Consider the following 72,089-nt stretch of genomic DNA (forward strand, 5'->3'; position numbering starts at 1 on the left):
TACAACATACACATTTCCACGTCTTATTCCTTTAAAAACTAAACTATTGTCATTAGGGTTTGTTACGATGCATAGTGATGGTTTAAACATAACATCATAACCTTTATCACATAATTGACTAATGCTTAATAAATTATGCTTAAGACCGTCAACATATCTAATATTATCGATAAAAGTAGAAGGGGTAATTTGTACTTTACCTATACCAATGATGTGACCTTGGTTGTTGTCTCCAAAAGTCACAGCACCTCCCTTCTTAGCTTCAAGGGTGAAGAATTGATCCTTGTCACCCGTCATGTGTCTTGAACAGCCACTATCTAAGTACCAGCAATTTTTGTTGACCTTGGCTGCAAGACACTCCTACACAAGCAGATCATATAATCTTAGGTACCCAAGTTTTCTTGGGTCCTTCATGGTTAGTCATATTGGTTCCTTTCGGAACCCATACCCTGTTAATTTTTCTTTTAGTTTTTCCTTTCCTATAGTCACATACATTTGCTTTATGTCCTACAGTTCCACAACAAAAGCAGGTTACTTTCTTAGTTTTGCTTTCTCCAGCTTTAACAAAGAAGTTACTCAGAAGTTTTTGCTTATTTTTAGGTTTATATCCTAAACCTGCTCTATTGAATACTGCTCGTTGACTATTAAGTATCATATTCAGTTTTTCTGAACTATATGTAAATTTTTCAACCAAGGGTTTGTATTTTTCAAGTTCTTTAGTTAGTGTTTGTTTTTCTGCTTTTAAATCATTCAGTTCTTTTGTGATACTCTCATTTATATGTTTATTGTTTTTGGGTTCTAATGTTTCTTTGTTCAGCCTTTCATTTTCTTTAGTTAAGGTATTATTCTTTTGTATCAAGATTTGGTTGCTTGTTTTAAGTTCTGCATTTTCTTTGGTGATACAGTCCTTATCCTTAACTAACTTATCGTATTTATGTAGGTAAGATTGATTAGCTATTTTTAGTTCTTTATTCTTAAGATTTATGGCCTTATATTCAATCATTAATTCATTAAATGCATCATACAATTCATCAAAGGTAAAATCGAGATGCGTGTTGGATGTTACCTCATTTTCATTGGCCATGAAACAGAAATTGGCCTTTTCTTCTTGTTCCTCATCCGATGATGAAGATGATGCGTCGGAGTCCGATAAGGTGGTGACAAGGGCTTTCTTCTTCTTGTACTTGCTGCCCTTCTTTAGTAAGGGACACTCAGCTCTGATGTGCCCCGGCTTCTTGCACTCATAACATCCAATCCCCTCATTTTCCCTTTCCTTACCTTTATCCTTGCGATAGGAATTTGAGGGGCCTCTCCTTTGATGATAGGACTTCTTGTGGTTGATGAATTTTCTGAACTTGCGCACAAGAAGAGCCTCATCATCATCTCCCTCATGATCTTCTTCTTCACTGCTGCTACTGCAAGACAAATCTTTGTTAGATGATGTAGATTTGAGAGCTATTACCTTTTTCTTATGGGAGGACTCTTCTTCGCTGTGCTGCTTCATTGTTAGCTCGTGAGTCATTAGGGATCCAAGGAGCTCTTCAAGTGGAAGCTTGTTCAAGTCCTTAGCTTCTTGGATTGCCGTCACCTTGGCTTCCCATGACCTTGGTAGACAGCGAAGAATTTTCCTGACAAGATCACTGTTAGTATAGTTTTTGCCAAGGCTTTTTAGGCCATTGACAATGTCAGTAAACCTAGTGAACATGCTAGTAATTGTCTCATTAGAATCCATCTTAAATAGTTCATACTTATGAACTAATATATTTATTTTGGATTTTTGACTTGATTCGTGCCCTCATGGGTCACTTCAAGTCTGTCCCAAATCTCTTTTGCAGAATTGCAAGTAGAGACTCTATTGAATTCATTCCTATCTAATGCACAGTAAAGCACATTCATTGCTTTAGAATTGAGTTGTGCCTTTCTCATGTCATGTTCATCCCAATCCTTTTCTAGTTTAGGTACAGTGACACCCTCTACATAGATGGATGGGATGTATGGTCCATTTACTACAATGGTCCACATCTCATAGTCTCGGGCTTGGATGAATATTCTCATCCTAGCCTTCCAATATGAGTAGTCGGATCCATTAAAGAATGGGGGTCTTTGGGTGGACTGACCCTCAATGTGGAAAGATCCAAATGGGGTTGTCATTTTGATCTTTTACTCTTAGGGTAGAAGAGTTTAGGCTCTGATACCACTTGTTGCCCAGATAGACAACCCAAGAGGGGGGGGTGAATTGGGTTTTAAAATAATTTTGCAATTAAAACGTTGTGGATGACTGATTAATGCTTTACCAAGATGATTAATTAATTGCTATGTGCTGTGAATGAAATGAGAGTAAAAGAAAGAGACAAACAATCACAAACACAAGGCTTTTATAGTGGTTCGGAGCTAACCCTTGCTCCTACATCCACTCCCCAAGTCTCACTTGGGAATTCACTATAACCCCTTGGATTACAGCCGGTTGTTTTACAAGCTCACAACCAAACTTGTTGTTTTACGAGCTCACAACGAACTCGGTCGGTTTACCCTGGCTCACCGACTAGAACCACCCCGATTGTTTTTTCGGGATCACAATCGAACCCTTACACGTTGGTTTTACATTCGGCTTACCAACCAACCTCTACACCCTTGATTCAATCCCCCGATTGAACCAAGCAAAGACAAAGATGGAAATAATGACAACAAACAGAAAAACAGAGCTTCTCAAAAGCAGATAAATAACAATATAAACTAGAGAGAAGTTAAGAGCCCTCAAACACGTTTGAGTTGGAGTAGAGTAGGGCTTCTTGAACTTCGTGTCTCCTCTTGAATGTCTGGTCGACTTGAATGCAGGAGGAGATCTCTTTCAATGTTTGAGAAGAGGTAGTTGGATGGAGTTATGGCGCTCTTCCCTCTTTTCGTTGAAAAAATCACTTGCAGAGAATGAATGCTTGATTACTTTTAATAGAATGGTGCGTCTCTGCCTTGCTACAGTCCTCTGTGGCTATTTAAGCCATCTCCCACGGAAACTAGCCGTTAGACACCTTTTTCTGCCCGTTCTGCACACTCTGCACAACCTGACAATATGTCCGCTGGGGGTCGGAGTCGACTCGCGCGATCAGGAGTCGACTCGGCTGTAGCAGGAGTCGACTCATGCTTTTCTGGAGTCGACTCGGCAACTGTTCCGGGTTTGAATTAAAGTAGCCTCTTCGACTGGGAGTCGACTCGTCTTGACCCGGAGTCGACTCGCCAACTTCTGGAGCTGACTTGGCATTTTCGGAGTCGGCTCATCTCATGAAATCCATGGAGCTAATTTTCAACTTGGCCCACTCGAGTCGACTCGACAATCCTGGGAGTCGACTCGGCGCTCAGAGCCCGAACTCCCGATCTTCTGTCTTTTGGCTCGTCCAGTCTTGGAGTCGACTCGAATTTCCCCAGAGTCGACTCGGCTCTCAGTTTCCGAAACATAGCCTTCTGCCTTTTTGGTGTAGCGCTGCCTTGGAGTCGACTCGAGCTGTCTGGGAGTCGACTCGGCTCTCAGAGACAGTAAATCGGTCTTCTGTCTTTTTGGGGTCGCGCTGTCTCGGAGTCGACTCGCGTATTGCGGGAGTCGACTCGAATCTCAGAGTCCGAAAACTGCTCTCTGATTTTTGCCTTGTGAACCACTGAGAGTCGACTCTCGCTTTCTTTGGAGTCGATCTACCAACCATCGGAGTCGACTCGCGTTCCACAGGAGTCGACTCGAATCTCAGGGTCGAAAATCGCTCTCTGACTTTTCTGTCTGTAACTCCTTGGAGTCGACTCATACTACTCCGGAGTCGACTCGGTAAACATCGGAGTCGACTCGCGCACTTCAGGAGTCGACTCGCTGACAGATTTTGAGTTGATGCTTTCTGCTTGTCTGTCTGTTCTCAGTCGGAGTCGACTCGTAATGATCTGGAGTCGACTCGAGCCCGTGCCAGTGATTCTGATACGCTTGGAGTCGACTCGTAATACTCTGGAGTCGATTCGAGTCTCAGACTTTGGTTCAAACTGACTTCTTAACTTATCCAAAATATTATGAACCAAGTCTAGAAACACTTTAGACAAGATTCTCACTGAAACACTCAATTGAATTCATTAGTAAACAAGAGATATACTCAGATGCTTTGAGCTCATCAAAATCAAATAGGGTTATGATCAATCACTCCACACATACCTTAAGTGTTCAAATTTGACACAATTTATCAATGCATATAAAACAGGGGGAGCACATCTTGTGATAACTATTTTAAACAAAAAGAGGAGTCTGAAATGAATTCCAAAACAAAGGGGGAGTGAAATGAATGCTGAATTCTTTAATAAAAATAACTTGAATATCCTTGAGTGGTTCATGGTAGTATGCTGAATTCTACTAGAAATTGAGTTTTAAGTACCTAAGGATAATTTGTCCCCTTCATTGTTGATGACAAAAAGAGGGAGTAGAACCAATATGGATATTGGATATATTGGAATGCAAAATTTATGGAGTGTATTGAGTAGATATATATATATGGAGTATATGGAGTAGAACCAATATGGATATTGGATATATTGGAATGCAAAATTTATGGAGTGTATTGAGTAGATATATAAATTTATGGAGTGTATTGAGTAGATATATATATATATATATGGAGTATATGGAGTAGAACCTAAATATGGAATGCAAAATTTACACTCATACTTAAAAAATTGAATTAGAAAAAGATAAAATTGAAGAATATTGGCTTTAAGATAATTGCCCTTCTGGAAAAGAAAGGGGGAGTCAAAAAGAACTTAGCCTTCAATTGTCTTTAGCATCAATATTTCATTAATTTAAATTTTAACTTAATTCAAATTCAGTTGATATGCTAAAATTGCTTAAGAGCTATTAAGATCAATCTTATGCATAAGGATAGAACTGAAAGTTGACTATTTTGAATTATGCACACTGTATCTAGCTCAAATCAAAATATTATACTTGTACATCTGATCAAATACTGTGTATATGTTTAAATTTCGAATTTTACATATACTCAGTGTTTTGTCATCATCAAAAAGGGGGAGATTGTTGACCCCCTAATGGATTTTGATGAATACAAAACACTAGAGTATAATTCCATTTATCTTAACAATTTATTTGAGAATTTCAGGTGATTAATTAATAATATTGTTAAGAAATGTCTAGGCAAGTTTCCATAATTTTTAAGGATTTATTGAAGAATTTTTTAGTTGAAGAAAATAGATCAGGGACAGCCGAGACGTCTCCGGGTTGTCTCAGAGACGTCTCTGGCACAAACAGGAAGAACTGGCACGTCTGGAGACGTCCCCGGCACCTGGCGAGGCATCTCGCAGGGTCGGAGTCGACTCTCTCAGAGGCGGAGTCGACTCTCTCAGAGGCGGCAGAAAGGCCGATTTCAAGGGATGCGCGCGAGTCGTCTCCACAGGACGCGGAGTCGTCCCCGCGAGTAAAAAGCAGACTTCTGGAGTCGTCCCCGAGGTAGCGGAGTCGACTCTCTCAGGGTATTCCAGAGGATGTCTTTTTCGATGATAAGGCAGTGGAGACGTCCCCTGAAAAAGCGGAGTCGACTCTCTCAGAGAATTCCAGAGGACTTGTTTTTCGAAGATAAAACAGCGGAGTCGTCCCCGAGGCAGAGGAGTCGTCCCCATGCAAAAAGTGCAAACATCCCGAGACGTTCCCGTAAAGTGCCGAGGCGACCCTCTCAGAAAAATAGAAAAACAAGCATTCAAACGGTTCATCATCAGAGTCGTCCCCGTAAAGCGCCGAGTCGACCCCAAACAATGTCAAAAGAAAAATCTTACAGCCGAGACATCTCGCGTTGAAGCGGAGACGTCTCCGGAGCGCCTGGGACGCGATGACACCTTTTTGCAGGTTTGTTTGAATTTCAAACGTTTCTTTCTTTGTGTCTAACGGCTATATTTGCTTTTTGGGCTATAAAAGGGAGCTCTTAAGTGCCTTCCAACAACTTCTCACCAACCTAACATAAGATCATTCAAGAGAGAAGAAAGAAAAAGAGGTTCAAGGGAGTTAGTGCATTCAAGTGAAGAAATCAAGTGCCTTCAAGCTTTCCAACTGATTTCGTGCTCAACTACTCTCTCCCGCTCGGCATTCAAAGCTCACATTCAAGCCAATGCAATCCACATCGGAAGAACCACCACTTCCCACGCTTCCAACGGCTAAAAGGGTTCTTCCGGGTTTTATTATTTCTCACTGTTTTATTTGCTTCTTAAGAGCTTTTGAATCCTTGTAAAACTTTTCATTATTGTGCTTGTTCCAGTCAAGGGACTTGGAACAAGGGAAAGGCGTCCCAAGCCTAGGTGAAATTGGGGGTTGTAGGGTTCGTTGTTAGCCCGGTGTAAAACAACGAGTTGGGTAGTGCACTCGCAAAACTACCGGACTGTAATCTTGGATTATAGTGAAAATTCCCAAAGGTGCTTTGGAGAGTGGATGTAGGAGCAGTGGAAGCTCCGAACCACTATAAAACCTTGTGTTTGCGATTGTCTGTTTTCATACCTCTATTTTTACTTTAGCTCATACATTTGTGTGTTTTATTTTTAATTGGACAAAAAGTTTTAAAACACCCAATTCACCCCCCTCTTGGGTGACCATCTCTGGGCAACAAAGGCACTATATGAATTTAGAGCATTTGCTTGCTCGGCCTTTATGGTGGGCAGATTAGGGCAACACTCCACTAGATGCTCCGGACTGTTACACAAGACACACAAACTATATGACTCGTGTTCCACTTTCATGATGGGATTTGACTCTTTGTATGAACTCGAACTAGTGGAAACAGTAAAAGCATCAAACTTTTTACTTAAATTGTTCATCCGATTCACTAGGTTGGACATAACATTTTTGAGTTCTGGGTCTGTTTTCATTTCATAATTACCTGGTTTTCTAGATCCGAACTCATCTCTATTTACTTCCTCACCATAGCTACTCCAATTTTGGGCGTTCTCGGCTAAGTCAACAAGAAATTCATAGGCTTGATCCGGGGTTTGGTTTATGAACCTACCCTTGTGCATGGACTCAATCATGTTTCTATGTGCCGGAGTTAGTCCTTTGTAAAAGAAGTGGACCAGATCAGCCTTATCAAGCCCATGGTGCGGGCATTTGACCAAAAGATCATGGAATCTTTTCCAAAGTTGGGAAAATTCCTCCTCAGATTTTCCTCTAAAAGTTCTTATGGCATCCTTAATTTTTTCAGTCTTTACCATAGGATAGAACTTAGCCATGAACTTTCTAGATAGTTGTTCCCATGATGTGATGGAATTTGAAGCTAGGGAATATAGCCATGCAGCAGCACGATCCTCTAAAGTCATGGGAAATAACCTTAATTTAATACCCTCTTCATCTAAATTTTGATTTCTAAACGTTTGACAGATTGTCAAAAATTTGTTTAGATGAATATAGGGTTGTTCACTCTCGAACCCATGAAACTTGGGTAACATGTTTATTGTTGCAGCCCGAATCTCGAATTGGGCTGCATTATTGATTGGTAATACTATGCAAGTAGGGGGACTAGCGGATGCGGGTGCAAACAATTTATTCAGGGTTCTAATATGTTCACCCATTGTAGAGATCGACAGTTGGTTTACAATTCGCAAGTTGTGATGAAAAGTTCTGTCAATCTCAGGATCAAATGGGGTTAATTTATCCCTTAATGACCTTCTACCATGCATACATTATCAATAACTTAATTAGACTCGACTCCTAAACGAAATCCTAAAAGAGAAGAGAAGGGCTAGACACAGATGACCACAACCAACACCACACAACAATTTGACCCTATTAGTCTTAGAACTAAGTGAGGTTTAGTAGCTTCTTAAATCTAGTTGCACAGAGATGTATCAAGTTAAAAAGTTCTTGAAATTCTCTCCTAGATTAGACAGCTCCTAATCTCCCTTTTAGATTAAGCTTGAGCTTACCAGTTAAGCAATCCAGTAATCAGTGACCAGGAAAGTTCCGGGGTGTGTGGTGGTGCCAGAAGGGATACACCGATACCACAATACCCGTAACAGTTCTCACTGTTGTAAAACTTTCCTAGACATCACCAATTACTAAATTCTCACTGGAGTGGCTTTCAGCCGCTTCTTTCCAAGAGCCTAATTGAGCTCGAAAACCCTAAGGCCAACGTCTAATTTGATTTTAATTTAATTTGGCTTAGGATAAGTATGCAAGGTGGTGATTTTTGGGCTAAGGACAGGTAATGACTTTCCGACCTTATCTTTTTAATGGATTTTGCCCTTAATTACTTTATGCAAATGCTTAATACTAAATGCAGCAAATAATTAATATTTTTTTAAAGTTTATGCAATGTCATTAGGTTGTATTGATTAAATGAGCAAGCAAATTTTTTTTTATTTTTTTATAAATTTTTATTTTTATTTATTTTTTTTATATTTTTTTTATATGGCAATAACTTGAATGTAAACTAAACACAATTCTTATGCGTCAGTCAATCTCCGAATGTCCGTTGAATAAGCTCTGAAGATTACTCCGTGAGGAGTCCCAATAGAGGTATGATCACCTTGGAGGATTGCACCCTATCAATTACTAGCAAAAATAATAATTTTTTTTATATTTTTTTGATTTAATTAAAAAAAAATTTTCTTTTTTTTTAAACTTCAAATTTTGAATCTCAGAATTCAAATTTTGAATTTAGAATTTTTTTGAATTTTTGAATTTTTTTTTTTAATTTTAATTTTTTTTTTGAATTTTAAATTTCGAATTTCAAATTTCAGAATTTAATAACTACAAAATTATTAACTAGAAATTATCAAAATAAGGAAAATTAATAAAAATAAAAATAAAAACTTACTACCGGAGTACGTTCACTCCGGGCATCCAAAATTTGATTTGATCTTCGTGATCGTTCTTGCTTCTCGATTTGCCTCCCCGGCAACGGTGCCAAAATTCTGTTCATCCGATTCATGTCCACCTAAAAATATGCTAGACAGATCGTTGTTAGAACCGACGAACAAAAGTTAAATTAATTTTACTCTTACTTTTCCTACTCGAAGAATAGCGGTTGTAAGAGGTCGATCCACAGGGAGGCGATTGGAGTTGCATAAAAATTAGAACGTTCACTCGAATTTGAAATTAATTTTTGAATGATAAAAGAAAAACATTACATCGGGGATGTTTGAATGATTCTCTGGTCTACTAAAGAATGTTTTCTACTTGAAGAATAAACAAAAGAAAGAAAGAAAACTTTGTAATTGAGAATGTAATGCAGAGTAGCGGTCAAACAGCAAAGAAAAATATTTAAATAAGATTTTCAGTACAAATAAAATAAATTGCAGGAATTAAACTGAAACTTAGAACATAGATTGCATAAAAAAAAATTGATGGATATAAAAAGAAAACTGATAACAAATAAAAGTGGAGATTAGAAGGCCTAATACTCTCCTATTTTGCAAATAAAATAAAAACAAGAAATCTTATTTCCTCTCCCTTTCTCTCCCACGGTGAACTTTCAACATAAAACACCTTTTTTTTTTCTTTCTTCTTCCTAAGAACAGAGCATTGCTCTGTTTCTTCTTCTTTGAACCAGCCGAGCTCCCACCTCCTTTGGTTCCCACCCCAACCAAGCACACCCCTCCTTCTCTTCCTCCTTCTCCTTTTATAGTCGCGGACGGACGCCTGATGCGGAAGGGAGATGGCAGACGCGGTGAGGACGCGGGGAGGAGTCGATTACGGACGCAATCCGGGCTGCTGGCACGGGATCTTCAAATGGAGAAGGAAGATGGCGACGCGGTGCGGGATCGCCGGGAGGATGCGGCTTGCTGATTTGGAAAGCTTGCAGACGTGGATGAGGCGGACGGAAGAAGATGAGATGAAGATGGAAGATGCCACGGGATGCCGTGGGCTGGGATCACGGGAAGGAGCTGGAATCGCCGGTGATTGCGGGGGATTTGGAGACGGGCGAGCTGGGAGGAGGGGCTGATCCGAGGGTGCACAGAAGAAGGAGGCACGGATGGAGGGATCGGCTGGGATTTTCCTTGCTGGGAGAGACGTGGATCCGGGCGCTGGGAGGAGCTGGAGCCTGGCACGATGGCTGGCTTGATGCGGATGGAAGGTTGCCAGCTTGTACACTCGGAAGGTAGGGACGCGGTTGGGACGCTGGCAGCGATGCGGAAGGTGGGGACGCGCTGGCAGTGACGGCTCCGAGATGGCTGGGCTCACGGAAGAGGGGTTTCCTTCTTTGGGTGGGCGTTCATGGCATGGGAATCACTGGGGTGCTGGAGTTTCCTTCACGGACGCGGGATCGACGGGATCACGGGATCATGGCTTGGGCGAGCAGGCACGGACGCTTGGATGCGGAGGAGAAGATCACGGAAGAGCTGGGAATCCGGAATGGGCGCATGGCTGAGAAGCTGGGACGAGCGGCTATGGGATCATGTGCCAGTTTCTGCAATGGGCTTAGATTTTGGAAGAAGGTCTGGGACCCTCTTTGCCCTCCTGAGAGGGGAGTGGAGGTCAATTGCAAGTCTTTCAAGTCATGGGTCAGCCAGCACCTCATAGTTATGATATGGTCAAATTAGATTTGCCCAAAATTCTCTCCCAAAAGCACAAAGAAATTGAACCCGACTCGGACCCGAACCCGACTCGGACCCGAATCCGATCTTCAACCGGGTCGGATCTGGGAAGAGATCCTTCTGAAGTCAAATTTGTACTCAATGTGCATTTTATCTCTAATTTATGATAATCTGTGTCAAATCCAAATATAATATTAATCCAGTGAATTTATCATTATTGGTTTAGCAATAACACTAATTTTAGTGACATATAGTCGCACTTTTGTGCTCTCATCAGAAACCCTTTGGTTTAAGAAGTTCATTGCAGAGTTAGGTGTAATGTCATCAGATGCCATAACACTCTACTGCAATAACAAAGGCACCATAGCACTAGCTAAGGAACCAAAGGTCTCACCAGAAACCGAAGCACATAGAGCGGCGGTTTAACCTAATAAGTCACTACCTCGAAAAAAAATAATAAGAGGATCAAAGAGTAGACTCCACAGGAAATGTGGTGGACCCATTGACTAAGCAGCTAAGTCGGCAGAAAACTGAAGCGCATCTTGAGAAGATGAGGCTTTAGGTTTATGGCTGATTGGCTTTAGTGCAAGTGGGAGATTGTTAGAAGTATGCCCTAGAAGCCAATTTGGCTGACACATTATTAATTCTGGAACATAATTTTGTACTTGACTATTTATTATTGAATAAATAAAAGGCATTCTTTTCATTCATATTGTTTATGTGTCTATGAATCGTCCAAAAAATTAATAAGATGATGATGCATATTCTCAAGAGTTGAGAATTTGAGGCATGTGTCATTGGTGATTAATTTCTGAATTGCTCCTGATCGATTGATCATCACGAGGACGGTGATTGATCTGCTGAGATTAGTGCACATATTGCTTTCTTTGATGGATGAGTCTTGAGTCCACAGTGTAGGGACACTGGAGCAATTGTGCAAGTGCTTGTTAGAGAACAAGGGTACTGAGCGTGACCAAGACAAGAAGTCACTTGGATGTCTATCCACTCGTCAGTGACTTGCTTGATGTTGTAGTAGTGTGACTGGTCCTTTGACCTGCGGTGCTTCGGCTACTCACAGTGGGGTTATTGTAGTTTGATTGCACACATACATGGTCTCTAGCCATATGGATCCATGCAGTGTAGATTGGCTGCAGTAGGTTCATTGTAGGAGTAGGGTATGCACCTATAAGGAATCTATCGACCTTGGTAGGTAAGGAGAGATCCTATGTGATTTATAAGACTGAGTTCGTAAGACCTCGGCCAGGGCAGTATGCACAGTGGAGAAAGAGTTTTCCACTCTCGAGCTTAAGTCGAATAAATCTGCACATACGACAGACGATGGGGTTTGACGAGTTGTCCATGACCTCCGTCCTGTAGGGATCCACGATAGTAGGACTGTATCACATGATAACTACACCTAGAGGTTCATCATTCTATTCTACTGGGTAGCCACTACATGCTGCTAGGTGTCACTGGTGGATGGTGGGACTCATAGGGATTATCTCGATGATCGATAAATCCTAATGAGTAGAGTTGGAATCGTTCCAATCCATTGAAAGGAGTTTTCAATAATATTGTGATAGAGATCACAATATATCTCACTACCAGTCAGAGTAGAACCTATGGGGTCACACACACTAGAGGCATTGACCAATCTGATGGTTGAATCGTGATTAGGAATCACAAGTAATCAATTCGATTGATAATAAGTTGAACAAGGAACAGAGGAAAATAATTAATTGGACTTAAAACAAGAATCCTACTTAGACTGGGATTCCTACTTAGACTGGGAATCCTATTTGGAGTAGAACTAGGATTCCTACTTGGAGTAGAATTTCTACAATCCTAATTAGATTAGGAGTTTTTAAATTAAATTTGGATTCCTACTTGGAGTAGGATTCCCAGAGTCCTAATCAGATTAGGACTTGGAATTCAAATCAGAGTCCTAATTGGATTAGGACTAGAATTAAACAAGTCCTAATTGGATTAGGATTTCTTAAGTCCTAATTAATCATTAATCTAATGAATCAACATGACTCCTAATTGGATTAGGATTGAAGAGTTCAATTGAGTCATGGTTCATTCAAGTTCTAATTGGATTAGGACTAGCATAGATTGAACCCAATTGATTCATGATTTGGTTAAGACCTAATTGGATTAGGACTAAGCCATAAGAGGGACACCTTAGGGCATCATAAGAAGGAGGGGATCACGCCCCTCCTCCTTGATTCCTTTGGTGCGGCAAGAAGAAAGGGAGGCGCCCCACATGGCATAACATCAAGGGCTCCTAATTTGTAGGAGCCCTAGATGCTTTAAAAGGGGGTAAAGAGGAGGCGCCCTAGGGCATTGAAGCCTTCTCCCTTTCCAGCCGTGAGACACCCTCCTCTCCTCTCTTTTCAGCCGCGAGCAAGAAGGGATCAACAAGAGTGGTGGCGGCCTTCTTCCTCCCTCCATCTTGGTTCCAACGCAAGGAAGAAAAAGAAGGCTGTGGGGCTTCGTTTCCCTTCTTCTCTTCATCCGTCTTCTTCCTCCTCCCAAGCACAATCAAGGGTTGATTGAGAGGGAGGACATCAGCCATCAAAGTTATCTCTGCAAGGGAGCTAGCACCCCGGGGAGATAGAAAGCTTGGATCGGTTCCTGCTTCGTGTGGATACCCGTAGAGGCCGGGCACTTGAACGGCTTCAAGCGAACCTTCATCCAAAACCACGATCATCAGTTTGCGGTGATCATCTACCCGCACAAAGTGAAGATCTGATCTTCTAATGTTTATAAAAAGGTTTTAATCCTTATCTATCTACGAACGGTTTTAAACAACGTTCATGCGATGAACGGTCGATCCCGCGCATGCCTCTTCCGCTGCATCTGAAATTTTTGAAATTTTTCTGCGGCATGGGCGGGTTCCCAACAAGTAGCTGTAATCTTCTTAGCGATAAGTGTAACCTTATTAGAGATGATTATGTCCCTCTCAATCAGAGTAATTCTCTTAGTCAACTGGGCATTCTCAGCCCGGCTTCTAGCATTTGCTTCATCCATAATGAAGCTAGCCAACATCCGTAGTTGATCTTTCTCTAACCTAAGAGAGGATGTAGCTGTCTGGTCTATGAAGGTAGGGGTGGAATGGATGCAGCTGGAGTGGGTGAGGAGGATCTGCGTGAGCTTTTCGGCTGAGCTCCACTGGGTTCTCCTTCAGTCAATCGGTGCTTCCCAAAGTCTCTCCTTTCCCATTTTCCTTCTATTTTCTTAAAACCCATTCTGCATAGTGACTTTACAGTGTAGACACCAGTGTTGTACAAAAGTATTTTGGGTTCCCCATTAGTGATTTGGACCTCAAACTCCCTAAATAACAATGTAAGTGCCATTCCATAGGGTAAGCTAGCCTTGGCCTTACTAGCTGCTTCACTCATGTACAACATCATCATCTTGGGCAAGTTCAGAGGCATACCCTCAATTACACAATGCATTGCAATGATATCTCTTTCAGTAATAAAGTCAAATCTACCAGTTTTAGGGAATAGGATTCTACCAATAATGTGATGTAGCAGCCTTATTTCCATTGACAGTTGATTGGTAGAGATGGCCTCTAATGGATTCACCTCGTCTCTCCCTAGGATTACCTTCAGAGCAGATTCCTTTTCCCCACGCACTGTCGGGGCTAGGCCATCAGTGGGCATCTTTAAAACTCGGAAGATTAGGTGCTCATCTACTAATATTTCTTTCCCCTTCACTGTGCATACAAAACCTCCTAGCCTCTTTTCAGGGAACTGTAAAAATCTCTGACTAGATCTGGGTAGGTTGGTAGATCCAAAGAGCAAAGATACCCCCACCCAAGATCCTTAAGCTTTTGCCCTATTTGGAATCCCTCTTGCTCTAAGAACTCAAAATCAATCCTTCTACCGGTCATCACTACTTTTCCTGCACAAGATCTTGGTGATGGAGCGGAAGAGGGGACTGGAGATGAAGGTGTTGCGGCAACCCTAGGTTCTTCACGGAGCGGAGCATCATTCCTTTGCTTGATTCTTCTTTTCTCAGTCGGTGCCCTAGCAGATCTCTTCTTCCTCATGGCGAGTTGTTTCCTTAGACCCATATCCGTGAAATCTAGGGAGAATCGAGAAGACAACTAAGATTGATCCTAGGGTTTTTTGCAATGGTGAGCTACGAAGGGTTTGTGGGCTAGAAGAGAAGGAGTTGAACTGAAAATGCTTCGAGTCGTTCTGCCTTTATGAATAGGTCGTCTCGATCTCGAGTCGACTCATTCTTTTACCGTGAGTCGGCTCGACCCCGAGTCGACTCGAGTAATTCCTTGAGTCGGCTAGAGCACAGTCTAACCCTTAATTCTTCCAAATTAGATTTGATCCATAGGATCAACAATTCTTATGAGGGAAGTTCAGTTTTGATCATCTGAGCATCGTTTAGAATCACATGAGGAATCTTAGAGATGAGAGAGGTGCCTTATGAACAATTGAACTTTTTCCTAAGCAAAGGGGTCACATACTCCTAATTCTCTTCTAAGCATACAAAATCTATCTTCACTTAGAGGTTTTGTAAATAAATCCGCTAATTATTTTTCAGTGCTGATAAACTCAAGACTTATATTCCCATTTTGTACATGATCTCTAATGAAATGGTGTCTTATTTCGATATGTTTAGTTCTTGAATGTTGTACAGAATTTTTGGATAAGTTAATTGCACTTGTATTACATATTTTATGAAAATTTTATCAAGTTTGATTCCATAGTCTTTTAATTATTGCTTGATCCATAATACTTGTGCACAGCAACATCTAGCAGCAACGTATTCGGCCTCAGCCATTGACAATGCTACTGAATTTTATTTTTTATTGTACCATGAGATTAAATTAGATCCTAAAAATTGGCATGTGCGACTAGTGCTCTTCCTATCTAACTTACATCCCGCAAAATCAGCATCTGAGTAAGCAGTTAATTCAGGATATGATTCCTTAGAATACCAAAGGCCTATATTGTATGTTCCTTTTAAGTATCTTAGAATTCTTTTAACAGCATTGAGATGTGATTCCTTAGGTTCTGTTTGATATCTAGCATACATACACACGCTAAATAATATATCGGGCCTACTTGCAGTAAGATAGAGCAATGATTCAATTATACCTCTATAATATTTAGTGTCGATGCTCTTACCTTTTTCATCACGATCAAGCTTGCTAGAGGTTGCCATTGGAGTTCCCAAAGCTTTGCTTTCCTTCATCTTATATTTCTTAAGTATTTCTCTTGTGTACTTAGCTGGTTGATGAAGATTTCCTTCTTAGTTTGCTTGATCTAAAGTCCGAGAAAGAAATTGAGTTCTCCCATCATGCTCATCTCGAGCTCACCCTGCATCAACTTAGCAAAATCATTGCAAAGCGATTCATCAGTAGCACCGAATATAATATCATCTACGTATATTTGGACTACTAGAAGATCTTTATCTTTCTTCTTTAAAAATAGTGTTTTATCTACATTTCCTCCATTAAAATCATTGTCTAGAAGAAATTTACTTAACCTTTCACACCATGCTCTGGGTGCTTGCTTTAAGCCATATAGTGCCTTATGCAACTTAAACACATGGTTTGGAAATTCATGATTTTCAAATCCGGGAGGTTGCTCTACATATACCTCCTCTGATATGTATCAATTTAAGAATGCACTTTTTACATCCATTTGATAAAGTTAAAATCCATGTAACATGCAAATACAAGTAGTAGTTTAATTGCTTCTAACCTAGCAACTGGGGCCAAGGTTTCATCATAATCTATTCCTTCTTTCTGATTATAGCCCTTAGTTACTAATCTAGCTTTGTTCCTTATTACTACCCCATTTTCATCTAACTTGTATCTAAAGATCCATTTGGTTCCAATGACTGTATTATTTTTAGGACTTTCTGTTGATGTCCATACATTGTTTCTTTCAAATTGGTTTAGTTCTTCTTGCATTGCATTAATCCAATTTTCATCATTTTCTGCATCTTCAAATGTTTTAGGTTCTATTTGTGATACGAAGGCTAGATAATTATTAACATTTCTTAAAGAGGATCGAGTTTTCACCTTATCTGATGGATCACCTATTATTTCATCTTTAGGGTGTCCATATGCATACCTCCATTCTTTAGGTAGGTCTTGAGATTGAGGTGGATTTTGATCATCTTCTTTTTCTTCCTCATCCTCCTTCGATGCTCCTTCCTTTTCTTGATTTGGTACATCATTAATGTTTAGCTTTTCAATTTCAAGTATGCCTGCATCATCATACGAATACTTTTTCTTCTAGAGAATTCTCTGTCGGTCTCATCAAAAATAACATTAATTGATTCTTCAACAACCATAGTGCTCTTGTTGAAGACTCTGTATGCCCTGCTAGATATAGAATATCCTAAGAAATACCCTCATCTGACTTGGCATCAAATTTGTTTAGATTATCCTTGCCATTATTTAAGATAAAGCATCGACAACCAAAAACTCTAAAGTGTTTGGCAGTTAGTTTTTTATTTTTTCAAAATTCATAAGGAGTTTTCTTTGTAATTGGACAAATTAAAACTCGGTTTAAAATATGGAAAGCAGTATTTATGGCTTCAGCCCAAAAGTACATTGGAAGATTTGACTCACATAACATAGTGCGATCCATTTCTACCAAAGTTCTATTCTTCCTTTCAACAACTCCATTTTGTTGAGGCATTCTAGGAGCTGAGAATTGATGAGAAATACCATTATCATTACAGAAATTTTCAAAATGTTGGTTTTCTAATTCGATTCCATGATCACTACGAATTCCAACTAAAGTAAGATTCTTCTCAGTTATAACGTTCTTGTAATATTTCAAAAAGGCTGAAAATGCTTCATTTTTATGTGCAAGAAATGAAACTCATGTATATCTGGAGAAGTCATCCACAATTACAAAACCATACTTTTTCCCTCCTAAACTTATAGTTCTAATAGGTCCAAATAAATCCATGTGGATGAGTTCAAAGGGCCTCGTGGTTGAAACTATGTTCTTTGATTTAAAGAATGACCTTGTTTGTTTCCCTAATTGACATGGACCACAGATTTTATCCTTTTCAAAAACTAACTTTGGCAACTCCTTAATTAAATCCTTTTTGATTAGTTTTGAAATTAAGTCCATACTAGCATGTTCTAATCTTCGATGCCATAGCCAACTTATTTCATTTATCTTGTTTTCACTAGTAATTAGACATACCCCATTTTTCTTAGCTAAATCATCAAGATCTACCATGTATATATTTCCATGCCTATATCCTATAAGTACGATACTATTGTCTTTAGGGTTAGTGATTATGCATGCTGAAGATTCAAAGGAGACTTTAAAACTTTTATCACAAAATTGGCTAATGCTAAGCAAGTTGTATTTTAAACCACTTACCAACAAAACATTATCTATAAAAGTAGATGGAGTGATACGGATTTTACCTTTTCCAATGATATATTCTTTTCCATTATCACCATATGTTACTACTCCACCATTTTTAGATTTTGTTCGTCCTTTTCCTGTCTAACTAAAAATACGCTAGACAGATCGTTGTTAGAACCGACGAACAAAGTTTAAATTTAATTTTACTCTTACCTGTTCTACTTGAAGAATAGTGGTTGTAAGAGGTCGATCCACAGGGAGGCGATTGGAGTTGCATAAAAATTAGAACGTTCACTCGGATTTGAAATCAATTTTTGAATGATAAAAGGAAAACATTATTTTGAGGATGTTGATGGATTATCTAGTCTACCGGAGAATAATTTTTAATTGAAATTAACTAGAAGACATATACTTAGATTTAAAGAGCATTTATATATTTAATGGAAAAGAAAGGCTTTTGGCATAAATTAAAATAGACAACACTAGGGAGATTGAAGCCTGGAACATAAATTTTATAAAAAAAATTAAATATATTGCATCAAAGAAAAATTAAAAGATTGCATAATTTGAAGAACGTAAATTAAAAGCAACAGAAATTACAACTTTAGCATGAATAAAACTAAAAACCCCAAAATACTTGCTCTCAATTAAAATTCAAACTAGAAAAAAAAATAAATAAAACAGAAAGCTAAAACAAAAAAAAAATAAAACATAAAAACACAATGCTCTGTTTTCAATGAAGTTGAAAACAGAGAAAGGCACTCTCTCCTCTCTTTGAAACAGAGGTTCCCCTCTTCCCTGCCGATGGCCTCTCCCTCTTTGTGTCTTGGCCTCCACCCCCAACCGAGCACCCCCCTCTTCTCTTCCTCCTTCTCCTTTTATAGCCGCGGACGGACGCCTGATGCGGAAGGGAGATGGCAGACGCGGTAAGGACGCGGGGAGGAGTCGATCACGGACGCAATCCGGGCTGCTGGCACGCGATCTCGGCTTGCATCCCGGCTGGGATATTCATGGCAGCGCGTGAAGAACGCGGGCGGCTTGGATCACGGAGGAGACGCTGATCCGGAAACTAGGAACGTGCTGAAGAGGAAGGAGCTGGAATCGCCGGTGATTGCGGGGGATTTGGAGATGGGCGAGCTGGGAGGAGGAGCTGATCCGAGGGTGCACAGAAGAAGGAGGCACGGATGGAGGGATCGGCTGGGATTTTCCTTGCTGGAAGAGACGTGGATCCGGGCGCTGGGAGGAGCTGGAGCCTGGCACGGTGGCTGGCACGATGCGGATGGAAGGTGGGGACGCATGCGGCTTGGATCACGGGAGAGGCATTCATGGCTTGGATGCGCCGTGGAAGATGGATACGGACGAGAGATGGGATGCTAAAAATGGACGCCAGTGGACTCTTGGGCTGCTGGGATTTGGATCACGGGTCACCTGTTCTGACTGGAGGTCAATTGCAAGTTTCAAGTCATGGGTCACCCGACCTCATAGTTATGATATGACCAAATTAGATTTGCCCAAAAATTCTTTTCCAAAAGCACAAATAAAATGGACCCGATTCGGACCCGAACCTGACTCGGACCCGACTCGATCTTCAACCGGGTCGGATCTGGGAAGGGATCCTTCTTTAGTCAAATTTGAACTCAATGTGCATTTTATTTCTAATTTATGAAAATATGTGACAAACCTAAATATAATATTAATCCAGTGAATTTATCATTATCGGTTAGCAATAATACTAATTTAGGTGACATGTAGGTCGCACTTTTGTGCTCTCATCACACCCCCCAACTAGCTTATTGCTAGTCTCTAGCAATTTAGTGCGAAAATGATAAAATGAGAGTGCAAAAGTTTAATTTATTATTTAAAAATAGCAAGATAAATACTCATTTTCGTAGAGCATTACGATTGCACTTAGCACATGCAACAAGCCTTTAAACCCCTAGGTTACCCTAGTGGACGAGTGTTGTCTCGTGAGGGTTTGCAGTGAAGTTACCCACAAACTTCAATCCCAAAATAAAATTTGTTTTATGAAATGAAAGTCTAATTTCAAGTACATAACTGATAAAAAGCACACAAGGTTTTAATTACTAAGTAGCCCAATTTCTTGGTTAGTATGTAATTTAAGTTGAAGTTATTAAGTTTTCCGTTAGAAAGTTGTAAGACTTATTTATACTTGAGTGCTCAGTGAAGTTTGGACCATGCACAAGCTAAGGTTTTGGATCTTCAAAATATCGCTAATATTAGTAGTTTCCAAGAATTGGTCGGACAAGACCTATTTGCTGATTCAAAATCATCTTTTCTGCAGGATTTCGAGAGCTGTGGATGTTTACTTTAATACCTTATGGGCTTTATCTGTAATATTTCAGTTTACTCGAATTTTTACAACGACGGCTTTCACACTATTGTCTTTCTTAAGGTCAGTATACATTTTTTTTTTCATTTTTTTTTTGTTTTTTTTTGCATTAAAGAGAAATGATAATGTATATATTGTGCACTTTTACTCCTGTGATGATTCCTCCATGTAGCGAGCAATTAGTCGACAATTCTCACACCAGTTGGCATGAGGTGTCGGGCATTAAGACTCCCCTACGGACCTATGCTCGGGTTCCTCATCACAGGCCCGCTGACCTTTGACAGTAGGTAGCCCTTTTCGATGTACCTGACTAAATCCACCATTTTTTTTTGGATCAGAAAAAGATGGTTCATCAGGATTCGAGGTTGCTACCATATTTTCAACACAATGTCGAACCTATACCTTAGAAAATGCAGGCCAGATGTGTTGTGAAATTCAAAGCACTAATTAGCTTACAACTCACTAAAAGGAACTTAATAAAAAGAACTCACTTTGCACTACTTCCAACTAGTCATTGGGCTCTTAGATTTTATATACCATGTGTGTTGTATATATTTTTTTTTCAAAAATTTTAACTAAAAACTTTTTTTTTATAAAATTTTAAATGCGTAAAAATACCCCCAAACCTAAATTTAACATTGTCCTCAATGTTAAAGAAAATTTAAAGCAGTAAGAGGACAGAGGAGAGGTTACCTGATATGGGTGGGTAAATTGAAAATTGGAGCAAAATCCCCCAAACCTGCATGTTAGTAATATATTGATGATGATTTTTTTTTATATATATATATTTATATGTTGGGTTGCCTCCCAAGAGTGCTAAGTTTTATGTCTTCAGCCAGACAAAATGTAAATCTCCTTTTTTTTCAACCATTATCTAAGAATGGTTTTGGAAGAGTCCGATGAAGAACAGTCGGCTGATGACGATCTATGCTCCTAAGGGGAACATAACTAAGAGGCGCATGCTTGACCCCTTCCTCGGAATGGGCAAGGTAAGCTTCTAAAGGGTCCTTATTATAAGTTTGTAAGAAAGTCTCCTGAACCAGACTTTCAATCATGTCAACTTCATTGATTTCTTTGTCGTCTGGTGGTTGTTTACTTATGTTGAAGACATTAAGCTCGACTTTCATGTTGCCAAAAGATAACTTCAGCATCCCATTTCGACAGTTGATTACAGCATTTGCTGTGGCTAAGAAAGGTCTACCTAAAATTATAGGTGTGTGACTGTCTGGATGTATTGCAGGTTCAGTCTCAAGGATAACGAAGTCCACAGGATAGTAAAACTTATTTACTTTCACTATTACATCCTCTACAATCCCCTTGGGGTACTTCACTGTCCTATCTGCTAAGAAAAGGATAATATTTGTAGGCTTTAAGTCTCCCAATCCTAATTTTTGGTACACATAGTAGGGAAGTAGGTTTACACTGGCTCCTAAATCTAATAGAGCTCTCTGGATGATCGTCTCTCCTATTTTTATTTCAATAGTTGGGCAACCAGGGTCTTTGAATTTTGGGGCAATTTGAATGAGAGATGAGGCTTGTGCAGCTATAACAGCTTGCCTAGGAATCCTGGTTTTTCTTTTGACCGTGGTGAGGTCTTTCAAGAATTTTGTATAGGAGGAAATTTGTCTTATGGCATCGAGAAAAGGTATATTTATTTGAACAGTTTTAAAGACTTCCATGATTTCATCAAAGTTAGATTGTTTCTTGGAGTCCCGAAGTCTACTGGAAAAGGGAACCTTGGGTTTGTATGTTTTTATGGGTTCTTCCCTTTTTTCCGGTTTGTCCTGTTCTTGACCCCTCTTCTGAATAGGGTTCTTATCGGATTCAGTTTTATATTTTCCTTTTCGTGTTCAGGAAGTTGGACTTTATTGTCCACTTGCTTGCCAGACCTTAAAGTGGTAATTGCCTGGACTTCATAGGTCGGATTTCTATTAGAATTGATTTGATGCTGACCTATCTGACCTTGATTTTGTTGTCTACTAGGGTTAGGCACTGGTTGACTAGGTAGTTCACCTTTCTTCCTATCCCCTAGAGAGTTAGCTATTTGGCTCAGACTAACCTCAAGTTTTGCAATTGCTTGCGCATGGAATTGGTTAGTCTGGGCTTGGGCTGTATTGGTCTGTTGTTGTTGCTTGATAAAATCTTGTTGTTGTTTCATCATATTAGCCATCATGGTTTCTAATTGTGAAGGTTGCTGTGGGATAGGGGCATTATAAAGAGGTACAGATGGAACCAATGGTTGGTTCATTTGTGATGGACCTATCTTGGAGAAGTTGTTCTGAAAATCTGGTGGACCACCTTGATGCTGAATAGGTTCATTTTGCTTGTATGAGAAATTTGGGTGGAACCTATTATCAGAGTGATAAACTGGGCTGAACGAGTTGGGAGTGGGCTTCTTAAAGGCACTATATGAATTTAGAGCATTTGCTTGCTCGGCCCTTATGGTGGGCAGATTAGGGCAGCACTCCACTAGATGCTCCGGACTGTTACACAAGACACACAAATTATATGACTCGTGATCCACTTTCATGACGGGATTTGACTCTTTGTATGAACTCGAACTAGTGGAAACAGTGAAAGCATCAAACTTTTTACTTAAGTTGTTCATTCCAGTCACCAGATTAGACATGACATTTTTGAGTTCTGGGTCTGCTTTCATTTCATAATTACCTAGTTTTCTAGACCCAAACTCATCTCTAATTACTTCCTCACCATAGCTACTCCAATTTTGGGCATTTTCAGCTAAGTCAACAAGAAATTCATAAGCTTGATCCGGGGTTTGGTTCATGAACCTACCCTTGTGCATGGACTCAATCATGTTTCTATGTGCCGGAGTTAGTCCTTTATAAAAGAAAGTGGACCAGATCAGCCTTATCAAGCCCATGGTGCGAGCACTTGACCAAAAGATCATGGAATCTTTCCCAAAGTTGGAAAAATTCCTCCTCAGATTTTCCTCTAAAAGTTCTTATGGCATCCTTAATTTTTTCAGTTTTTACCATAGGATATAACTTAGCCATGAACTTCCTAGATAGTTGTTCCCATGATGTGATGGAATTTGAAGCTAGGGAATACAGCCATGCAGCAGCACGATCCTCTAAAGTCATGGGAAATAACCTTAATTTAATACCCTCTTCATCTAAATTTTGATTTCTAAATGTTTGACAGATTGTCAAAAACTTGTTTAGATGAATATAGGGTTGTTCACTCTCGAACCCATGAAACTTAGGTAACATGTTTATTGTTGCAGCCCGAATTTCAAATTGGGCCGCATTATTTATTGGCAATACTATACATGTCGGTGGACTAGCGGATGCAGGGGCGAATAATTCATTCAAGGTTCTAATGTGATCACCCATTGTAGAGATTGGTGGTTGATCAATAATTCGTCGGGTGTGATGATACTTTTTTCCAACCTCTGGGTTAAATGGTGTTAACTTACCCCTTAATGATCTTCTACCATGCATACATTATCCACAACTTAATTAGACTCGACTCTTAAATGAAATCCTAGAAGAAGAAGAAGAAGGGCTAGACCAAGATGACCACAATCAACACCACACAACAATTTGACCTTATTAGTCTTAGAACTAAGTGAGGTTTAGTAGCTTCTTAAATCTAGTTGCATAGAGACTTATCAGGTTAAAAAGTTCCTGAAATTCTCTCTAGATTAGACAGCTCCTAATCTCCCTTTCAGATTAAGCTTGAGCTTACCAGTTAAGCAATCCAGTAACCAGTGACCAGGAAAGTCCCGGGGTGTGTAGTGGTGCCAGAAGGGATACACCGATACCACAATACCCGTAACAGTTCTCACTATTGTAAAACTTTCCTAGACATCACCAATTACTAAATTCTCACTGGAGTGGCTTTCAGCCGCTTCTTTCCAAGAGCCTAATTGAGCTCGAAAACCCTAAGGCCGACGTCTAATTTGATTTTAATTTAATTTGGCTTAGGATATGTATGCAAGGTGGTGATTTTTGGGCTAAGGACAGGTAATGACTTCCTGACCTTATCTTTTTAATAGGTTTTGCCCTTAAATTCTTTTATGCAAATGCTTAATACTAAATGCAGCAAATAATCAATGATTTTTTAAAGTTTATGCGATGTCATTAGGTTGTACTGATTAAATGAGCAAGCAATTTTTTTTTATTTTTCTTAATAATTTTTTTTTAATTTTATGTTGTTTTTTTTTATTTTTTTATATAGGAATAACTTGAATGTAAACTAAAACTAATCCTTATGCGTCAGTCAATCTCCGAATGCCCGTTGAATAAGCTCTGGAGATTACTCCGTGAGGAGCCCCAATAGAGGTATGATCACCTCGGGGGATTGCACCCTATCAATTACTAGCAAAAATAATATTTTTTTGAATTTTTTTTAATTTAATTAACTTTTTTTAACTTTTTTTTTTAAATTTCAAATTTCGAATCACAGAATTCAAATTTTGAATTTAAATTTTTGAATTTTTGATTTTTTTTTTAAATTTTTTTTCAAAATTTTTTTTTTACTTTTTTTTAGAAAACTTTAATTTCGAATTTCAAATTTCAGAATTTAATAACTACGAAATTACTAACTAAAAATAATCAAAATAAGAAAAATTAATAAAAATAAAAACTTACTACCGGAGTGCGTTCACTCCGGGCATCCAAAATCCGATTTGATCTTCGTGATCGTTCTTGCTTCTCGATTTGCCTCCCCGGCAACGGCGCCAAAATTCTGTTCGTCCTTTTCCTGTCTAACTAAAAATACGCTAGACAGATCGTTGTTAGAACCGACGAACAAAGTTTAAATTTAATTTTACTCTTACCTGTTCTACTTGAAGAATAGTGGTTGTAAGAGGTCGATCCACAGGGAGGCGATTGGAGTTGCATAAAAATTAGAACGTTCACTCGGATTTGAAATCGATTTTTGAATGATAAAAGAAAAACATTATTTTGAGGATGTTGATGGATTATCTAGTCTACCGGAGAATAATTTTTAATTGAAATTAACTAGAAGACATATACTTAGATTTAAAGAGCATTTATATATTTAATGGAAAAGAAAGGCTTTTGGCATAAATTAAAATAGACAACACTAGGGAGATTGAAGCTGGAACATAAATTTTATAAAAGAAAATTAAATATATTGCATCAAAGAAAAATTAAAAGATTGCATAATTTGAAGAACGTAAATTAAAAGCAACAGAAATTACAACTTTAGCATGAATAAAACTAAAAACTCCAAAATACTTGCTCTCAATTAAAATTCAAACTAGAAAAAAAAAATAAATAAAACAGAAAGCTAAAACAAAAAAAAAATAAAACATAAAAACACAATGCTCTGTTTTCAATGAAGTTGAAAACAGAGCAAGGCACTCTCTCCTCTCTTTGAAACAGAGGTTCCCCTCTTCCCTGCCGATGGTCTCTCCCTCTTTGTGTCTTGGCCTCCACCCCCAACCGAGCACCCCCCTCTTCTCTTCCTCCTTCTCCTTTTATAGCCGCGGACGGACGCCTGATGCGGAAGGGAGATGGCAGACGCGGTGAGGACGCGGGGAGGAGTCGATCACGGATGCAATCCGGGCTGCTGGCACGCGATCTCGGCTTGCATCCCGGCTGGGATATTCATGGCAGCGCGTGAAGAACGCGAGCGGCTTGGATCACGGAGGAGATGCTGATCCGGAAACTAGGACGTGCTGAAGAGGAAGGAGCTGGAATCGCCGGTGATTGCGGGGGATTTGGAGACGGGCGAGCTGGGAGGAGGAGCTGATCCGAGGGTGCACAGAAGAAGGAGGCACAGATGGAGGGATCGGCTGGGATTTTCCTTGCTGGGAGAGACGTGGATCCGAGCACTGGGAGGAGCTGGAGCCTGGCACGGTGGCTGGCACGATGCGGATGGAAGGTGGAGACGCATGCGGCTTGGATCACGGGAGAGGCATTCATGGCTTGGATGCGCCGTGGAAGATGGATACGGACGAGAGATGGGATGCTAAAAATGGGCGCCAGTGGACTCTTGGGCTGCTGGGATTTGGATCACGGGTCACCTGTTCTGACTGGAGGTCAATTGCAAGTTTCAAGTCATGGGTCACCCGACCTCATAGTTATGATATGACCAAATTAGATTTGCCCAAAAATTCTTTTCCAAAAGCACAAATAAAATGGACCCGAACCTGACTCGGACCCGACTCGATCTTCAACCGGGTCGGATCGAGGAAGGGATCCTTCTTTAGTCAAATTTGAACTCAATGTGCATTTTATTTCTAATTTATGAAAATATGTGACAAACCTAAATATAATATTAATCCAGTGAATTTATCATTATCGGTTAGCAATAATACTAATTTAGGTGACATGTAGGTCGCACTTTTGTACTCTCATCAGATTTCAAGATGATAAATTGCTCCATGTCACCTGTCATGTGTCTTGAACAACCACTATCAAGATACCATATTCTATTCTTTTCATTAGCTGTAAGACACACCTACAAGCAAAATCAAGGATACATTTTAGATACCCAAACTATGTTGGGTCCTTTAGGGTTAGTGTATGTTGTTCCTTTCTGAACCCAAATTTTTTTGAATTTTAGCTTGCTCTTTTCACTTAATTTATCATAGTTTAATTTTTTGAAATTGCATTCATATGCTTTATGTCCTATTTTATTACAGTAATAATAGGTAGTATTTTCATTCTTGGATTTTACAAATATATTCTTCAAGTATTTTTGTTTTCTATTTGTTTTATATCCTAATCCTGCTTTATCATAGATACCTCTTTGACTATCGAGAATCATGTTTAGTTTAGTTGAGCTGAGTGTAAACTTTTCTACCACTGATTTATATTTCTTTACATCTTCTTTTAGTTTGATATTTTCATTAATTAGATTTTTAGTTTCATTAGCAAACTTCTTACTTAATGTTTCATAATCATTAGACAATTTCAGCTTATCTTCCATAAGCATCTTATTTTTATTTTTTAAAATTATATTTTTATGAATAAGTTTCTTATGCTCTTCCATGAGATCTAGAAAGGCATCATGCAATTCATCAGTGGTAAAATCACAATCAAGTTCAGTATCTACCTCATCATCATTAGCCATGTAGCATATTTGAGCTGTGCCTTGCTGATCTCCCTCATCAGAGCTTGATTCCTCGCTCTCACTCCATTCAGCCATGAGGACTTTCTTCTTGAGCTTCTTTGCCAACCATTTTAATTTCGGGCAATCTATTTTGAAATGCCCGGGCTTATTACGCTCATAACATATGGGCGCTTCTCTTTCTTTTTCTTTATCATTTTCTTTTTCTTTGCTAGAGCTGCCTTTGAGGATAGGTTTCTTTTTGTGGAACTCCTTTTTCTTCATAAATTTTCTGAATCTTTTTGTGAGCATTGCCACTTCCTCTTCATCGTATTCCTCTTCCTCATCCGAATCATCTGATTCACTTACTTTTTTTGTAGACTTCAAGGTAATAGTCTTCTTTCTCTTGACCTCTTCTTCTGAATTTTGCATCATGGTCAACTCATGTGTCATGAGTGATCCTAGAAGCTCTTCTAGCTGCAGCGTATTGAGATCCTTTGTCTCCTGAATTGCTGTTACCTTGGCCTCCCACACTCTTGGTAGAGACCTGAGAATTCTTCGCACCAATTTAGAGTTAGTATATGATTTGCCTAAACTTTTAAGTCTATTTATAAGGTCGGTGAATCTAGTGAATATCTCAGTTATGGACTCAGTAGGTTCAATTTTAAATAGTTCATATTTATGTATTAACATATTTATTTTAGACTTCTTTACTTGATTTGTGCCCTCATGTATGACTTCTAACCTATCCCAATCTCTTTGGCTGAGGTACATGTTGAGATCCTATTGAACTCATTTACATCTAGGGAACAATAAAGAACATTTATGGCTTTAGCATTTAGCTGAGCCAACCTCTTATCACTATCATCCCAATCCTTTTCAGGTTTAGGAATGATTGTGTAATCTATGCTAATGGAGGGTATGTGTGGTCCTCTAGTTATGATGTTCCATAAATCATAATCTAGAGCTTGAATGAATATCCTTATCCGAGCTTTCCAGTATGTATAATTTGTGCCATTAAACAAGGAAGGTTTATTTGTTGATTGTCCCTCACTTATAGAACTTCCTACTTGGGCTGCTATGATTTTTTTCTCTTTGATCGTTAGATTAACAACTAATACTAAAGAACTAGATTCTGATACCACTTGTTGCCTAAACATGACAACCCAAGAGGGGGGGAGGGGTGAATTGGGTTTTTCAAATTTTAACTCTTAATGGTGCAGCAGAATAGAATTAATCCTAAGTACTTGCACAAATATAAAACTAAAAGATAGAGATAATAGTCACACACACAAAGACACAAGATTTTATAGTGGTTCGGTGCACTCCAAAGCACCTACTTCCACTCCCCAAGACTCTCCTTGGGAATTCACTATAATCTTCCTGATTACAGTTGGATTGTTTTTCCAGGCTCACAATCCAAATCTTACAATTGGTTTTTCGGGATCACCAATTAACCTTTCCGTTGGTTTTGCGGGCTCACCAACAAACCTAATTGTTGGTTTTTGCGGAACTACCAACGAACCTAACCAAAAGTAAAAGAATTAAAATGTATACAAAACAACTATTGCTCAGTTTGAAATAAAAGCAAACTCAGTAGGTTGAGCAATGGTTGATGGCACTTTAGATTTTTGTTGATGAGAGAATTGCACCGAGTTGAGCCGGAGATTGACTGTTGATGGATCTCTTCTTGAATGCTTTTCTTATTTGCTCAGCTCCTTGCTCTAATTCAATAGCTCACAAAAAAACGAAAAATCTATTTGGCTCAAGCTCTTGATTGTATTCCTTGAACTCTCTTTTTCACTTCTTTTTCTTTCTTATTTTTTTATTTTTTGAATCCTTTGTTTTTATAATCTTTGAGTAGGAGGGAATGCATTACTATCCGTTAGACACAAAAATATAGCCGTTACCAACCTTTTTCCTCTGTACTGTTCTTTTGAAAATGTAGCCGTTAGAGCTTCCAGTCGATTTGGAGTCGACTCGTGTAAACTTCGAGTCGGCTCGTATGGACCTGGAGTCGACTCAAACTTCTAAGTTGTCGACTCGAGTTTGGGTCCTTTATAACTGATCTTCTGTTGTTCATCAGTGGAGTCGACTCGGGATTTTCTGGAGTCGACTCGGGATTTTCTAGAGTCGACTCGCCTAACTGTTCATCTGAGCTTCTTTATTTGAGTGAGTCGGCTCGATGATTTCTGGAGTCGACTCAGCCCTTGTTCATCAGAAAAATCGCTCTTCTATTATTCTCTCAGGGAGTCGACTCAATGCATCATGGAGTCGATTCGGCCACTGTTCATCCGAAAAACAAGTTTCTGTCTTTTTCTCAGGGAGTCGATTCGATGTCTCCTAGAGTTGACTCGCCCACTGTTCATCCGAAAAACAAGTTTCTGTCTTTTTCTCAGAGAGTCGACTCGATGTCTCCTGGAGTTGACTCGGCCACTGTTCATCCCAAAAACCAAGTTTCTATCTTTCTCTGAGAGTGTCTCAGAGAGTCGACTCGAGTTTCTTATGAGTCGACTCGGCCACTATTTTTGACTTTTGTCTTTTAGCTCACTGTGAAGGGAGTCGTCTCTTGATCTTTTGGAGTCGACTCGCACTTTGATAGAGTCGACTTGAGCTCAACCATGAGTCAGCTCCTTAGCGTGCCAGAAGTGTGTCGACAATTCTGTTTGTGCCAGAGTCGACTCGAACCCTTCTTGAGTCGACTCGAGGATTGTTCCTTTGCCATTTACTGATCCAAAGTCTTTTCAAATTTGTTCTTACTAATTTATCTTGAATTATTTCGACATTTTTTTGAAACACTGAACATAAACTTATTAGTACAATAACATGTCCTTAATGGCTTTGTAAACATCAAAATCTCACAAAGATCATCAATGATGAATCAAGAAGAAGAGAATAGCAACGAAAAGAAAAAAATGTTAGTATTCAAGTCCTCAAATCAAAAAGATTGCACAAAAATTGAAGAATCTGGTGATAAAGATGAAGACCTATCATTAATCATTAGAAAATTTAGAAGCTTCCTAAAGATGAAGAAGAAGAAGAAGCAAGAAAGAGAAAAAAAGTTTCGGCTAAGGGAGAGAGAAGTAAGAAAAGAAGTAGACAATTTAGAGTGACAATGAAGATTTCAACTCGAAATTTACTCAGCCTGAGTCTTTGGGCAATTACATGTCACCATCTTAGCCGATCTTCGGCTATCCTCTATTAGTGGTTTCCACTTCTACTTTATTGTATAAAAGGTAATCCTCTTAACCTACTTCTCATTACCGAGACTAGTGTCTCATTCATATCTGGTATTTGGCAATACCATGGGGGAATCATCTAAACTGGTTAATGTTATTTTTCTTGTATGCACTAAACATATTAAATTTGACTTGGATATTTCAATTTCCAGTTCTATGGATCAAGCCATAATTTATCCAAGACCCTACTTAATAAGGGATAACAAAAGTAATGAGCTTGTCTTTATGGAGATTAATTTAAATAAAAATTCAGCAAATTTAAAAATTAAAAAAAAAATAAAAATTGCCAAACTAACTTTATTGCCATTAATTAGTATATTTGAAATATGTGTAATATTCCTCTTTGCATTTTTTCCCCTTTTAGATGGGTTCTGTTATGTGACTACCATTTTATGTGTACCTGCCAAGTACCAATTCCACCCCAGAAAACACACACACACACACACACACACACAACAGTTAGCTTACCTCATTCTCCAGCTATAGATTCCATGAACCCCAGCAGAATGACATTGAGACCAAGCCAGGTTTACAAATGTAATGCCACGTGGCTTAGTTACGAAGGCCTTATCCCATATTAGTGTGGAGCCACCCCACCTGCCCAAAATCCAAAGCAGAAAACCAAAACCATAGGGGGAACTCGAGGCTTACCATTCAAAATGTCCCTCCTCCAATCCCTTCAATGCTGCTCTATTTCAACTCAAGCCTTCACCAAGGCCACCCAACCCATTAAAGGCCCAGAGCAGCAGCGGCGGCGGCACCACCACCGCCACCACCGCACCCAAATCAGACCCATCGGATCAGTCCCCACTGCCTACCAACCGCTCGACCAAATTCCCCTCCGGGATACCTTTGCTTGGAACTCCCTCCTCCGGGCCCACCTCGTCGACGGCAACTGCTGGCAAACCATCCTTGTCTACCGCCACATGCTCCTTTGCGGTGTCCGCCCGGACCGCCACACCCTTCCCGCCGTCCTCCGTGCTTCTGGTCTCTCCGATGCCTCCTCCAATGGAAAACAAGTCCATGCACACGCTCTTAAGCTTGGGTTCGCCTCAGATTCCTATGTCGTCACTGCACTTATGGAATTCTATGGCCAATTTGAAGGAGCTGACATTGCTGGCGTGGTTTTTAATTGCTCGAACCAGAAGAACTCCGTCTCCTGGACGCTGCTAGCCAAACTATACTTAATGGAGGACAAACCTAGTTTTGCATTGCAGTTGTTCCACCGAATGGTGAATTCAAACATGGAATTGGATGTGGTGGCATTGGCTACAGCGGCGAGAGCATGCGGACAATTGAGGTCAGTCCATGAAGGGAAGAAGCTTCTCAAGATTGCAGGAAGGACTGGATTGGAGTCTGATGTTTTAGTGGGCAATTCACTTTTGAAAATGTATTTGGATTGTGAAAGGATTGAAGAGGCTCGTGCTCTTTTCGACCAGATGCCATCAAAAGATGCGGTGGCCTGGACTACAATAATCAGTGGTTATGTGAATAATGGAGTTTTTAATGAAGGACTGAAGTTGTTTCGAGCTATGTGTATAGAAGGAGTGGCACCTGTTTCATTCACAGTCTCTGCGATCCTCCCAGCTTGTGCCAGGGTAGCTGCTTACAAACATGGTAAGGAGATTCATGGATGCATAATTCGACGTCAAATACATATGAATCCCACAGTTTCTAATGCTCTTATGGACATGTATGTGAAGTCAGGAAGCATCGAGGCAGCTTCAAAGATTTTTAATAGAATATTAGAGAAGGATGTTATATCCTGGACTGTGATGATATTGGGATATAGCTTACATGGGCGAGGTGATCGTGGAATTTCTCTATTTCATCAAATGGAGGAGAGTTCCACCGTATTACCTGATAGGACCACTTTTGCTGCAGCTCTCCATGCTTGTAGCACTGCTTGCATGGTTGAGGAGGGCAGGCATTTCTTCGAATTTATACAAGAACCAGAACTTGAGCATTTTGCTCTAATGGTTAGTCTTCTATCTCGTGCCGGGCTATTTGATGAAGTGCGGGCATTTGTGGAGGACCACCGGATAGGGCACCATGCTATGGTGCAGAGAGCAATGCTAGGAGGCTGCCGAGTGCACCGAAATATGAAGACGGGGAAGCGAATTGCTGAGCAATTGATTGAGCTAGAGCCACTGAATGCTGAAAACTATGTACTGATGTTAAATATGTACGCAGCCAGCCGAAAGTGGGATGTGGTAGAAGGGTTGAGGGAGACCATTCGAGACATGGGTTTGAAGCCAAAGAAGGCGTGTAGCTGGATTGAGGTTCGGAGGAAAGTTCATGTCTTTGGAGTGGGAGATGTTTCGCACCCGAGGTCGCAAAGGATATACTGGGAGCTAGAGTGCTTGATGAAGAGGATGAAAGCAGAGGGGCATGTCTTAGAGAAGGATTTCGGTCTGCATGATGTGGATGAAGAGAGGGAATGCATTCCTTGTGGCCATAGCGAGATGCTGGCTGTTGCTTTTGGGCTGATCAGCACGCAAGGGAGCACGACCTTGCGCGTGGCCAAGAACCTCAGTGTATGCAGAAGTTGCCATGCTTCATTGAAGATGATCTCCAGAATTGTTGGGAAGGAGATTGTGTTGAAGGATCCTCAGATCTTCCACCATTTTAAGGATGGGCTTTGTTCATGTAGAGATATGTGGTGATTGGGTGGAACAAGCTCATTATGGCCAATGACCAGCAGGCCAGCACCTTAGAAGAATGGGGATGCTGCTATGGAGAAAGTGAAGGATATCTAGAGTTGGAAGAATCAAGCTTGAATAAGTGAACTATCTCCTTCGGGAACGGATTAACTATGGGTCAAGGGGTCAAGGTGATAGAAAGGTTTGATTTAATAAATAAACATCACCCCAAACAGTTTATCCGCCATCAAGAGGTAAGGTTTTGAAACAGCAAGGTTAGGGGCAGTGCTGATGTAGAACATTGCAGCAAAAACTGGAAGCAGCGAGTGATGCAGAGCCTTGGAAGGGGAAAAAATGTAAAGCCCAGTTCCCCGAGTGCATCAAGTGATTATAAAGTAACAAATGCAAACTCTTCCAACTAAACAGTTTTGTGTTAAGAAAACCAAGGTTGGTTGGCACTGTATGCACTACAAAGATGTCAGAGGACATTATCCATCTTACTAATCAATATGATCACTTTTGATTTGCAAAGGATGTTTCACTTCTTTGGACAGAGCAACTTTTTTTTCCCCTCATGCAAGTGTTGGCGACCAAATGTGTGGTTAACCCTCTGAGCACCAAGAAACTATAGTAGCAGGATATGCTAGGCACAATTCTTAAGCAAAGCAAGTTGAACTGATTCAATAAGATCGAAACCAATCACAAAATTAATTATAGCAGCCGTAGAAGCTTTTTAGTAAAAACTTGAGAAAGTGGTCAGATCATAATAAATCATAGGACGGAGTTTGCATTTGCTGTTCATGCACGCAATGCAGAAGTTTAGCTATTACAATTGAGAAAAATAATCGGCGGAACAAGAAGGTAGCCAGAATGGAAAGATTGGTGGGAGCATACTTAAGCAACATAGCTATGTCTTTCAAACTACTAGGATTGAATCATTCACTCTTGTAGCCATCTCTGGAGAAAGAGAACCATCAATGGGGTAATGACTCGGACTTCATGCCATGTCAGAGCCTATCAAGGAGATGAAACCAACAGAATATAAAGCCAACAGAAGATGAGATGTCCAGAACTATTCTAATAAGTTGGTCATTCTTGACAATGGGATACATCATCCAATAAAAGCCACCTGTTGCTGGAGACAGCAGACAAACTAGATGTTGAGTAAATAACACAGCATGACTCCAACTAGATAGGGTAAAAAATAAAACATACATTTGATGCTAGTTAACATATATTTGGTTTTTGTCAAAAAAGAAAAGAAGAAGAAGAAGAAGAAAAAAAAAGACAACCACGCTAATAAATAGCCCGAGGATCCTTTGACCAACCTCAAACAACACCTGCTGTGCAACACAAATTCAGTCTAGAAGTTAATGGGAAAGCATGAAATGAGAAAAGAATGAGGCTGAATATAAAATCAGAGGCAGAGAATCGCGAAATCTGGTTTATGCTCAAATCCTTGGATGTGTACTTTCTGAAAATAACCAATCCAAAATTTCAAGTCCAATATAATCCTCTCCTATGTCTCCCGCCTGGATCGCTGACGCAGTGCTGCTGCATTCTCTTTCTCATTTTCCTCTTTCTTTTCAGTAGTGCTTCCTACTCCGCCATTCTTAGTGGCTTTAGCCCTCTTGGCTCTAGAGGTGGTCTTTGGTGGTGCCTGCCAAAAAAGTTTTCTGTAAGCAAAACTTTTTACAATTTAGCAAATAAACAATAAAAAGAATAGAGGAACAAAAAAGAAAGGTCAAAACCCACTGCAGGTTTCTTTCTGCCAAAAAGAATTCTGAAGATAACTGTAGCGAGGACCACAACAATAGCCACCATGATTCCAATCGTCAGGTTTGGCTGTTTTTCTCCTTTCTCAATGACACCCTGCAAAACAAATCATTTGGACCTGAATATGATTCCATGCTTAAACTCTACGAAGGCGTACAAAACATAATAAGATTTGGAAGAGGGGAAAAACAAACAAAAATACATTTATATGCTATGCAATCAGAATTATGTTTTCAAGGCCATGAAGCTGCAAATAAAGCTTGAAGCCTTGAAATGATAAAGCACTATAGTATTTATCAAAAGATGTGCTCCCCTTTGAACCCTCTCTATCTAATGGATTAGAGAGATGCAAGCAAAGTGTTGAATGATACTATCAAACAATTTGTTCAGCTGCTCCTGTCAGATGTCCATTGACAGGTGCAATTTACGACTGTGATAATGAGGAATCAACTAATAGAGATATCCGCTTATTCTGATGACATAGTAAGAACTGAATGGATTATATAGCACTATTAACTATTGACTATCAAGTAAATGATAATCAGCTTAAAAAAAGGTCAAGTTCTACTAAATGAATGATAGTTTGTTTCAAAAAATTATATAGCTTCCAACAAATCCAGAGTTTCTAAATTTTGTTGAAATTTTTATTTAGTATATATACATAGAAGCAATTTGCTTTTACAGTTGGAGAAATCCCTTAAAATGTTTATTCTAGGATCCACATTAATAGATTGACGAAAATGTTATATCAGTAACTGCAGTAAGCAACACAATAATGGCATGGGCCACTTACGATGATCTTGGACCTGTATGGCGCAAAGACGGGAATGTCTGCTACTTTGTAAAGAACATCAAATACTTTCTTCTGCAATTGCCCAATAATCATATTAAAAATTGATTAGGCAGAAATGCCATGAGATAACTACATCTGAAAAACAAACAATTTTAAGAGACATTACTAGTACCTGGAAGCTAGCAAGCGCATCTGAAAATCCAGAAACTGCTTCTTCAGCCTTCTGCTTTGATTGCTCAGCTTCATATTTAGGCTTCCACATCTTTTCCCTATATGATTCAGCCACTTTCTCGTCAACAGCTATCAAAATATTGTCAAACAGAATGCCATCCTGCATTGTCCAAATCTCAATCCCAATGGAAGCAATAGGCTCAAAATCAGGTTTGTCAAGCTCAAAATAGTCAGGATTTGGTATCTGCCGTGGTTTCCAGATACCCTTGTAGTTTGGGTTGTCAATCAAAGGAGCATGCCACTTTCCCTTGTATGCTGGATTTTTCTTCATTGGTCTCTTCCACTCACAGCATCCAGGTGCTTCCTCGCACTTTGGGTTATCAATTTTTGGTGCTTCCCATTCTCCATCTTCTTCATCATCCCAGTCCGCTGGTTTGGTGGCGTCAGGATCATCAATTTCCTCAGGCTCATCATCCAACCACCCTTCCGGCTTGACAGCTTCCTCATCTTCGATCTCCTCAGGAGCATTCTCATCCCAATCATCAGGTTTCACAGCATCAGGATCTGGAATTTTAGCCCTCTCATCCCAGTCCTCAGGCTTCTTATCATCTGGATCAGGAATCGTTTTGGGTGGAATAAGCGGTGGTTCAAAATCATCAGCAGATAAAAAGTTTGCCTTCTTCTTTCCCTCCCCATCTATCAAAATCGTTAACTCATTATCAGGTTTCAGACTAGCAGTGTAAACATGAGTGAATTTGTCATATGGGACTGATGGTGGGTTCTTTAGATGATGCTCGACAAAGACACCAGTTTTTGGACTCTTGTGCTTAAGGATGAAGTGCACCTTATTTGTAGAGCCACACTTGTCAGGTCCAAACATGATGGAATAGGGTGACTCATTGTCAAACTCCCTGGGAGTCCATCCGGCATCTTGAGGTCTGAGATACTTCAGATAAGCACCTCCACACTCAAGCCCATTCTGAAATCGAGTTTCATATTGAAAAACCAGGGTTCTATCCTTGATGTTAACTGGTTCATCAAGGTCTTTGACTATTGCATACTTCTTCGCCTTTTCGCTTACAAGAAGGCCATAGTCTTCATGTCCATCACTCTGGGAATGTTTCCATATACCTGTGCCCAACAGGCAAAAACAAGGCCTCTTTTAGAAGGATGTAGCCAAAGGGAAAAAATAATTAGAAAACTTGTAGAAGTCAGCAAGCACATTCTGCAATTGATAACTGTACTTGGCAACCGATGTCCTTAGGATAGCAGCAGAGATGTTAAAATTCGAAAACCTAAAGGCATGGCCATGTTAAACATGCAAAGATTAAACAAGCCATAATCAGTCACTACTCGAACTAGATATGTTACTGTAATAAAAAGGAGGGCGCCCTCAGTGGGCGTTCCTCCCATAGCCTGACAGTAATACTTGGCTTTAAGCCAGGCATTACATGCTGTTTTGCCCGAGGCAAAACGGCTATAAATGGCCATTGATGGCTAGATCAGTTATGGTTTTGAGGGCCCTTATATAAAGCCCCCCCACCTCCCTAGTTGAAAGTGCATGAAAAAATTTCTCTTCTTGCATTTTCTTGTTTTCTCTCTTGATTGGGGCATTCAGGCCGTGGAAATAATGGATGTTGCTCTCGTAATGCATTTCTTCACTGAGTAGAAACTCTGGCGTCTCAAGCTTTAGAGGTTCAAACTTTGGGACACGTGAAACAACCTCTGAAGGATCAAATTTTTGGGATTGCTAGGTATACAGAAATTGTACAATACTAGAGATGGTTAGGTCAATAATGGCACAAGTAAACCTACCGATATGTTATTGGGGGGACCAACAAGGAACCTAATTTAAATAACTTGTGGCCATGGGGTTCAACGAGTTTTGTTCATGATACTTCTCACAAGCATGAAAAGTTGAGCCCTAGAAGAAGAAAATGTATCTTTATAAGATACCCAAAGCATTCCAAGGGCTATGTTTTAATAGGTGAACAATCTGATGGAAGTGTGACTGAAATTGAATCACGAGATATGGATTTTATAGAAGATGAATTCCCAAGTAGAAGAGAGGTTGATAGAAACTTAGAATTATATGAAGTTATAGATCAAAAGAAAGATGCTCCAAGTGGCCTAGTAGAGGATGAAGAAGAATTTCTCTAACTCCTAGGGATAGTAAGAGCGACTTACCACCTAGTGGGAGTACACCATTACAAGATGATCAACATCAACCTCAACTGCGTAGAAGTCAACATGGAAACATTCCCCGTAGTTGTTTTGAGATTGAAGGGGAAGCTTTCATGGTTGCTCCACATGATGATGATGAGCCTAGAACAGTTGAAGAGGCTCTCTCATCTTCTGCTAAAGATGAGTAGATAAAAGCATTAGATGATGAGTTGGAGTCAATGAGGACTCATCAGGTCTAGAATCTGGTAGATTTACCGCCAAGGCGAAAAGCAATTGGGAACAAATGGGTTCTAAAAGTCAAATGCAAGGCGGATGGGTCAATAAAAAGGCATAAAGCTCGCCTTGTGGCAAAGGATTATACCCAGCAGGAGGGTATAGACTATAAGAAAACCTTCTTTCCAGTTGTGAGGTTTACCTCAATTCGCCTAATTTTGGCCATAGTTGCAAAGTTTGATTTAGAATTATATCAAATGGACATTAAGACTGCATTTCTCAATAGAGAACTAGATAAGAATGTCTATATGAATCAACTAATTAGTTTTGTGGTCAAAGGACAAGAGCGCAAAGTATGTAAGCTCAATTGGTCCATTTATGGCCTGAAACAATCATCTAGGCAATGGTACCTTAGATTCCATCGAGCCATTCTATCGAATGAGTTTACGATGATTGAGAAAGACCATTGTGTCAATGTTAAACGGTCCAAGGATGGTTTCATTATATTGTCATTATATGTTGATGACATATTGTTGGCCGGAAATGATAAGGAGTTAATTGTCGCCACGAAAGAATGACTATCCTCCAATTTTGAAATGAAGGATATGGGTGAAGCAGACTACATTCTGGGAGCTAAGATCTTTAGAGATCACTTAAAGAGACTTATGGGCATGTCTCAAAAGACCTATATGGAAAAAATTCTTAAATGCTTCCAGATGTATGACTGTAAGCCTATTGACACTCCTATAGCGAAAGGTAAAAACTTATATCAAGAAATGTATCCTAAGACTCCAGTAGAAATTGAGAAAATATCTCGTGTTCCCTATGCCAGTGATGTAAGCAGTTTGATGTATGCTATGACGTGTACATGACTAGACATATGTTATTCAGTTGGCTTAGTCAGCATATTTCAATCCAACTCCGAAATTCTTCATTACAAAACCGTCAAGAGAGTTTTAAGATACCTCAAGGGGACAATAGACTATGTGCTTTACTATCAGGGTTCAGATTTACAGCTTATTGGCTATACTGACGATGGTTGGGGCAGCGATCTGCATGAGCGCAAATCGACTTCTAGATATGCTTTCTTGCTTAATAATGGCACAATTACCTGGAGTAGTAAGAAACAACCCTGTATCGGTTTATCGACCATGGAGTCGGAATATATAGTATGTTCAACAGCTGTTGAAGAAGCAGTTTGGTTGAGGAGGTTTCTGCAACACCTTGGAGTTATTAAGGATGCTTCAGATCCTATGACGATTCATTGTGATAATACGACAACAATTGCCTATACTAAGGATCCAAAGTATCATGGAAGAACCAAATATATTGGCATTCGATATCACTATGTGAGGGATATGATTGCACATAAGAAGGTGGTCCTGAAATATATTTCTACAAGTCGCATGGTTGCGGATCCCTTGACTAAGCCTATAGCAAAAGATGCTTTTAAGACACATGTTAAAAGTTTAGGGTTGCGTAGATTGTATTTTTTTTCTTCAGTTGACTATGATTTGTATACCTATTTGGGATATTAACGCTATTCATTGTTTGGTACTTTGTCACATAGCATGATTGATGATGATCACACATGAACATACTACATGATTATAGTATGTAAAGGTATGTCGATAGGCATATATTGGCTCACTCACATGAGCAATCGCCTCTAGCGCTTGGATAGCGAGCTGAGATAAGACAATATTTTTGGGCTTGTGGAACAAATTAGGATGATAAACACAAATATGTTGCCTTAGTTGGAGTTAAGATGAAGTTCTTTTTAAGTGTATGGACTTGATAAGCGACCTGTGGTTAGCCAGATGTGAGATCTACTTTTGGCGCCTTGGGGAGGCAAACAAAATGAGAACTCAAGTTAGGCACTTGATAAGCGACCAGACTAAGATCTGTATCATATTTTAGAGTTTAGACATACACTCTTTATCAAAGAAAACTCCATCGTAGCATGTGGTTCATACTACATGTGCTTAATTTGACCAACTATGGAAGTGAGAGAATGAATCCCTACTTGATCACTGTGTAAGTCCTTGAGTCATTTAATTGACTTATTCTATACTCTTGTTTACTTTTGACTACGTCATAAGACTAAGGTTTTGATGTCAGCTACTATAGCGTGTTGCCTATGACTATGATTGATACAGTCTAAAGGGGGCATTTGTGGAAAAGCAGTTAGACCAAGATTAAGTGGCATGAGGGCGAAGGAAAGACTATTCATTGACACATCAGTGAGTGTATTTGCTGTCGACAGGTTATGGCGCTATAGCGTATAGTGACATAATCGTGAATACATCACGGTAATCTATAAGGATTAAGCATTATTTTGAGTATTTATCCTCGAAAGAGTTTAAAAAAGGCTTGATCTACTGTGTCTGAAAAGGTCTAGGGCATAACGAGATACTTAGAGATGTTGCTATACTGGCTCTCTCGTGAAAGATTTGGTGTAGTGCTCCCATATTTTTTCTATATGTGTGTTCGGTGGTTGCACAATCTGTTTGCTAGTATGAACAAGATTGAGTACACTTAAGGAGATGTATGACTGGGGTCATGCCCACTGTGCGCGAGTGAGAGATGTAATAAAAGGGAGGGCACTCTCAGTGGGCGTTTCTCCCATAGCCTGACAGTAACATCTTGCTTTAAGCTAGGCATTACATGCTGTTTTGCCCAAAAGGCAAAACGACCATAAATGACAATTGAATTTAATCCAGCCATCAATTATGGTTTTGTGGGGCCTATATAAAGCCCCCCTCCCTAGTTGAAAGTGCACGGAAAAATTTCTCTTACATCTTCTTGTGTTTTCTCTTGAATGGGGCATTCAGGCTGTGGAAATAGTGGACGTTGTTCTCGTAATGCATTCCTTCACTAAGCAGAAACTCGGGCGGCTCAAGCTTTGGAGGTTCAAACTTTGGAACACGTGAAGCAACCTCTAAAAAATCAAATTTTTGGAATTGCTAGGTATACAAATTTCCGCTATAATATTTATTTGTATACATAATTTCTAACTGTTACAATCAAACCAAGTTCCATATTCAAAGGAAGTTAAAATTTTAAAAAGAATGCAGGAGTCCTGTACTAGGAGTTGGTGAGTCAGTTACCCAAGTAGAAAAAGCTCCAGCGATAGATAATTTTATTATCAAAGAATGAAGTTAGGATGCATCCATCTCATTTCTCAAAAAAAAAAAATGATGCATATATTTAACTTTTAAAATTTTTAATTGTTGATTATTTTTATCACCATTATTCTGCTCTTGTCGCATCATGCTGCATGGTATGAATTTTTATGTGCGCGCCTTAATTGACAGGTGGTGAAGACTGCAAACAGAACCCTTTTAATATTTGTGTCCAGGACAGAAAAATATTCAACAATTAGTTGAGAAAACTGAAGTTGCTTACGATTGGTACAAACTTCTCCTCCTACTGAATAAGTAAATACTGGCATGGTCCTGGTCAACCAAAAGAAAGGACACATAGTGCAGGCAGACTTGCACAATGTAACTATGAATTAAATTCACATTCCATACAAAGGAAAGTGTAACAGAAGCAAGACGATGCCTATCAAGATGTGGCTAATGTAAGCTTGTTCCTTTTTAAATGCTGAGCTTTACCCGTCAAAATAGTTTCATGTAACACTACATACACTAATATAAAAAAGAGAAGCTTTTGTGAATAAAATTGATAACAATCATGATGAATATTAGAATTTAAGAATTCTAAAATATCGTATTAATTTAATTTGCATCCAGAGGAACCATGGCGATTTCAATTATTTTCTGTTGAAGTATCTTAAAAACTTGCGAGCTTCAAAAAATTCAAGAAACACTACTAATATATTATGCAGGCATATTAGAAGTGATTTGAGTGAGATATTTGTCTGTTTGGCATGCCACTTGTTCAGACTGGGTGCCTCATAACCAATCAATCTATAATATGAGTTCTGTTTCGATCTGTACTAACATGTTCTGTTCTACTATCACATCCAGACCTAAGACCAGCAATGGATATCAAAACAATCGATATATTTTCACAGAATCAATATAAATAAATATGCACAGAATCGATTCACATGAAGCTTATTTGCAATTACATCACTTATCGAACTATCAAATGCAGAAAATAGTTATTTTAGGTGAATCAAGAATCTTCCTCTGATCTAAAGCAAGGAATGTAAACTGTTATGATGGTTTACACTACAAATGCCAAAATTAAATCGTTAAATGATTCATCCTCTTCATCAAAATAAACCTATTCGATCATTATCCAAATGTGCAACGTCCTACAATTGAACATGTTCTTGTTGGTAGTCACGTCAGTGCACTTACTACATGAATCAACAAATTTACTGGAGAGGATCCTGACTCAATCAAATAAACCCGACCCACAACAATGAGTACTTCATGATTACAATATCATAACAATGACCATGACTGTGATAAAGGTCCGAGGAAAGAAATGTCTTCGGCCGGCTACAAACAGACAACAAGAGAGAACACACAAGACTAATATCATAAATCATCTAACGAAAGGCGCATAGATCCAATAGCTGAAAGTATAACTCTCTTCTCTAATCTAATCGCATTTCTACATTTTTTAAACATCACTTTTGAAAAATGAATTTATTCATAACTATCTGGAATATCGGATCTAAAAGCAATACCATTGTAATCTTCCTTCCCGGAAACTACCCAATTTTTCTCGAAAGATACATCGAACGGCTCGTATAACAACTGAAACAAAGATCCATCATTTCTTGTTAAATATAAAAGACCTAAAGCGTAAGAACAACAAACGATTATTCATTTTATCAGCCGTAATTAATATAGAACGAAACAAGAATTACTAGATCCGAGGCGCGAAGCTGGAGAGCGAAGCATTGGATCAGAATGAGCAGCAGCAGTGGTGCAATCCGTCTTCCGTCCATCACAGGTGAAACAGAAACCTACATGGAGGGGAAAAAAAAGTTTGAGAGAAGTTTGGGATCGGAGAGAGGCGATCGAGAACACTAACCCTAGATGAAAGTGCCGGAGGGGCGGATTCGTCGAAAGATGTGAGGAGGAGAGATAGTACAGGAGTAGCTGGCGGCGGCTGAGATGTGGCGACGACGAGCCTGGGGAGCTCTGGACTGTTCTCCCCGCTCTTTCGTTTCCGTCTGCGGACGTGATTATAAGAAGCCTACGCATGAGTTGGTACGCCCGGTTATCTCATTTGACACGTTGCACCACTAATGCGATAATGCCGCATCATCCAAATTTTCTCATCATTGAATGGATTGGATTTGTTTCTGTTGGGGGGAATACGGTTTTTCCCCAGCAATATAGTAACCCCGCCCCTAAGAAGCCGCATAACCGCCGACCTTGGACAACCGAAGTCGGCGTCCGATCTCGGAACGTCCGACCTCAGAACCTCCGATCTGGAGAATTTCCGACACCCGAGGTCTATTCTTGTCGACCACCTACTACGGCCGTACCCCCGAGGTCCGGCCAAGGGCCATATCCTGCCACTGCCCCAGCATTTATTGCGCATGACCTCTACAAACCCCAGTTCACTCAACAATTAATGCGGACCTCCGGCCTACTCAACAATTAATGCACACTTCCGGCTTACTCAACAATTAATGCGCACCTCCGGCTTACTCAACAATTAATGCGCATGGCTCCTATTATCTACGGACCTACAGCTCTCCACGGCAAATCAGCTCAGCAGAGTTTAGTCAACCATGAGAAGTCTCTGATCTCGGCCTTACCTCCGACATCAATGCAATTATTCACCCGATCGCGTGCCAGCTCGGGTCGTACGACGGCCTCATCTCCGACATCAATGCAATGATTCACCCGATCGTGTGCCAGTCCAAGCAACATGCCGAGCCGTACAACGGTCTCGCCCCATCACATCACAGGTAAACTGACCCCCCTTATAAAAGGGAACCCTTGCTCCTCAAAGGGGGGTTGGACACAGAAAACTCAAAAAAATACTGTTCTCCTCTTTCTCCTTCAAACACAGCTTGCCCCCCCTCTGACTTAAGCATCAGAGGGCCGGCGCCGGAAAACCCGGCCACCGGCTTTTCTGTAGGCACCCCGACGGAGGACGCCGCCCGCCGACGGACCGCCGCTCCCCTGTGTCCACCTGCCGCTCCCCCTCCTCGACCGATGACCGCCCCCGGGTCCAATTTCCAGCAACAGTTAGCGCTAGAGGAAGGGCCCGAGTCGCGATCATGAAGTTGAGAAGTAAGGGAGCCTCCAATATCTTCCGGCGTCCCCCACAGAGTCCTGGACACTCCGTCCAGAATTCGCCTACTCTGGCTGACCCGGTTCCCCAGGTCCAGCCGGAGCAATTCAATGCTCTGGTGCAGCAAGTTCAGGCCCTGGCCGCTGCCGTTCAAGGCCTGCGGTGCGAGGAGGCCTTACCAACGCTTCCCCCGCAGGCCCAGGTCTTGCCGGAGTTTCCTCCCAATGGCCCGATTCTCCCAGGCCAGAATCTTCATGGCTCCTCGAGGGCCAACAACGAAGGGCGGGCCTCCCCCCAGAGAGAGCTGCCGGGGGAAGGTCTCAACAGAAGACCCCAACCCTCTGAAGCCGAATCAGCCCCAGACCACCGTGAGCCAGAGCAAACCACGGTGACAATTCCACGGGTTGGGGAGCTCGACAAGAAAGTCGAACACTTGGAGCGCCAGATCGAAGCGCTCCACAGCAAGAAGGCAAGACAAGAGGGGGATTTTGAATTCACCACCAAGTCCCCCTTCTCTCGCCAGATCGAGGATGAGCCGGTCCCCGCGAGGTTTAAGATGCCTCAAGTGGAGCCCTACAGCGGAATCACCGACCCCCTCGACCACTTGGATAGCTACCGAGCTCTCATGGCCCTACAAGGATCCTCGGAGGCCGTACTTTGTAAGGCCTTCCCGGCGACCCTTCGAGGGACAGCTCGGCTTTGGATTTCTGGGCTAAAGCCGAGCACGGTATCTTCCTTCGAGCAACTCGGCAGGCAGTTTGCTACCAATTTTGCTGCCAGCCGATGCCAACGGCGGACGTCGGACTCCCTCCTAGATATCAAGCAGAAGGAGGGGGAATCCCTCAAGGAGTATCTAGACTGTTTTACTGCCGCCACGTGGGAAGTTCGCGAGCTGGACCAGTCAATAGCCATGTCGGCTCTAAAGACTGGGGTTTGCTCTTATCGATTCCTCTTCTCTATCGAGAAGAGCTTCCCGGCCGACTTCACCGAGATGCTGGCCCGAGCTCGGAAGTATGCAAAGGCCGAGGAGGCAATCGCCTCCAGGCGAGGCGCGATTGAGCCCGCCTCAAGGAAGCAGAAGAAACGCCGCGAGGAGCGCGGCCGACAAAGAAGCCGATCCCCCCGTCGAGAGAAGAATCTCCCCCGACTGAGGAGCCCGCCTCGGCAGCGGGGACAACCTCAACGGAGGACCCCACCTCGACCAAGGTCCCCACCACGGCCTCGGACGTACCCAGGGAGGTACGAGAATTACACACCTGTCAATGCTCCCCGGGCCGAGATTTTGATGGAAATCGAAGGTCGGGATTTCTTCCGACCTCCGCCTCCCATGCGGGATACAGGAGTTCCCTGCAATCCCAGGAAGTACTGCCGCTTCCACCGAGACTGCGGGCACGACACGGAGGATTGCTTTCAGCTCCGAGACGAGATAGAGGCGCTTATCCGCCGCGGAGTACTCAATCGGTTCGTAAGGAACCGACGTGAGGAAAGGAGGCCAGCGGAAAACGCCACACCGCCCAAAAATCCGGACGACAACAGGCCTATCGCCGGCACCATCAATGTAATCGGAGGAGCCTCGGTAGGAGGATCAGCCCAAGGAGTCTCCCCGAAGCGCCCGCGTACTGCTGAAGTCATTTCGTTCTCGGACGAGGACTTGGAAGGGGTTGAGACCCCCCACGATGACGCTGTGGTCATCTCCATGATTGTAAATAAGTTTGATGTAAAACGTGTCCTAGTTGACAATGAAAGTTCAGCCAACATTTTGTACTACCATGCCTACCAAAAAATGGGGTTGCTAGAAGGACATCTACGAAAAATTAATACCCCACTAGTCGGGTTCACCGGAGACTCGGTCCCAGTCGAGAGCGAGGTCAGCTTTCTTGTTACGGTCGGCCTCGCTCCCCAGGAAAGCACTGTGAGGATGGACTTTCTTGTGGTCCGTCTATCCTCAGCCTACAACGCCATCCTTGGGCGGCCAGGGCTAAATGCCCTTCGAGCCGTGGTCTCAACTCGCCATTTGTTCATGCGATTCCCCACCGGCCAAGGAGTAGGCGAGGTCCGCGGAGATCAGCTGGTTGCTAAGCAGTGCTACATGGCGGCTCACAGAGTAAAGCAACCAACCGAGGCGCCGACTCAGGCAACGGGCCCCTCGCTACCCATAGAAACCCTGGATGCGAGGGACAACCTCTGGAAGAAGCAAGTAGAGCCCGGTGAGCTTCTTGTTCAAGTTCCTCTACAAGAAAATTTTTTCGAGCTAACTGTGCAGGTCGGCTCCGACCTTGGCGTCCGCGAGAGGGATCACCTCGTCAGCTTCCTGCGGGACAATGCTGATGTCTTCGCCTGGTCGCCCGCGGACGTACCGGAAATTGACCCTGAGGTCATGGTCCATAGACTCTAGGTGAAGCCGACCAGCAGACCTGTAAAGCAAAAAAAAAGGGGCTCCACCCCGGAACGACAACGAGCTGCAGCCGAGGAAATGGATAAACTCCTTGAAGCCGGCTTCATCCGGGAGGTCTCCTACCCAGACTGGCTTGCCAATGTAGTCCTCGTAAAAAAGGCCAACGGGAAATGGCGTATGTGCGTGGACTACACCGACCTGAACAAGGCCTGCCCGAAAGACAGTTTTCCCCTCCCAAGCATCGACCAGCTCGTCGATTCCACCTCAGTACACCAATTGCTGACCTTCATGGACGCCTTCTCAGGATATAATCAAATCCGAATGGCGCCAGAAGACGAGGAGAAGATGGCCTTCATCACCGACAAGGGCACCTATTGCTATAAGGTAATGCCTTTCGGTCTGAAGAATGCTGGAGCCACATATCAGAGGCTGGTCAGCCAAATTTTTGAGGACCAGATCGGCCGAAATATGAAAGTTTATGTGGATGACATGCTGGTGAAGAGCCGAGCGGCGGAGCACCATGTAGCTGACCTCAATGAGACGTTCTCCAAGCTCAGGAGATACCGAATGAAGCTCAACCCGGCAAAGTGCGCGTTCGGGGTTACCTCAGGCAAATTCCTGGGTTTCATAGTGACCCAGCGCAGAATTGAAGCCAACCCTGAGAAAATCCGAGCGCTGCAAGAGATGACGCCTCCGAAAATAGTCAAAGAGGTGCAGCGGCTTACCGGATGGGTTGCCGCCTTGGGGAGATTTGTCTCCCGATCGGCTGAGCGCTGCCTCCCATTCTTCAAGATCCTTAAGCGGCCTAAGGACTTCCTGTGGTCAGAAGAATGCCAGCAGGCCTTTGAAGAGCTCAGGAGCCTTCTGGCCTCCCCTCGCTGCTCACCAAGCCTCAGCGGGACGAAGTTCTTTACTTATACATGGCCGTCTCCCCGGTCGCAGTAAGCTCGATCCTGGTCCGGGAAGAGGACAAGCTCCAAAAGCCGGTCTACTACATCAGCCGGGTCCTCAGGGATGCTGAGACCCGATATTCAAAACTTGAGAAGACAATTTTTGCACTTATCATCTCAGCTCGGAGACTCCGGCCTTATTTTCAAGCTCATACAATAGTCATACTGACCGACCAGCCTATGAAGCAAATACTGCAAAGGTCAGATCATGTGGGGAGGATCGCCAAATGGGCGGTTGAGCTCAGGAAATTTGACCTCGAATATCGGCCCAGGCCGGCTATTAAAGCTCAAATACTCGCCGACTTCCTCGTGGAATGCACCCTGCCAGACGACCCCGAGCTACCGTCTGCATCCATGGGGGGAACCCCGAGGCTACCATGGGTCCTACATTCGGACGGGTCGTCAACTTCGGGGGGTAGCGGAGCCAGACTCATCCTCACCAGCCCGGACGGAGTGGTGGCCGAGCAAGCCTTGCACCTCGAATTCCCGGCCTCAAATAACGAGGCAGAGTATGAGGCTCTCATTGCCGGGCTCAAATTGGCGAAGGAACTGAAAGTGGAAGACCTGAAGGCCTTCAGCGATTCCCAGCTGATAGTGAGCCAGATCCAGGGAGACTTTGAAGCAAAAGAGCCATCAATGCAGAAATATCTCCAAAAAGTGCGGGAACTCACGTCTGCCTTGGGCTCTTTCAGCATCTAGCACATTCCTAGAGCGGAGAATCTCAGGGCAGACCAGTTGTCCAAACTGGCGACCTCCCGCATGAACGAGCTTTCCAAGGGGACAACGCTCGAGCATCTTCAGACACCCAGCACGGAGGAACCCGAACCCACCATGTGCATCGACTTCGAGCCGAGCTAGATCGACGGGTTCGTCCGCTATCTCCAGGACGAAACCCTTCCTCATGATGAGACAGAGGCTCGCCGGATCAAGCGCCAAGCTTTCCGGTATGTCCTATATGAAAACAAGCTCTATCATCGATCATTTACTTCTCCTCTTCTCAAATGTCTCCGCCCCTCTGAGGCGGACTATGCCCTCCGAGAGGTCCATGAAGGAATTTGCGAAAATCACCTGGGAGGTCGGGCGTTAGCCCATAAGATCCTGCGGCAAGGATATTACTGGCCCACGCTCCAGAAGGATGCGACGGACTTCGTTCGGAAGTGTGACCGGTGCCAACAGAACGCTAACATCCAACGTCGACCTTCGGCCCTGCTAACTTCAATCATCGCCCCCTGGCCGTTTGCCCAGTGGGGGATCGACATTCTGGGGCCCTTTCCTCTGGCCACCGGGCAAAGAAAATTTCTGGTCGTCTCCATCGACTACTTCACCAAATGGGTTGAAGCTGAACCTGTAGCCCGGATCACCGAGCAAAAGATGCGGGACTTCATGTGGAAGTCCATAATCTGCAGATTCGGACTCCCCCGAATCCTTATATCTGACAATGGTCGGCAGTTCGACAACGTCCACTTCAGAGAATTTTGCTCCGAGCTCGGCATCGACCACCGCTTCACCTCGGTCGCCCATCCCGGACAAACGGGAAAACTGAGGTAACTAATCATACCATTTTGCAGGGACTCAAGGCCAGGCTTGATCGATCCAAAGGACAGTGGGTCGAGGACTTGTACAACGTCCTCTGGGCATACCGGACCACGTTTCGATTGCCCACAGGAGAGACCCCCTTCAACCTAGCGTATGGCACAGAGGCTGTCATCCCGCTGGAAATCGGCCTCCCTTCTTCAAGGGTGGAACACTACGACCCCGACTCCAACTCTTCCCGACTCAGGAGTAATCTGGATCTCGTTGAAGAGACACGAGAGATCGCCCGGGTCCGTATGGCAAGATACCAACAGAAAACGGCCCAATACTACAACTCCAGAGCCAAGCCCAAGCTCTTCAAAGTAGGGGACCTCGTCCTCAGGAGAGCCGAGGCTTCACAGCCAACTGAGCAGGAAAAGCTCGCCCCAAATTGGGAAGGGCCGTAACAAATCGCCCGAGTACAACGACCCGAAGCATACAAGTTGAAATCCCTCGAAGGGACTTCAATTTTGCGAAGCTGGAACTCCGAGAATCTACGAATGTACTACCAATGAAACCCCTAGGGGTTCAAGACAATCAGGAACATGGACTCAGTCTCCTTTTTACAAATGATTCGTCCATTCCAATAATTATGATTATTTCTTCTAATGTCGGGTCGTTTGTGATCCTCAGATTTCTCGATTAAGATCGGGATGCCTCGAGACTCGACCGTGGAATCCCAAACTCCCTCGACCTCGAAAAGTGTCGCAGGACGATAAAGTATCGACTTGACGCAAGATTTTTCGACAAGGTCGGGATGCCCCGAGGGTCGACCGTAGAGTCCCAAACTCCCTCGACCTCGGAAAGCGTCGCAGGTCGATAGAGCGTTCCCAGACCCATCGACCTGACGTACGATTCCTCGACTAAGGTCGGGATGCCCCGAGGGTCGACCGCAGAGTCCTAAACTCCCTCGACCTCGGAAAGCATCGCAGGTCGATAGAGCGTTCCCAGACACATCGACCTGACGTACGATTCCTCGACCAAGGTCGGGATGCCCCGAGGGTCGACCGTAGAGTCCCAAACTCCCTCGACCTCGGGAAGCGTCGCAGGTCGATAGAGCATTTTCAGACCCATCGACCTGACGTACGATTCCTCGACTAAGGTCGGAATGCCCGGAGGGTCGACCGTAGAGTCCCAAACTCCCTCGACCTCGGAAAGCGTCGCAGGTCGATAGAGCATTCCCAGACCCATCGACCTGACGTACGATTCCTCGACTAAGGTCGGGATGCCCCGAGGGTCGACCGTAGAGTCCCAAACTCCCTCGACCTCGGAAAGCGTCGCAGGTCGATAGAGCATTCCCAGACCCATCGACCTGACGTACGATTCCTCGACTAAGGTCGGGATGCCCCGAGGGTCGACCGTAGAGTCCCAAACTCCCTCGACCTCGGAAAGCGTCGCAGGTCGATAGAGCGTTTCCAGACCCATCGACCTGACGCAAGATTCCTTGACTAAGGTCGGGCCGACCGTAGAGTCCCAAACTCCCTCGACCTCGAGAAGAGTCGCAGATTAATGGAGCATTCTCAAACCCCCTCAACCTCGGCGGGCGCCATCGGGTCCGTAAGAAGCCCGAGCTCTCCGAAAGTCAAAGAATGACTCCAAAAGTCGGCAAGGAAATAAGGCAACCCACTCCGCTACGTGGAGCACAACTTTAGAAATGCAAGAGGTACATCCCACTCGATGCTCGCCTTGTCATATTTATCTACGCGTTGCTAGCAAAATCTCGATTAAAGTCGAGACCTTATTTTGGCCAAAGTCGGATTGCTCCTACAAGTCGGTTTAAGACTAATCTCCCACTGACCTTATGCATACTCCGTCTATTGAACCTCCACGACAACTTATGTAAGTCTTCGTAAACTAGGGCCCAACTCGGCCCCCATACACAGACTCCAATGTCGACCTATGAAGATAACCTCGACCGCGGGCGTACTGATTGAGTTCAAAAAGGCCGAGGTATTCTCTAAAGATTCCGACCCCGCTTACCGAAACCTCGGCAAGGTCCGAGGACGATAATTGTGAAAACCCTGGCGACGATTTGATTGTTAGCTCATGCTCCCCTTTGGGGGACAGCACCAACCTTTTTTATGGTCCTACGGTCCGAAAGCCGAGCTCGAAAGCCCGGCTAGACCCCCAGATAGCGGCCTATGCAAGTCTAGCACGGCCCCGCTTGGAGGTCTAAGGCCCGAGCTCGGTGCCTCAAAAACCTAAAAGCCAAACATGGCGACCTCTGCGATCTTCAAGTCCGAGCTATAGGACTTGAAAGATTTCCTAAGAACTTAAGCTCGGAGCTCCCTCTGGTTAGTATGATCAGAACTTGGGAAAGCGAAAATATAGCCAAAAAAGAAACACGCCTCTATTAAACAGCTCGAAAGCTAAGATACAAAGTTGAAAGCCGGTAAAACGATAAGTTAAAATCCCGGCCTCGTTTACAACAAAGGAAGACAAAGAAAGATAAACACGAAGTGACAAAAGGAATTCTTCATTAATGAAATGCCAAAAGGCTAAGTACAGAATTGGAGGTCGACCATTCAAAAGTTTGAAGGTCGACCTTGATTACAATGGAAAGAAGAAATGAATCTAAATCCTAAGGGGCGGCAGTTGCGTCAGCGTCACCCTCGGGGTCATCTATGGTGATGACTGGAGGGTCTTCAGCGGGCACGGGTTCGGGGTCTGCGGCGGGAGCCTCGGCGGGTGCCTCGGGAACGCCCTCCAACTCGGCCACCACCGTCGCAGGCTCGGCTGCGCCCAACTCATCCGACTCCGCCTCGGATGCCAGGACGGCGGGAACGTCGTCCGAATCGGAGCTGTAACCCAGCCTCATCCTCGGACGAATTGTTGAAAGATCGAACTGGGGGCAGATCCGAGCCATCTGCTTTCGGAAGTTGTCGAAGCCCCGGAGGAACCCGTCGACGGTTTCCTCCTCTAACATGTTGCGAAACTCCTCCGATTCTTTGAAAGAGTCTACGGCATGTTCGGCCCGCTCGAGTGCCCTCCTCTCCCGAGTCTCTAGTTGCTCGATCTTGAGGCGCAGGACCCCGCCCTCGTACCTGAGGCCTGCGACCTCAGACTGGACCTCCCCTAGGCACGCCTCCGAGGCACGCAAGGCCGACTTCGCCAAGGAGTGGGCAGCCCTCTCTTTCTCAAGCACCTCGACCATTGCTAGGCGCCCGGCCTTAGTGGCCTCCCTCCGTGCCTCGGCCTCGGCCAGCGTCGCCTCCAACTCGGCAATCTTCTTCTTAGCCAGCTTCAATTGCCGGCTGACTTGCCGAGTCTCTTCTTGACACCCTTGGGCGATGAATACCAGGGTGTCGACTTCGTGGATATGCTGCAAGGAAAAAAGGGTAAAGTGATTACGAGTTGAAAAACATAACATATTCGCCAGTAGTCTAAGGAAAATTGGGAAAATAGCTTATCCGAACGGTATTGCGGTAAGTACCGTCGACAACCTCTTCCAGCGGCAAGTTTCGGAACTCGGCCCGGTCTGCTGGAAGCATCGCACGCCGAAATACGGCGCGTGCGACATCGGCATCGTGGATGGTCGATCTCCCCTCGAGGAGTGGGGATCCTGGCTCGGCCGACTCCTCCCTAGAAACCCTTGAAGAGCTCGGTTCGTCCGAGCTAGGGATTTCGGGGCCGCTGACTTCGGGGCCTCTGGTCGGCTCAGGCCCCGGGCGCCGTAAGCGGATTACGGTCGGCCCCTCCCGCTGGGCGACGGGGGCGGGACAAGGAGGGGCCGCTGGGCCCGCGTCACCGGCGGCCCGTGTCCGCCCCTGATCAATTATGGAGGCCCCCGCCTCCGGGCCTCCCGTCCCGGCCGATGTGGAAGCACCGGTCGACCTCGACTTCTTCCGAGGTTGGGGAATAGCCCCCCCGGCCTCGGCCTCCCGCCTCTTCAATCGAGAGAAGAGGGACGTGTTGCTGGTCGGCATGTGAGGGATGTCTGAAACCAAAAATTTTCTCAAGTGTCAGACCAATGTTAGTGAGAAGAGAAAACAGATAAAAACAAAGCGATGCGACTACTCTTACCCTCGGGGCGCGCCGAACTCAAGCCCACGCTCGCCAAGGCGTCCTTCCGTAGGAGCTCGGTTAGGTTGAATCCCTTTTCGAGGGCCCGTAGGGAGTCCAAGACCCTCAGCTCCCTCCCCGAGGGCTCGGAGAGCCTATTGAGAGCCTTCAACCGAGGGTGCCCCCACCTCGGGTTGAACCCCCACGGCACCTCGGACCCAAGAAAGAAAAATTTCCCCTTCCACTCATGAATAGAGGAAGGGGCGCCCTGAAAGAGTGACATACCGCCCCGAAAGGCGAAGTATAGCCACCCCGCATCCGCCGAGTTTTTCTTTAATAAAAAACACCGATGGAAAACACTCACCGAGGTCGGGATCCCGTGCGCAAGACACAAGGACAAGAACCCGATTATGGTCCTCCACGAGTTCGGAGCAAGCTGTGCTGGGACGAGTTGATACTCTACCAGCAAATTGTTCACGAACTCGTGAACAGGAAACCGCAGGCCGGCCCAGAGCGTCTCGCGGTGGATCGCGATCCGACCTGGGGGCGGCCGCGTCGCCCTATCCTCCGGTCCCGCAGTTTCGAGACGAAACCCGGGCTGGAAGAAGAACCGGGAGCGGATTAACTCCAACTCCTCCCCCGACAAACTCGACCCTACTTCCTCTGGACCGAGACCCATTTTACAGAGAAATGAAATAAACTAAAGATAAAGGAAGTAAGGAGGAGGAGGAAGAGGAACCCTAGCTAACACAGGGTGGAAACCTACGGGAAAGTCGCCGGAAATCGCTCCGGGCACCGTCGGCAAGGTTTGGTCGAAAGGTGGAGCGAAGGAGGAAACGGCAAAAATGAAAGGCAACCAAATAGAACTCTTAGGACAGATTTGTGGGGTTTATATAGACCCCCCTGACGGCCCAGATCGGCGGGTTCGGTTCCCACCCCCCGTCTGGATTGCGCCACGTGTCGGCCTCGGAAGCCGAAGCACCGCATTCACTCCGGATCAATAAGTCGGGTACAAAATCGAAGCGCCGTCCCATCGGATCTCACGGCCTCATCATGGGTCCGCAAAACCGGACCACCTCGAAAGACGAGCGGACGTCACCCCCGCTCCCTTCATTTAATAAGCCTCAGGGATACGTGGAGCGCCGATGTAACCTCAGCCTCCCTAGATCAGTATTTTGCCAATACGAGATCAGAAACATCCGACCTCGAATCATGCTGCGTGTTCATTTTGAAGCGCGAAATGGCATACCTACATATGAGGGGGGCCTCGACCACGAGATTGAGGCGCCGCCCCATCGGGCCCAGGGACCCTCATCATGAGTACGCCGTACGAAGCGATCTCGGAGATCCAAAGGGCGCCATCCCCGTTGTAGCTGCTTCGGAAGGCGTAAGGATGCAGACCCCGTTGTAAGTTCGCCGTCTAAAGCGACCTCGTAGCGCTAAAGGGCGCAGACTCCGTTATAAAAGCTCCAAGACGCGTAAGGGTGCGGACGTGATTCTCTTCGACCTCAATAACCACAATGACAATTTCTACTTCCCGCATCCGAGCTTGCAAGCTGCTCGAACTCGGAAGTCGGGGGGTAGTGTTGGGGGGAATACGGTTTTTCCCCAGCAATATAGTAACCCCGCCCCTAAGAAGCCGCATAACCGCCGACCTTAGACAACCGAAGTCGGCATCTGACCTCGGAACGTCCGACCTCAGAACCTCCGACCTGGAGAATTTTCGACACCCGAGGTCTATTCTTATCGACCACCTACTACGGCCGTACCCTCCGAGGTCCGGCCAAGGGCCATATCCTGCCACTGCCCCAGCATTTATTGCGCATGACCTCTGCAAACCTCCGGTTCACTCAACAATTAATGCGGACCTCCGGCCTACTCAACAATTAATGCGCACCTCTGGCTTACTCAACAATTAATGTGCACCTCCGGCTTACTCAACAATTAATGCGCATGGCTCCTATTATCTACGGACCTACAGCTCTCCACGGCAAATCAGCTCAGCAGAGTCCAGTCAACCATGAGAAGTCTCTGATCTTGGCCTTACCTCCGACATCAATGCAATGATTCACCCGATCGCGTGCCAGCTCGGGTCGTACGACGGCCTCATCTCCGACATCAATGCAATGATTCACCCGATCGTGTGCCAGTCCAAGCAACATGCCGAGCCGTACAACGGTCTCGCCCCATCACATCACAGGTAAACCGACCCCCTTATAAAAGGGAACCCTTGCTCCTCAAAGGGGGGTTGGACACAGAAAACTCAAAAAAATATTGTTCTCCTCTTTCTCCTTCAAACACAGCTTGCCCCCCCTCTGACTTAAACATCGGAGGGCCGGCGCCTGAAAATCCGGCCACCGGCTTTTCTGCAGGCACCCCGACGGAGGACGCCGCCCGCCGACGGACCGCCGCTCCCCTGTGTCCACCTGCCGCTCCCCCTCCTCGACCGATGACCGCCCCCGGGTCCAATTTCCAGCAACAGTTTCCATATTTTTCGGTGAATAGAAATATAGGTATGGATAATCACTCTCAATATATATATATACCTCAATCTTGATATATATACCTATTAAAATAGAAATGAGAGAGAAATTTAGACTCCTCACCAAAATTCATGAAAATTAGAAAGAATTCCTAGAAATATTGGGACATTTTTGGAAGTTCCATGAGAAAAAGAATTTTACACAAGAAATTGAGATATTTTTGGAACCCATGCCAGAAAAAAAAATTTGCACAAAAAATCTCACGCTTGCAAAAAAAAAAGAAGAAAAAAAACACACACACAGACACACACACACAAAATTATTAAATTATACAAAAATTAGGTTTCTAGATTTTTACACAATTTAAATTTGTGCCGACAATATTCAAATTTTTATGTAAGAAAATTGCAAAAATATGCATGCAAGAAAACTTAATCATACTAAAATTAGATTTTTAGTAGTAGAATAAATAAACTTAACTAAATTAAATTCAAATAAAAGAAATCTAAACATACAAAAGAAAGAAAATTGGGTGTTGAGTAATTTGTATGCACAAAATAGTTCCACTAAAAAAAAATCATGCTCATATGCAAAAATAGAAAGGAATTTTACACATGTTTACATACAAAAAAATTCCAAACATTCACAAAAAAAAGCATGCAGGAAAATTCAATTGTACTAACATTGGGCATTTAGTGGTAGAAAAAAGAAATTTAATTGAATTGTATTCTATTGACACAAAGGAATTGATTCTGATGATAACAAAATATTTGAGAAGTTACTCATTAGTTTAAATTGCCTTAGTGTTCAAAAAGTAAGAATGATACAGGAAGCTCTATGAGGAGTTGTCTTACTTTATAGGAGTCAACCTCTCATGGATCTATTGGAAGCTGAGCAGGTGAGAAGCTGTCTCCAATTTTGTTGGCATTGTTTCCCTAGTCAGATGCAAAATTGTGTAGGGAAGGAGTGGATTACTCATACTTTGCTTCACTCCAGATGATTTTTAGTTTGTTTGCAATCTCTATGCATTTTTCTAATTATTTAAAAGCAAATTTAATTGTAAAAGAAACCCAATTCAATCCCTCCTCTTGCGGTGCTATTAGGTGACAATTGGTATTAGAGCTCGGTGCTCTATTGTCCTCTCATTGACTTAACTATCAAGAGTTAAAAATCAGAATAGCAATCCCGGTTGGGTCATCTCTAGCTTATGGGCAGTCCACCAACAAACCTCTTTTATTTAGCGGGTCTAACCATACATACTACAAGGCCAGGATGAGAATTTTTATTCAAGACCTAGACCATGATATATGAAATGTCATAGTTAATGACCCTTACACACCGTAGAAGTTTGTTGATGGCAATGTAGTAACCAAACTCATGAGAGCACAAAGTGTGATCTACACATCACTTAAATTAGTATTATTACTAACAAATAATGATAGAAGTGCTGTATTAATATTATATTTTTGTGGGGTGCAGGTGATCGGAAATCAAAGTTAAAATGCACATTGGGTTCAAAAAGATGCATCATAGTAGGTGACTAGTCAACCACATGAGGTCAGTCCCAGTTGCACACTAGAAGGAGCATTAGCCGGCTAGGCGCAGCCACATCCAGCAGCAGCATGTCCTCCCCATTTCGACTAAGACCATTTGAAGGAATCCTGCACACATCCGTGCTTCAGCCGAGCCCATATCACAACGTCCACGAGCCTTCCTTTTTTCCATCCAAGTTCATCCATCCACGCGTGCACCCTCCCAGCAAATTCCAGCCATCCAGGTTCATCACCCACGCATCCAAGCAGCCGAGTCCCAGCATGGTTCAGCTTCTTCCACGAGTCCCAGATCCCAGACATTCCGCGTCCGCGTGCAAATTCCCCGCGTCCGTGATCTCAGATCTCGTCCGCGCTTCCCAGCATGCCACGTCCATGAACCAGCTCCCCCGAGTTCCCAGCAACCGTGATCCCAGCTCCAAACCTCCTTCCGATCCCGAGCATCTCCATTCCAGCGTCACAGCAAGATCACACGCTCTCGGATCTTTCTCCCCACCAGCGCATCATCCGAGTCTATGATTCCAGCGGGGAAGAGATCGCGATCCATCCACGATCGGATCCTCCAGGCCACTGCAGCCTCCCGGATTCGCAATCATCCGAGTTCCAGCCACATCAGCTCCCAGCGTCCGCGTGTGATCCAGCCTCTCCCAGTCATTCCGTGTCCGGGATCTTGCGGCTGGCTAAGGATGCTCTTCCCGTTCGTTTCCGCATCCGATTCTCCCGCATCCACAGCCTCATCCAGCCGACGTGTCTCCACCGCGTGCGAATCTCTCGCGTCCCCTTCCAAATCCCAGCCGTCCGCGCCTATTCCCGTGCAAGCTGGAGGGTTCTCACGGGACATATGAGTCTCTCTCAGTGGGGGAAGAAGGAAGCTCTCTCGGGTTCAAAGAAAAAAATAGAGGAGAGTCCTGTTATTCAAAGAAAAGAAAGAACAAAGGGAAACAGAGCATGCTCTGTTTCCAAAAAGAATAGAAAAAAGAAAAGAAAAAAAGGGAGTTTTCTTTTATGATTATGGAGGGCTGATTTCTTAGGGAGGGAGATGGAGGAACCTTTGATGTATTGCTCTTTGAAGTAAACTCTAAACTTTTGCCTTGAATGAATTATATTTACTGATATGTTTTTGATCCATGCATAGTTATTTCGTAGATAGCTCTTCAATGGATTATGATTATTGATATATGGATTGCTTTAGTATTTGATTCATCGTAGACGTAGAAAGCACGACGAATGCTTAGAAATTGAGTTCATATGTTCATGAAACATATACCATGATTAGATCTATCCTACCATTCATTTTTAATCAAGAACTATAGAGTTTATTTCTTGGATGCAATATCATCAAGGGGGATTCCAGATCCCTACCATCTTTATTTCATCGAACTTTGTTTATTGATATATTGTTCTCTGCTTTTAATTTCTGAAAATCAAAACATCATCTTAATCCACAAATTTATTAAATTAATTAATCTAAAATTATACTAAATAATCTTATAAATATTTCGTTTCCTGAGGATTCGACCTCGTACTCCCGAGATTTTACTACTTGTACGATTCTCCTGCACTTGGGAGAACAATTTTATTTTTGCATCACAAACACAAAAGTGAATGGAATAAAAATGATAAGAGAATGGCTCAACTCAATGTTAAAGCTACGAACACTCTGTACCGTGCTCTAGATGCATCCGATTTCAATAGAATATCAATATCCATCTCTGCAAAAGAAATCTAAGGTAGGCTAGAAGTAACCTCCATGAAGGTAGTAATTAGGTTAAGGAATCTAAAATAAGCATGTTAGTCATATGAACTATTTAAGATGAAACCTGAAAAACCATCGTAAAAATGTTTACTAGGTTCATTTTTATTGTTAGCGTATTGAAAGAATTAGGTAAAACATGTACTAATAGTGAACTGGTAAGAAAAATTCTTAGATCTTTATGGAAGATGTGGGAAGCCAAGGTAATTGCCATCCAAGAAGCAAAGGATCTGAATGTGCTACCTCTAGAGGAGCTCTTAGGTTCTTCAATAGTCCATGAGCTAATAAGCAAGCATAAGATTGAATGCACCAAGACGAAATTGTTAAATATGTTGGTAACTAAGGAAGGGGCCTTGAAGAGTTCAAGGGGCACAGTTCTCGCTATCGAGTTGACTTCTACTTTCAAGAGAAAGTCTACCTAGAAGAAGAAGAAATCTGCGAAGAAGCAGAAGACCGAGAAGAAGCCAAGAAAGGATGCTCCAAAGAAAAAGGCCGATGATAAGGGAAAGTGTTTCTATTGCAACGAGGACGGCCATTGGAAGAGGAACTGTCCTATTTATATGGGGAGTATAAAGAGTAAGAAGGGTGACACGTCTTCTGACAGTATGTCAAATATGCTCATTATTGAAACTAATCTTACAGATTCTTCTACTTCCAGTTGGGTTATAGATTCTGGTTCTAGTGCTCATTTGTGCACTACCATACAGGGTCTAAAGGAAAGTAGAAGGCTCACGGAAGGTGCGATAACCCTTTGGGTTGGCAATGGAGCAATAGTTGTTGCTATTGCTGTGGGCACCTATCTTCTGCGATTACCATCTGGATTTAGTTTGACACTTAGGGACTGTTATTTTGTACCTGCTGCTAGCAAAAATTTGATTTCTGTATCTTGTTTAGTACAGAAAATTTTGAATTCAATTTCAATAAAGACAACTATTCCATTTATTTGAAAAATAAAATAGTTGCACGTAGTTTTATGATTGACGGTCTCTATCACTTATATTTGGATGTATCTGTGAATGTATCTGAGCAAACAGTGAGTATCATAGAATTCAAAAGATCTAGAGATGAGATAAATCAAAAGTATTTGTAGCACCTCAGGCTTGATCATATAGAAAAAGACAGAATAAACAAATTGGAGAAACATGGGCTTCTAGGCTCATTGACTTTCGAGTCATATCCAATTTGTGAATCATGTCTTCAAAGAAAGATGGCCAAATTATCCTTTGTAGGATACGGAGAGAGGTTCACTGAAATACTTATCCTAGTGCACACTGATGTGTGTGGCCTATTCGATATACAGGCTAGAGGTAGCTATTCTTACTTCATAACATTTACCGATGATTGCTCTTGGTACGGGTATGTATATCTTATGAGACACAAATTTGAAGCTTTTGAAAAGTTCAAAGAGTTCAGATATGAAGTAGAAAAACAAATAGAAAAATTTATTAAGATTCTTCGATCAGATCGAGGAGGAGAATACCTTAGTGGAGAGTTCCGTGATTATCTCAAAGAAAATGGTATAGTTTCACAATAGACCCCTCCTGGTACACCTCAGCTCAATGGGGTGTTAGAGAGAAGGAATCGAACCCTATTGGATATGGTCAGGTTCGTAATGAGCTTCACTGATTTATCCTTATTTCTTTGGAAAGATGCCCTACTTTCAGCAATTTATATATTGAATAATTTTCTCTAAGTTTGTTCCTACCACACCGTATGAAATATGATATGGTAAGAAACCGAGTTTTGGTCATCTCACGATTTGGGGATGTCCAGCCTACATCAAGCGATAACAAGCGGACAAGTTAGAGGCTAAAATAATCAGTGCTCGTTTTATTGGATATCCTAAAGAGTCATTAGGATACAATTTTTATGTCCTAGAGGACCACAAAGTATTTGTGAGCCGACATGCTATCTTCCTGAAAAAACAGTTTATCCTTAATAAAGGCAGTGGGAGAAAAATTGAACTCGAAAAGAAAGTCTCTGAAGAGCAACGAGCCACTATGCCTATAGAACCTATTCATATTGAGCCAGTACATGTAGAACCTCTACCTCGTAGATCTAGCAGGATCTTCCATCCTCCTGAAAGGAACTTAGATATGCTGATAGAGGAAGTAGAGGAAGTGTTCCTTATGGAAAATAGAGATCATTGTAAGGATCCCAATTCCTACAACGAGGCGATGTTAGACATCGATTTCGAGAAATTGCTGAAAGCGATGAAGTCAAAGATGGACTCCATGCATTCCAACCAAGTCTGGACCTTGGTAGATCCACCAGAAGGTATAGTACCTATTAGGTGTAAATGGATTTACAAGAGAAAATTAAGTTCGGATTGTTGGGAATTGTATCCTAAATGTCAATCGTCAGCATATTGATGATTGAATTTTGTAAATAAATTGATAAATTAATAAAGTATTATTTGGCATTATTCATCATTTCATCTTCAAATGAACTCTTATATGATGAAGTCCTTAGGACTTATGTTATGATAAAGGAGGATTTATCTTTGAGTCCTTAAACTTGTTCGCGACCAAATAATATGTTGTTACTAGGACGACAACATTATCGAGATTAGGTCATTGTGTGACATATACGTTGGTTGTCCTCTTAACCAAGGAGTGTGGAGACACTGGTATGCCATACAGGTGAAGTGTAGGAGTACATTTCACTGAACGTGACCAATTCCGGAACGCTCTACTGTCGAGAGATGTTCCGAGTGGATATGGGTATAAGTTTGGCCCTCTGACCTGAGACCGCAACCTGTGACTAGCAAGCAACTCACTGTACTTTGGTACCAGACTATCTGAATTTCTAATTCAGTGACGGAAGGTCACTGGGTGCAGTCAAGTACTTGCGTAGTCAGTTGTGAGTCAAGATGGAATTGACCCCTCCTGGAAACAGGAATAATGTCTTGTGATTAATTTAGCAAAACCTTGGCCAGGATAATCCCAGTGAGGAGTCACGGAATATCTAAAGTTAATCACATAATGGATGTACTAATTATAGGGTTGACAGTGAGCTCTAAGTCATCCTGGCATTAAGAGTCAAAGGGATTGAATTATACAGTAACCATAGTTCAGGGTTTCAGAATATTTGCTTCACATATATTCGGCCTATTAGAACGTCGGGTACCATTGTTAGATGGTCACATCGATTAGTGTAGGAAGTCGTTCCTATACTACAGGCTTAGGTTCGAACCTATGAGGTCACACGCATAGAAGATTCCTGATTGATCAAGAAGGCTGATGAATGATTAAGAATCATTCAGGGATAATTTGGTCAATTCGATTGGCAAATTATCTTATAAAATAATTAAAGTAATTATCGAAGGATTAATTAGTAATTAGATTGCTAATGAACTCAATTGGATTGAGTAATTAGACTAAGGATGAGCCAAATTGAATTAGATTCAATTCTGGGCTCAATCAGGGTTTTTGACCTGATTGGATTAGGTCTGAATCAAGAGGACTTAGGTTGACCAAATTAAATTAGATTAAATTTGTGCTTAATTAGGGATTGACCTAATTGGATTAGGTTCAACTCATGGTAATTGGATCATTCTAATTGTTAGGATTTACTTAAATTAAATGGGTTTGATCTGAAACTGTTCGGATCTTGAAATCCACTTGTCACATATCCATGCATGGCGCCATAAATTGATTTTTAATATGATTAAAAATTAATTTAATTTATTTAATGGTGCCATGGGATACTTGGCAACATCAGGGACCTCTTTCATCATTAGATGGATCGAAATGGAGAGATAAATTCATGAAAAGAATTGGATAAGATCAAATTCTCTCTCTTCATGACATATGTCATCCTTATCTTTATCTCACTTCTAATTACGATTGAATTTCGAATTTAATCATCACAAAATCACCACGTGACCCTCTAATCTATTTGGGGGCATGGGAATTTCGAAATTGAAAGAGGAAAGTGGCAACATGATGAATGGTTTAGATTAGATCAAGCTTCATCATGTAATGGCACATGAACTTGAATTTTGAATTCAAAATTCAAAACCCCACAAAATCCTCCACAAATATGGGATGGTTGGCATGAAGTTAGGTAGGAGAGCAACATTAAAAGGACCTCCATCATCTGGTGGTCGAATTCAAGGAAAAAAGAGAGAAAAAGAAGAAGAAAAAAGGGAAAAGAAAAGAGAGGAACCCTAGTTCATGCATGGAAAAATTCTGCATTCAATCTAGCTGACTTCTTCCTCCTCTAAGTCCATCGCGCCATTAGTGTTAGGGGTCCCTGATAAGAGTCTTTAGATCAGATCTAAGTCCTCTTCAATCCCTGTAAACCTTTCCTCCAAGTTCTTCCAAGAAGGTGGATCAAAAGTTGATAGCGTTTGGAAGATCAAATTTCAGTCTCAAGAAATTCTGCGCAAGCTAGCACTTCCGCAGGATTGGATCTCTTCAGGAACTTCGCGTGGACTTCTGGTAGAGGCCATTCGTGTGCGTGGCTGCGAAGTCGAGGATCAGATCCACAAGTTTCATCCATCATAAAAGGTATTAATCCTACATTAATCTTTTATTATGGTGTCAAGATCTAGGTCTGATTCTCCGAGGTTTTACCCTCTTTTGGAGCTCCTCACGGAGATATCTCCAGAATCCATTCAATGGATATTCGGAGATTAATCGGAATAGAGTTCTTAAGTTTCAGATCTGATAGTTAATCATGCATGAAAGTTTTAGCATAATTGTTTAAACGATTCCGGCATAATCCTATGTGTTCTTAAGGTGCTGATTTCTAGATTTGATCTTGTAAGCATGCATGAATTAAATTGTTTGATTCGATTTTTTCGCTGCGTTTTAAAACTTAAAAAGAACTACGTATGGCTTGATCCCCCTTATGAAGGGGTACGTAGGCAACCCGATCAGGTTCAGCCATAGTTTTTTTTTAAAAAAAACAGCATGCTTAACACCGAAGAACCTAGGATTCACTTTCACGGATGGCAAGGTAGAGACCTATAAGGCAAGGCTAGTGGCGAAAGGTTATAGCCAGCGTGAAGGTATTGACTATCAGAAAATTTTTTCACCTGTAGCCATGCTGAAGTTTATTCGAACTAGCTTACAACTGCAGCACATCATAATTATGAGATATGGCAGATGGATATAAAAATTGTATTCCTAAATAGATATCTTGATGAAGATATCTATATGGAGCAGCCTTTGGGTTTTACTTTCAGTGATGGTGGTCATAAGGTCTGCAAACTGCAAAGGTCCATCTATAGACTAAACAAGCGTCTCGGAGTTGGAACACTCATTTCAACGATGTAATCAAATCGTTTAATTTCATCAAGAATGAAGATGACTCTATTGGTGACCAATTATTTAGAAAAGAAGATGTTGAGAGGAACACTTTGTTGCCAAGTTCATAGATTGAGGAATAGATTGGTGTTCACTGTACTGGAGTCTGAGATCGGTAGAGATAAGAATTTCCAATCATTAATTGCCTATATATATATATATATAAACTATTTTGTGCATCAATGATTTTTCTTTGTATAGTATATGATGGTTGCTTATTACATACATATTTGTTAAATATATATTGATCCTTATTAAAGAATGTATCATGTATTATTGTTTTTCATTTGTGTGGACTTTGATACTTGCTTGTTTCAAATTTTGTAAAAGGGTATGATATTGAGTTATATTCACGTGACAAGCATGCAATTTAATTGTGGGTTGTGATACATAATATGTGGACTTTGATACTTGCATGCATCGAATTTTGTACAGGAGTATAATGTTGAGTTATATTCATACGACAAGCATGTAATTGAATTGTGAGTTGTGGTACTCTAGACTAGCCATATTGTTGATGCCCCATCATAGGCCAGAAATGTGGTACTTGTTGACGGCCCGCCATAGGCCAGAAACGTGGTATTTATTAATGTCCCACCATAGGCCAGTAATGTGGTACTATTGATGCCAAATGAACAATCGAATATCTTATAATTGAACTAGTTTGATTATTTGAATATTGTGGATTTATTTAGTTGGATTATTTGGCTACTAATTATTGAGTTATTGGAATTTGTTCATCTTAAGCCTTGCTTGATCTCTAAGGAATTGCTCTAGAATTCATGTGGTCGTATCATGTGGTCAACCTAGATGGCGAGCTGGAGGGTTCGGGGCATGACAATACATCCTACAAAGCTCATTATTAGCATGTCCCAAAAGATACAACCCATGCCCTTACTATTCCTTAATTTCTTCTTAAGCAAAGCATGTAGCATCTAGATTGCAAAGTATAGCAAATCTAGGGAATTCATTCCTTGCCTGCTTGTGAAGCAATGAAGTTATAATCCCTTTATCTTTCTCTATGTAGGGTTATATATACACAAAGGAGGTGGAAGGAGGTCTCTAATACTATAGTGCTTGCTTGTTATATGAGAATTAGGACTATAAGTGACATGGGTAAGGTTCAAGTTCCTATTACAGGCATTAGGTGGTTGACATTGAAACTAATGTCAACTACTATGAGGGCGAGGGTCCTGCTATGCGCTTCGAGTTAAACGACTGGAGGGGTCCTAGACCAGCATTGTACGACTAGAGACTTTGATCTGGTATTAGTCCTAGGCCAGTGTTGTACACCAAGGGTTCCAAGTCGATATAATGTAACTAGAGATCCTGGGTCACTGTTATGCTATTGTGGGAGGGGTCCTGAATTAGCGTTATGTGACCATAGAAGGGTCCCTTGTTTTGCACTGACCTTGTTATAACCATCTGCCATAATCTATGGATGGTTAAAATTATTTTGATGATGAGAACTGACTCTAGATGACCAATTGTTTGGAAAAGAAGGTGTTGAGCAAAACACTTTGCCTTCAATTTCATAGATTGAGGAATGGGTCGGTGATCGCTGTACTTGAGTTAGAAGCCGATAGAGAAAAAAATTTCTAGACATTAATCGCATATATATATATATATAAGCTATATTGTGCATCAGTAATTTTGCTTTGTATAGTATATGATGGCTTCTTATTATATGCATTTTTATTAAATATAAATGAATCTTTATTAAAGAATGTATCATGTATTATTGTTTCTAATTTGTATGGACTTTGACACTTGCGTGGTTCGAATTTTGTAAAAGAGTATGACATTGAGTTATATTCACCAGATAAGCACACTACAACAAATATGAGTTTTGCCGACTCTTTTTTTCCGACGCTAGGGGAAAGCGTCGGGAAAGTTTGGCTCAGCTCCAGCCTTTGCCGACGCTTTTTCCTAGCGTCGGTAAAGGTTTACATACAACGACGCTTAAAAGCGTCGGTAAAAGATTAAGAGACGACGACGCATAGAAGCGTCGTTAGAAAACATCAAACCCTCCAACCGTTCGCCCAACCCCCTCTCCTCCATCGAGAGCCGACTTCCCACCTCCATCGAGAGCCGGTGCTTCCCCGCTGCCGTCTTCCTCCTTCCGTTCGCCCAGCCCCCTCTCCTCCATTTTCTATCGGTCGATGCCCTACTTGTGCGCGCGCCGACTTCCCACCTCCATCGCGAGCCGGTGCTTCCCCGCTGCCGTCTTCCTCCTTCTCCTCTGAGGTAAGCCTCCTCCTCCTCCTCCTGCTGCTGCTGCTCGTCCTCCTCCTCCTCCTCCTCCTGCTGCCCATCCTCTCTCGGTCGATGCCCTAGCTGCGCGCCGACATCAATCCTCCATCCCGAGCCCTAGCTACTCGGCCACCGTCGACCTCGCCGTCGTCTGAGGTAAGTGATCCTAGTATCCTCAACCATGTATTTATTTTAAGCCTTGCGATTTTCCTCTCTGGTATGTAATATATTAAAGTCTGAGGATTTGAAGCATGGGTTTAAACTGTGGTCACGTTCATTTAGTCTTCTTCCTATTGTTTAGGATCAGATCTTTATTCGCCATGGGCATAAACTGCGGGACAATTTACAAAATATGATTAGGTCTCCTTCCGTGCTCTCTCTGTCAATTTAGGTTTTGTGGTAGATAGTTTCAGCCAAGAGCTACCTACCTTAGAAATTTGTTATGAATTAAAGGTTCAGCGGCAAGCCAGTAGCTAGGCTAAGTAAATTGTTTGAAGCTTGTATAGAATTTCAAGATTTTTCTAGCAGTGTACCATTTGAACTTGTTGTAACGAGGAAAAGCTTCATTAGGCTTTTCTATTCATGAAACTCCCTTCCAAGAGACACAACGAGGAGGTAGAAATGGTTCTAGAGGAAATATATGGCGATGAGGCTGGGCTGGGCTTGGAGCATGGCTTTTTTTTTACCCCTGGTTACCTAATTAGCCAAAAGTTGCTTCCTTAGTTACCAAGACAAATGAGATGACTTGGTTGGGGTCCCCAAGCCCCAAGGAGACGATGAACCAAAGCTGACGAGAGGGATCCCTTCAAATTGTGGGAACTGTAGTTGTCTCTGCCAGTTGGATCACTAGTCCGGCAACAACTGTGCATTTCAAAGCTTCAACTGCAAATGAAAAGGTTTGCTTCGGAAATTACAAAAAAAACCCAGAGAGAGAGAGAGAGAGAGGCTTTTGTGGGGTGGGGGGTACCTGCAGTCTGAGCTTATTCGCATGGAAGATTTTAAGATACAGATGCAATGCTTGATGAATCAGAAGTCATGGGAACAAGGAATTAAATTAACATCGACGGACATGCATCGCACGTTCTATACACCACAAGAATAAGTACTTCATATTTATTCATGTCGTAGCATGATTTTGCTAAGCCAGCAAGCTACAATTTGTACTTATTTTCTAATCTATCTCGAATTAGTTTACGGAAACATAGATCATCACATTATAATTCCCAAATCCTATTCATAAACACATAGCCCATTACCTAAAATGCCTACCAGGATACGTTTTTGAAACTTTCTTTTTGAAACTTGCAGAGAATTGAACTAATGATTCGATCGGTGTTCATATTTGTTTCATGGTCATGCATAAAACCTAGATGAAACGTGAATCCTAGAAAGCTGGTTTAGATGCACTTTTTGCAGTGAAAATTATTTGTAGATACACCTAGCCAGGAGAGTTTATGAGAACTGGTTCTTTTGAGAAAAAAACCTTTTTTTCTTCTTCTTTTTTGAGAATTAAAAAGTTCTCGTAAGAAATCAGGCTCATAGAAACGAGTTAGGTGCAATGAAGCTTCTAGGATCGCATCTACAATAGAAACTAGCAGTGTACCATTAGGCATCTCTCATCTACAATAGATATTACATCAAGCACGACTCATAATCCTGTACAAACACAGAGAATGCATGTGCCAAACAAGTTGGCTGGAACATTTGTATCCAATAACCAAGTACACAAGTTGACGAGAAATAGAAGAGAGTCAAAAGTTTTATTTATCAAAAACAGAGAAATGTTTCTGGACAATTGAGTTAAGTAATTTACATATATCCTTCATCTTGAATACAGATATCATTTCTGTATGCTCTCCAACTGTGGTGTCAATTAATTGAGCTTGGTGGTCTCTTTCAGAGCAAAAAGAACATCTATAATGGAGCATGTCGTGTCCAATTTGGTTCATTCTTTTCAAGTCTAACAACCAAAAGTTGATGTCATTCTTTTCAAGTCTTACAACCATGCAGTAATATGTTTACGACCATGAAAGCATTAAAATTTCTAGCAAGATGATGATGCCTCCATGGCAATGGAACTTTATTTAGTATAAATTTATTATTTAACCAAATATTGATTCTTTTTTGTGCATACCAGGTAACAATATGCCCCGAGGGAGACGATTTAGAGATGTGGAGTTCCAGCATTCTCAGGTGAGATCTACTTCTGATCAGTCCCTACAGTCCCAGCAGCCATGTGAGCATCAGCAGCACGAGTCAGGATCTCAGCGCGAGCCTCCTGCTGATTGCCCGGAGGATGAGCTCCGGATCCAGGGTAATTCGATTTAAAGTTCATATTTTATGTTCATATTTGTCTTCAACTTTTTAAGATATATTTTATTTAATTTTAATAGATGGACAAGGGACAGTGAGGACGAGACGGGGACCCACTCAAGCAAAGGATGTGTGGAAGCTTCCTCCGGGTGAGAAGATCATCATCCGATGCAACGAATTGGGGCAGCCCATCAATAGAGCTGGAAGTCTACTATCAAGCTTTTTAGGATCGGTTGCACGCAAGGGTCAGCTGTGTCCGCTCAACTATACGAAGTGGAATGACATGCTTCCTTCGTATAAGGTTGAGCTTCTTAAACTTATAGAGGTAATGAATTGAATTTATTCTTTTTAATTCGACACCTTCTGTATGTTAATTTGCTTTGTACCATAATTTTATTTTAGAGGTTTAATATTATTATAACATTCTGTACCTTGTTGTAGGGTAAGTTTGTACTCCCTCCAGAGAGCCATGATTGGGTGCTAAAGTCCCTCAACCGCAAATGAAAAGAATATAAAGCAAAATTGAAGACGGACTTCAAGCGCGAGGGTATGACAGAGGAGGAAGTTGCTCGTGTGACTCCTCCTGATGTATACCCTCAGCAGTGGAGGGAGCTTGTTCACTACTGGTTTTCTGAAAGAGGACAGGTCATGTATATTGTTTCAATATCTTCTATTATCTTTATTACTAATATAGATTGCAAATATATACATTGAATCATATTATACTGTGTGCTTTTATTTTGGCAGACATATTCTAATATTGGTAGAGCTGCACGAGCATCTCAAGCAGTTCCTCATACTTCAGGCTCGAAGAGTTATGCGAGACGTAGAAATGAATTCGTAAGTTCTTTTGAAACTATTTGAAACTCTACTAACATATAGCACGTATCATGATATATAGTTTGCCCATATACTTTCCGTATGTGTAGATAGTAGAACATGGAAGGGAGCCTGGTGAGATAGAGTTTTATAAGATGACCCACACTCACCGAGATGGCACCTTTGTCCGGGACGAGTCGAGAGATATAGTTGTATGTATTCATTTTTTATTTGATCATAATTATTTTATTAATTTTACTTCCTTTAAATTATTAATGTGACTGTTTATTTTTTTGAGAGATATAGGAAAGAGCTACAAATCTCATTTCAGAGCGCGTCGGGGAGTCATCATCATCCGACGCGGCCAGTCGCGTCGAGGCTCAGGTCTATGCAGAATTGATGGGCCCAGAACGTTATGGACGCATGAGGGGTTACGGTATCGGAGTTACCCCCACTCAGCTGTCTGCAGTGAGCCGATATACCCAAGATGCCAGACAAGGTACTAGCACTGCAGAGGTTTGTAGTTTGAAGATAGAGATGGCACAGATAAAGCAGTCATATGAGACAAGGATAGAGGAGATGAGGCAGAGTCATATGACTGATATGGCGGAGTTGAAACAAAGCCAAGAGTTGAAGATACAATCTTTGCAGGACCAGCTTGACCATATTTCATCCTTTTTGCAGAGATTTGCTCCTCCGGTACATAACTAAATCTATTTGAATATTTTATGTAATTATAATGTATTCTTGTATGAGCGTGATGACTTTCGTATTTTTAGTTTCTAAAATATTTTTTTTTCTTGTAGGTTGATGATACTTCATCTACTCGGAGAGATGATGATGCCGACCCTTGATACATATTGTAGATTGTGTACTTAGGAATTTGACTTATATGTTTTTAAAATTTTGGAGATTCCTTTGATTAATCTTGTATGATGATCATGAGATCTTTTTTGAGCAACATGATAAGTAGAATCTATCAAAACCTATGTGCCTTCTTCCGCTTTCCTTCATTGTTAGAATGGAATGCAACATCCATTCATTTGCTTTTCTAATTAATTGCTGTGAGTTCATTTTGAATCAAATTTTATTCTATGAGCAGGTCACTTGACAGCTAGGAGTGATGTCTACAGCTTCGGGGTTGTCCTTCTTGAGCTCTTAACAGGACGCCGGTCTGTGGACAAGATATTCTATATTTTCTGATTGTATCAATCTTTTTTCTGAATGGAACAGGCATGGAGGCAGGGCTTATGCTTTGTGATTGCCAGCTTGTCCTAGGATCACTACAGATTGGCATTTATGGACGACTTTGTAAGTACGGATCACTTGATACCATTTTCAAATTAGGAATTTGTTTGTCCTCTGTTATTTTTTTTAGAGTAAATTCTGAGCACTCATCTTTTTCATGTCTTCATTCTTTTTTATCTAGGGTGTTACAGGAACCTTCTAGTCATGTGGCTGATTCTACTAAATCTGACAATGACAATGATGAGGTTGCAGCCATCGCAAAGTCCTTAAAGGTGTGGTGCCTTTGTTCCTGGCAACCTTCATCTAGTAATTATATTAATGTTTGTGATATTACTCTGGTAGTAGTAAGCATTAGGATGTGCTCAATTTTATTTCCCAATCTTTGCTGGAAAGCCAGATTATAAGAAAGCATAACAAAAAAAGCAGTCCATTCAAACCAAGAGCATAGCATCAATTGTATTGCCTGATGTAGGCCCAGTAATTGTGCCACTATGGGATCGAATATTTGAATTATGACTAATCTTCATTGAGATTTTTTAGGGGAAAAAACATCATTTTAAACATGTACCTTCATTACAGAAAAGGTTCTGGGTTTTTGACATTTTCATTTTTTGGATGTGCTGGGGCACATATTGTCATATATTTAAACTACAATGAGCTAAATTTTGGCATGCTTATCATATGATGTGTTTCACATACTTTCTATTGCAGAAGAAGGCAAAGGAGTTTAAGCAGCAGGAAGCCCATGAAAATGTCAATGCTGAGTCATATATTGTCAATGCAGAAAATGCGCGTTCTAAAAAGAAGCTGAAATCTTCCAAGTCTAATTAATCAAAGGCCAGTTTCAATCACATGGAGAGAGG

At 42.1% G+C, this 72,089-nt stretch overlaps 2 protein-coding genes and 1 pseudogene across 4 annotated transcripts in view; 2 read left to right on the plus strand and 1 right to left on the minus strand.

Moving 5' to 3' along the window:
• Positions 1 to 30,941: 30,941 nt before the first annotated feature.
• On the plus strand, positions 30,942 to 33,730 carry LOC103698091 (pentatricopeptide repeat-containing protein At3g12770 pseudogene; annotated as a pseudogene). The gene has a single exon (XR_015971906.2). The product of XR_015971906.2 is annotated as a pentatricopeptide repeat-containing protein At3g12770 pseudogene (transcript).
• A 532-nt stretch (positions 33,731 to 34,262) lies between these two features.
• Positions 34,263 to 43,470, minus strand: LOC103698092 (calnexin homolog). The gene is made up of 7 exons (XM_008780066.4): positions 43,356 to 43,470; positions 43,189 to 43,287; positions 43,006 to 43,075; positions 35,941 to 37,070; positions 35,769 to 35,840; positions 34,955 to 35,071; positions 34,263 to 34,859 (listed from the first exon to the last, which is right to left on the minus strand). Exons 2-7 carry the CDS (start codon positions 43,267 to 43,269, stop codon positions 34,719 to 34,721), a joined length of 1,611 nt encoding a protein of 536 aa, XP_008778288.4. The 5' UTR covers positions 43,270 to 43,287; positions 43,356 to 43,470; the 3' UTR covers positions 34,263 to 34,718.
• A 25,167-nt stretch (positions 43,471 to 68,637) lies between these two features.
• The window catches only part of LOC120105719 (uncharacterized), a 4,004-nt gene continuing 552 nt past the window's right edge, over positions 68,638 to 72,089 (plus strand). The window contains exons 1-9 of one of the 2 annotated variants that reach the window (XM_089926732.1): positions 68,638 to 69,160; positions 69,240 to 69,484; positions 69,601 to 69,804; positions 69,907 to 69,999; positions 70,089 to 70,190; positions 70,285 to 70,849; positions 71,081 to 71,289; positions 71,408 to 71,498; positions 71,938 to 72,089. The exon at positions 71,938 to 72,089 is cut by the window's right edge and continues 552 nt beyond it. In XM_089926732.1, the coding sequence (XP_089782858.1) occupies positions 69,709 to 69,804; positions 69,907 to 69,999; positions 70,089 to 70,190; positions 70,285 to 70,689 (696 nt within the window). In that variant the 5' untranslated portion in view covers positions 68,638 to 69,160; positions 69,240 to 69,484; positions 69,601 to 69,708 and the 3' untranslated portion in view covers positions 70,690 to 70,849; positions 71,081 to 71,289; positions 71,408 to 71,498; positions 71,938 to 72,089. Of the gene's footprint in view, positions 69,161 to 69,239; positions 69,485 to 69,600; positions 69,805 to 69,906; positions 70,000 to 70,088; positions 70,191 to 70,284; positions 71,290 to 71,407; positions 71,499 to 71,937 lie in introns of both variants that reach the window. The other variant, XM_088708410.2, reaches the window with a different exon arrangement.

Source organism: Phoenix dactylifera, chromosome 12 (assembly GCF_051530095.1).
Source record: "Phoenix dactylifera cultivar Ajwa chromosome 12, Ajwa_hap1_PhDact_Kaust_v1.1, whole genome shotgun sequence".
In the NCBI taxonomy this organism is placed as follows: domain Eukaryota; kingdom Viridiplantae; phylum Streptophyta; class Magnoliopsida; order Arecales; family Arecaceae; genus Phoenix; species Phoenix dactylifera.

Bases quoted from the DNA above. Each gene is read 5' to 3' on its own strand.
- LOC103698092 (XM_008780066.4), bottom strand. From the start codon at position 43,269: ATGGACGGAAGACGGATTGCACCACTGCTGCTGCTCATTCTGATCCAA. The intron at 37,071-43,005 runs GTATTGCTTTTA...TGTTGGGCACAG, and splicing joins CGGGAAGGAAGATTACAATG to GTATATGGAAACATTCCCAG. The intron at 35,072-35,768 runs GTAAGTGGCCCA...TTTGTTTTGCAG, and splicing joins CATACAGGTCCAAGATCATC to GGTGTCATTGAGAAAGGAGA.